We start from the raw sequence: 64,946 nt of genomic DNA, 5'->3' as shown, positions 1-64,946 counted from the left end.
TGTCCTCCTGGGCACAGCGGGCAGATGCTGCAGTGCTCTGTGCTGTGCAGGTGTTTGCCTTCTGCCTGCTTCACTGCTGGATGTGCCGCTGGCCTTCGCTGGGCACACGAGTGCTGTGTCCGTGGTGCTTCCTCCCCCGTGGGCTTTGGCGGTGCCCCGGCTGCTCCTGTACTCGTACTCTGAACAGCGGTGCTTTGCAGTGGCTTTAAAAACAGTCACAACATCACCACGAAGACTTCGGGACGTGCAGCAGCACCTCGGGGCTTCTCCGCGGGGAGCCGAGCCCCGTCGGCACCCCCTGGTGAGCAGGGCGGGGTGAGCAGCATCGGATGGAGCACTCAGCATCGCGTCCACCCCGGGAGCTCCGCTCTGAGTGCACAGCTCCTCTGTGCAGAGCAGTGCGTGTGTGCTCTGCTGCGGGCACTGAGCAGCCCCGCAGGGACCGGCCCCGTCCGTGCGCTCCCGGGCAGACAGCGCTGCACTCGGGCTCTGCGGGACAGCGGTGGAGGCTGACAAAACAAAGCCAAGTCTTTTCACCCCAGCGCCGTAAAACGGGGAGGAAGCAGCTTATTAAGAACACGTTTCAGCGTCCTCAGTGTCTGTGTTGGCTCTGTCCTCCTCACGGCCACAGCAGAGCAATGTGTGCTGGGCTGGGGGGCACGGTGCTGTGGGGCCCCGGGCCGTGAGCCCCACAGACGGACCAGCACTGAGCACTTCTACGTTTATAAAGTTCCCATGAAGTTAAATGAAGTCCACGCGTGTTTTGTTTTTTTTCCTTCCGCAGACGAAGCCTGAACGTTGTGCAAGCTGCCAGCACCGCTGTGCTGCGTGGACGGGGCACCGCGTGGGGAGGAGCCCCGCCCCGCCCCCGCGTGTCCGCGCGGGTCCCGCGGGCACCAGAAGCGTTTCCGTGCGGCGTTACCGCTCCGAAGGGCTCTGCAGCCGCTCCGTCTGAACGCTTTCTTCCCTCGAGCCCCACGCCACGGACCGTGAGCGCTTTCCGTGCAGGACGGCCACGGGCTCGGCAGCTCACGGCTCCTCTCCTCCCGGGACCCCCGGGCCCACCCGCAGCCGCTGCCGTTAATTGGCCGTTAATTGGCAGTTGGCCGCAGATTTCCTAACGCGCTTGAGCTGAGGGCTGAGCGGCACCGGGAGCTCCGGGTGCGGGCAGAGCGGGGTCGGGGGGTCCGGGGGCTCCAGCGGAGCAATCGCGGCCGTTTTGTGCAGCGGAGCCGTTCCGGTGCCGCGCGGGTCCGGCTGAGCTCGGGGCCGCCCCACACCTCCTCCCCACGGCCCCGGAGCGGCTCACAGTGTCCGAACTGTGACCTCGTGCAGCGCTCACATCCACGCAGAGCTGAGGAGGGACCCACGCGCGGCTGCTGCTCCATCACCTGCGCAGCGCGGTCCGTTTTATCACAAGGTTACGGAGGAGGGGTTTGCAATTGCTCATAAAGACACCGAAAGCGACAGCGGAGGAGGAGGACACTGGCCTTTATTAGCGCCTTGCTTCCAGAAATACATTAATCAAACGAAATTTCTTTTTAAAAGAGCCGAAGAGACGTACATGAGATCAGTCAGCTGATGGGTAAAGGGAATAACAGCTCAGACGTGTAATTAATAGCAAAGATCTGGCTGTGCCAAACAGCCCCCGTGAATTACCCAGCACACAGCCTCATCCCTTTAGAAATGACCCGACTATTCTTGGCATCTTCAACGCCTATTATTTGTCACACCGAACAGCATTTCTCATGCACGTAACTGAAGTGAAAGCTGAATGCAGCGTACAGCAGCGCTCCCACAAACAAGATCCTGCCTTTATTGTACTTTGAACAACTACAGGTAGGTCCGAAGTCACAAAGGAGAGGAGCAGGCAGCTCTGCCCAGGGCACAGCACGGGGCCAAGGGCTCGCAGGGGTCCGGGCGTGGGCTGCGGTGTTCATTGCCCCCAGCTGCCCGGCCCCACTGCAGTGTGCCATAGGTCTCTGTGCTGTGTGCAGTGTATTTGCGGCAGATCGCCGCTCCAATCGAGAAAAACAACGGAGAAAGTGAGAACGGTGGCAATGGTCCGACGGATGTCTCTTTCCAGAAGCAGAATTTGCCCTCAGGGAACCACGGATTTGGGCAAAGCGTCATTTGGCAGAAGTGATGGAGGAGGCTGCGGTGGGGCTGCACCCCTCACTGTGCTCCAGCAGAGCTGCAGGAACCGCTGCGGGCGGAGGTCGGCACAGAGCAGCGAGGTCCCGGCGGGGTGGGCCGGGGCGGGGGGAGGAGTGCCCTCAGTACCCATCACCGCCCTGAAACCTGGGGCCGCGGGTCCCCGCTCCTTTTCTTTTGGTAATCCCATGGAGTTTGCTCCAGGACTTAGCAGCAGTGATTGCAGAGACACGATGCTGAGTGCGTGCCGTGGGTACGGCTGTGGGCTGGGAGCCCTCCCCCGGTGAAGGCACCAGCAAAGGGCTTTTTGGCTTCTTGCAAAGGAAATAAAGCGTGTCAATATAAGGAACCCTCTTTATTACAGAGACAAGTTAACAAATAAACCAGCATTAAATTGCCACAGAACACAGAATACCCGGCACACAGAGCAGCTGATTATAAATGTACTGGGATTGGTGCAGATAGGTCCTTTCTGAATCAAAAATGCAGGTCTTCCTGCTGTTTTCAAGAGGAATGAACAAAAGTCCCTCCTTGATTCCTCAAAGCAGTGGCCAGAATGTGAGAACACAGCTGTGGGCAGACCACAGCCCGAGCCGTGGTTCTGGAGGCCCACACCTTCCCCAGCAATGGTGCTGGAGCAGCATCCCTGCAGCTCTGTGCTGGGGGGGGTGGCCCCACAGCACCGTTCCCAGCACCCGGGGACAGGAGGCATCGGCACCTCAGCTGTGGCCGCTGCCATCAGGAACCAGAGTGATTCCCGCAGTCATTATGCTGTAAGAACATATTTCTACCTCAGAATGGTGAGAAAGGAGGCACAGTCCCAGGAAACCGGGGCGTTCTGCGCAGCTGAAGAGAGCAGAGATGAAGGGCACTCCGCGGTCCCTCGGGTGCAACCCCTGTCCCTGTCGGCCAGAGGAAGCAGAGGGCTCACGCCGGGAGCAGTGTGCTGCATCCATGCAGGGATGGGCCCCGGAAACCTGCAGTGCAGAGCCCCAGAAAATAAACCAAACACTTCTGTTACTGCTGGCACGCACCGCCTCAGCACCGGGCGCGGACCTGAGAGCGCTCAGGAGTGCTCCTCAGCTGGACGTAGAGCGGGGACCTTCAGCACGATCAGAGGGCACTTCTGTATGTACACGAGTTTAACGCATAGTTTGTTATCAAAACATCTCGGGAGAGACCCCTGCGGCAGCGGTGGCTGCGGCCGTGTCCCCGGCAGAGGGTGCAGAGCCGATCCGCGCACCAGCGGAGCTGCGCTGCCCGCTGCCGTTCCGCCGTGCTCGGGAAAGTCCCAGAGCTCCGCGGGTCGCCCCTCGCAGCTGCGGTGTCACAGCGGGGTCACAGTGCCCATCCCTGGGAGTCGGGGTGGGAGCCGGCCCTGCCCCGGGCCGGGACCCCCAGCTCAACTGTGACAGCATTAGGACGGCGGTGAGATTCTCTTCGCTTTATTAAAGCAAAAATAGACGAGAAAACGCAGAAGAAAACACAGAGTACAAAGAGATGTGGCAGGACCTGGACTTTGGTATTTCTTAAGCTTTTTTTTTTTTTTTTTTTTTTTTCCAGCAGCAGCCAATGGAAGGAAACCAAGGAACGGTGTTCATCTCCCCCAGCAAACACAGCTCGGGTGCTGCTGCCCCCGGCTCCCCGTCCTCCAGAAACCCCTCCATCAGCATCACAAACAGGACGGGGGGAAAACGCTGCGGAAATCCACTTTGAGACAGAGGAGCTGCAGGGCACAGCCCAGAGCTGCACACAGCAGCAGAGCCCCCGCAGCGCAGGGCAGCACAGAGCAGCACACAGTGGGGGCACAGCACGTGGCACAGCCCTGCTCCCTTCGCAGAGCAAGGGGGTGCATGCCTGTCCCTATTAAATGTGGTTTCTTTCCCAACTCCCAGCAGAAGATACCCAGCAGGGTGCACTTACTCTCATTAACTAATGAAAACCTTACTGACACGAGCTTACGCAGAAGCAAAGCTCTGCAAAGAGCCTCCTCAGACTCATCATAAACATCCTCCTGCTGATGACAGGGATCAGGACATTCACAAACCCGTTATTCATCATTCTCTTCTGCTTACGGCCAGAGAACATTTGCGAACAGAGGAGCGGAGCAGCAGGGCCTTCCACGGGCGCCTCTGCACTATGAACAGATCATCCCGACACGCAGTACCAGCTGAGCACACCAGCACCCGCGGGCTGTGCCCACCAACGTGGGGGGACCTCAGGAGGAGGAGCACGAGCAGAGCCACACGTACCAGGAGAGGAGATCTCATTGCAAATGGCTGTACAGAAAAAGCATTGGTGCAACAGTTCTGCGGGGCTTTTCCCCAACTCCTCCCTCGACAAAACCCCTATAGCACAACTGAAGAGCATCTGTCACACTGAAAGTTTGCTCCTGCTGAGAGCCCGGAGGAGCCCGGCTGCGCCCGTGGGCTGTGCCTGCAGGTGATGCTCAGCTCCGGATGGGTCCCAGAAGCAGAAGAGCCCACGCAGCAGTTGGGAGCTGTGCACGTGGCAGCTGAGAGCTGAGCTCAGCTCCCTTCGCCTCTAAAGACATGACACGTGCTGCTCGGTGCTACGTGGGGGCACAGAGCGCAGCACATCTGTCCCTGCCCCACTCCGTGTCACACAGGGAGCTCTGCAGCAGTGGGAGCGAAGCAGTGGCCGTGCCACACGAGCACAGCGTGCTGGATGGGGCCGGCTGGGGGGGCTGTCCAACACCGCAGAGCACTGGGAGCCATCAGGATCAACCTCTGATGGGTCCCACTGGGAACGAGGCGCCCACGTTCCCTGCATCGCTCCATCCCCGGGCAGTGCGGTGCCACCACAGCCATGGGACGTCACCGCAGCCACCCGCTCGGGCAGCCATAATGACCACGGTCACATCGCACAGGGCCGCGCTGCTTCGCTCCTGGGGCGGCCGTGTGCTGCGTGGGGAGCAGCTCGGGCAGACAGCACGGAGGTGAAGGAGCTGAGAAACCGTCTGCGTGGGCACCTGGTGTGAGCAGAGCAGGGGAGGGGCACAGGGAGGGGATCGTCCGTGGGGTCTGAGGTCCGAGAGGCGTCAGGCACTTGAGGAGCGGCGCGGCCGTGTCCGAGCAGTTTGGGATGGGAGTGCCGAGCGCGCACTGCCGGGTGGGCTCACGTCAGGAAAGCAGCGGCCATCGCCTTCCAGAGCCCATCCCCCCCCCGTGCAGCCCTGCACGGTGACTGCCAGGTGCCTTCCAGCTCCCAGGGGTTCCCTTTCATTGAGGTGCAGTTCATCTCCACCCCTCAGCTGCACCACTGCAGTGTTCAACGCATCCACCTCGCAGCACCGTAACGCAAACGAGTCCAAAAGGAGTCCGGTAAAGGGACCCGCACTGTGGGGTCAGCCTGCGCCTCACCTTGTTTTGGTTTGCAGAAATACAACAACTGGTGGCACATCTCCCACCCTCCCGCAGCCCCGGGGCCACCAAGAGTCACTGCAGAGAACAAAGGAGTGACCGCCACCAGCGCTGCACACAGCACATCCCAGCACACCCAGCAGCCCCAGCCCGCAGTTCAGACAGAGCTACCACAGGAAAAAGAGAAATCCAAGGATCCCCAGCTGGGAGGAGCGGGCTGCTGCCCCCCCGGCGGCGGCGGCTCTTTGGAGGGGGTTCCCCAAGGCACTGCAGTGCAGTAGTGCAGAAACGATTGGCAGAGGCGGCTGGGACGGAGGCGATGCGCCCGGGGTCACTCCGCGTGGAAGTAGATGGGTTTCACTTTTCCAGACAGGATCTTGGGAACCTGCACAGAGATGATCTCGGCCATCATTTCCGGGTAGTCCACGCTCACCATGTGGGCCTTAATTAAAAGATCAAATGTAAACTGATGCAGATCCTTGGCAATCTAGGAAAGAAAGAAAGTTTGTTAGGGAGGAGTTCCCCACCTGGTGATTTCTGTGGGAAGGTGCTGAGCAGGGTCAGCAGAGCAGCACCGTGGGGCTACCGAGGGAAGCACCCCACGGGCAGCCTGACTTGGGCATGCTGCCCCACCATCCCTGCAAAGGTGTGGTTATAGGCAAAGCACAAAGCACATCACAACCCACGAGGGCATAATCTGCTCTACTTCATGAGCTCGCAAGGTGCACCTGTAATGAGCGTACCCAAATTAAGTCTATTGCACCGTGCTCTTTCCCCACAGAAGGAGCCCTGGCTCACACAGGCAGATGCTTCTGATTCCAGCTCAGCTGTTCTGGGACAGGGACAAGACAGCAGGCAATCCCCCACCTCTTGCACACCCATCTTTATTTTTAAGGACAGGAGCACCTGGATACAGCCAGGGCGGTGTGCAGGATGGCTCCTGGACGTGAGCAGCACACAGCTGCCAATAAAAGAAACGGAAGAAGCAGCTGCAGGAGCACGAACACAGAGTCCGTGTCTGCAAGGGTGGTAACGCCATTTCCCAATGCTCTTGCAGGGATGATACTTCCCTGCTACACTCCCAAATTCCTGTGCTCCAATTAAAGCTGCTGACTGTGAGCTGAGCCCAGGCAGACACCGTGCTGCTTTCTTACAGGATGCACGGAGTCCAGGACCTTGGTGAGCTGGTAGAACCGCCGAGAGCAGGAGGTGGGGTTCTTCCTCTTGCAGGCAATGATCCGGTCGAGTTCCTTAATGTAGTTCATGCGAAGTTCATCAAAGAGCTTCTGGTTCTTCAGGCCATCCACTGGAACTGGTGGAACAAGCAGAGGAAACAGTGAGAGTTGCCCCAAACATGCAAAGAAGAAGAGAGCCACGGGAAAACTGAAGCAGTCAGCACGGAGCGTGGGGAGCCCTGCCTGGTGCTCCCTGCAGCCCGGGTCGGCCCAGGGGAGGGTGTGAGCACTCACTAATACTGAAGAAGAGCAGAGCCTTCATGCAGAGAAACTCCTGGGGCGTGATCTGAAGCCACCCAAACTCCTGGGACAGCTGCCGCATCCTGATGCACTGGCTGTACATCCTGGACTTGTGCATCCGGTACCTGGGAGGAGAAGGGGCACAGTGGTGGGGGGTGCCCGGGGACAGCAGCACGTCCCTGGCACCCCAACCCAGCTCTGCCTTGAGGACGCTCACAGCAATAGGCCTGGCCAGGAGAGGAGGGAAAACACGCCTGTGTAGCCCTGCGTGTCTGGGGATGGATGGCTTCGTGGCTTTGCTGGGTTTGTGAGACCCTCCTGGAGGAGGCTGTGACAATTCATTGCGATCAGTCACGCAGAAGGGGCACAGAGCTGAGCTCAGCCCCCACGCAGAAGGTGAGTTCTCACTCACTGCTGCTCTTCGTTACTGTTTGTACACTTTTCTGCCTTAGTTTCAATAAAACGTGCTCATGGCCAGGAGCTGGAGGAGCTCACAGCATGCATCTGCCTCTGCTTCTGCCTTCTGTAACCGACAGAGCCCCCACCCCCAGGAGCCAAGCAGCACTGCAGCCCCTCGCACCCACACCATGGGCTGGCAGTCCTGACAGAGCAGTGAGGAAAGAAGGCACATGGAGACACTGCAGCTCTCCTCGTCACTCTGCGGCCCTCTTGGCTCGGGGCAGCTCTCAGAGCCTAACCTCCCAGCTGCACCTCCCAGAACGGGGCAGGACAGCAGTCCTCCTGCCTCGCTCTCATTTCTCACCCAGTCTGACCCAGGCAAGGCAAACTTTGACTGCTGATATTTCACACTTACTCATTGAAGACCAAATCTGGAGCAAAGTAAAGCATCCTGGAGTTGACGTTAGTGAAAGACCTCCAACCCATGGCAAAAATCATGAGGCCCATCCAAGAGTACTGGATTATTGACATCTGGTCATCCACATGCAAATTGCGAAATCCTGTTCAACAGAGAAGAAAACCCCAGCAGAGGGATGTTACACAGCAGCACTGGTCCAGCAGCTCCTGCTACTGCCCCCACGCAGCGGTGGTCAGGGGCAGCACAAAGCCCTCAGTGCTTCTTGGGTGAACTTCTGGCACACACAGAAGTCAACATTTTCTCATTTTGAGAAAATCACAGATTATTTCCATCAAACATTAAAACAATTCCAACGCCATCCGTGTGTAATTACAATCCACAGTGCATAATTACATTCCGCTGAAGTGAGCATCTCTTGCTCAGAAAGCGATCGACTGCAGATGAGCACGAGCAGAGCTCGCTGCTGCCCCTGCTCCCCTCGCAGCTTTACACCGCAGCCCCTCTGCCCCAGCACTGCTGTGTCCCGAGGGGTCCTGCAGGGAGGGCAGCCGCTCCCAGCAGCTGCGAGCAGTGCACTGCAGAGCACGGGCAGACATGAGCAGCCCAAGCAGCACAGACCGCTCACGTTCACCTCCAGGACATATCTACGTTGGAACTTGGTATTTAATTGTTACACGACCCAAAAATGCCTCTTGACTTATCCAGCGTATCTGCTCAGAGGGGAACTCACTGCCCACCGATGCGTTTCCATACACAGTGGCAGTTTGCTGGAACACTCTCCTGCTCCATCTGCACTTCTGTCCCCTCCACTGCCTGCCCCCCCCGGGGGGGCTGGAAAGAGCTGGAAGGAGCAGCGCTGCGGCCACGAGGAACGACATCTCATCCATCCTCTGTGCTCTCATCTTCTGCCAAAACCAACAAGCTTTGCTTTCCTCCCTTTCTGAATTGCTCTTTGAGGGAAAAACATCATCTTCTCTGAGGGAGTTAATAGAGCAGGGGGGAGCAGCCCGGGCATCGCACGGTGTGGGGCCAACACTGCTGCAAAAGGAGAACACAAACCCACCGCCACAACGCATGGCTGTGGCACAGCCGAGGACACGTTGGCACCTGCAGACAGCTGCATCACCTTCGTGGGTGACTTCAGAGAGGAAAGCGTAATCTCTTCTCTGGTGAATAACCATAAAGGGGCAAAGTTTGGAAATACATTCTTATCTACTTTTTTGATACACAGTCCTGTGTCAGAATCACATCTCCTGTAGAGATCAGCACTTGGGCCCCCCATGTGTGATCCTAAAGCAGCATTTCTATACAAATAAATGCTCATTCGTTACCCAGAGGGTGGAAAAGGACACACGGCCCATGGCATCCTCACAGGCACTGTGAGATACGGGGCGAGGAGCAGGTCTGAAACACAGAGGGAGGGCTGTGTCATAACGCCCAACTGGAGCGACAGGAACATGGAAATGTGCAGTGTCTGCAGCACGAAGGAGCAGCAGCAGCAGCTTGGTCCGGGCCAGGAGCACCTCCAGCTCCGCACAGAGCGGCTCCTCCTTCACAGAGTGCTCTCCCAGCGCCTTCAGCAACAAACAAAGGTTTTCATTTGCAGCAGCAAAAGTGATTTTTAAAGCAGTGCGACCGAGTGCAGATCCAAATTAACAGTAACATCTCAACAAACTCTGTATCCATACAGTGAAGGGAGAACGCGGATTTATAACCAGGGCTTTGAATTCTGTGCTCCCGTGGCTTTCATGGCGAGCTGTGGTTAGTTACTATTGATGGGGAAAGCAGTTTGGTTCCACCTGACATGGCAGCGTGGCTCAGAAGCACTCCTGCTCACAGCAACCTTGTCTCCAACACTCCAGGACATTACTAAAACTTCACTGAAAGCACTGCAGCGACACCTCGGACCTATTAACCACCCCAGGTATCCGGGTTCAGCGTGAGATGTGAGGTTAATCCTCACCCATTAACCTCCCAATGCTGTGACACCAGGCTGATGCTGCCCAGCAGGAGCACAGCTCTCACCGTGCTCACAGCTCTGCAGGGCACAGGGCTGCTCGGGGTGGGCAGCCAGAGCTGCTCATCAGCACCGTGCCTGGCGGGCAGCAGGGGCAGAGCCAGCGTGGTCCCCCAGCCCCTCTCTGCCAGCCATGCTCATTACAGGCTTGCAGCCTCCCAGCAGACCCAGTGCAGATCCTTCTGTTTCACTAAACACACCAGCATCCTGCTGGTTTAAATTGGCTGTGTTCTGTTTCCATTACTCCTCCATCTGCACTGCTTCCAGGCATCACCATCCCCTCAGCCCACCCGGGGTCAGGCTGCCCCAGCAGCCCGCACTGCCCGGGGCTGACAGCACTTCTGCTGCATCAGACAACCAACAGCTCCAGGATCTCCTGCAGCCACATCATCCCGGGCTACCCTGCTGGGGAGCTCTGCTGGCTGCCTGCACAGACACCCACGACCACCAGCTGCCACCAGAGCCACCACCACGGCCACCAACCAGCAGAGCCACGGGGTGCCCGCAGTGCCTGGATGAGCTCCCTGCAGAACAGCTGGAGCACAGCGGGAGTGAAGGAGCTGCACAGCCATAGCCTGCAGCACAGAACAGCAACAATGCCATAATTGTTTACTCCTTCCCTGGAAAATTTCAAGGGAGTGACCAAGTGGTAAATTTGTTATTCCTGCTGAGCTCTGGAGTTGGCATGTGTCACAGAACTGCCAGGAGAAAGCTGCAGACACCGGATCAGCAGTGCCCGTGCTCGGGGGCAGTGAGCTGCTGGGGATGCCATGGTCCTGCCTGCAGTGAGCTGCCGGGGCTCCGTGCACCGTGGCACCCAGGGGCAGCCCCACCGCTGGCAGCAGCTTCTGGAGGACAGCTGGGGTGGGCAGCGAGAGCGTCCCCACGCACAGCACGGCTGCTCTGATGGACCCACAGCACCTGCGCAGGGGACCACACGAGGACTTCCCAGCACCCACAGCACATCCCGTGCAGATGTTTATCTTCTGCTCAGAGAAGAATTCTGCAGGATTGGTTCAAAGAGCTCCAGAAATGGAGCAAAACCACTACAGTGAGAACAAACCCTGAGACTCCAATTAACAGCATCCCTTCACGTGCACTGGGAAGACGGTGTGTGCCCAGGTGATGCCACGTGCCAGGGCACTGCCAGCACAGACAGAGCCCAAGAGCCTTTGCTCTCTCACACCTTAGCCACCGTTCCCATGGATCAGCCACTGAAAGGAGACAAACCTGGCATTGCTGCTGCGTGGTTTATGGGGAAGTTATAGGGACAGATACCTCATGGAAACGCTCCCCAGGGAACGTGGCTGTGCAATACAGGTTGCAGACCACCCCCTCTGAGCCCCCCAGCAGTAACAGCATGCTTTTAGGATGGTGGCAGGGCTGGAATCTGATCCCTCCACCCTTACCTGGCAAGGCCTTTGCCCACTTGACGACATAGACCAGCTGCCTCTCCCCGAGCTCGTTGAGGCTGCTCAGCAGGTTGGAGAAGGAGTCTGGCTGGCTGTTGTCATGGCCAGCACACACCACTGCAGGCTCGATGGCTTCCAGCACGTTGAGGAAGATGGGCTGGCACTCAAAGCCATCGACATGTGTCATCACCATCTTAGGGGCCTGCTCCTCCGTGGGGCTGGACGAGCTGGCTGCCTCGGCTTCATCTTGTGTCTTCAGGCTGCCCAGCTTCTTCAGCTTGCGGGCTGCGGAAAGGACATATTTTAGCAGGACTTTGGGGCTTCTTGGCTTCCAGGTCCATTGGTTTTGTTGGTTTTGCAGACAACAAAAGTGAGAGCAATGAGCTGCAGCACTGCATATAGTGCGGGCAGCCTGGGGAGAGCAGAGCATCACAGGCACCATGGATGGACTAAGGGGAGTACACACTGCACAAAGAAAACCACCCATTCATTAATCTTACATGGAAAAACCAGGCACCACTTACATCCTCAGCCACGACTACTCTCACATTAACTCCTGGTTAGAAACAGAGAGGAAGAACTGGGAAAGGAGAAGGGTTAGGGCTTCTAGCTTCAAGTGGGGGCTCCATCACTCAGCACTGAAAGGGGTTACACGCAGTGAGGCCAGGGGGTCAGGACTGGGGGCAGCAGATGGATGTGCCCGTGACCACGAGCCCCGGCTGCAGTGCACCAGGCTCTGAACTGCGTGTGCTGGTCTGCGGCAGGATGTCCTGGGAGCTCCACACCTCAGTGTTCTTGGGGCAGCAGCAGTTCCCTAAGGTGGTGTCTGCAGGACAGCACTCAGCACAACTCGGGTTGGCAGGCGGCCGCAGAAACGAACCGCTTTCATACCTCACTGACTACAAAGAGCTCTAATTAATTAGAGGGAGAAAAAGCCGATCGCTTAATTCAAGCAGAGAATATAACATCAAACCGATTGTCCTCGGGGTTTTGGCTCCCACATTACATGATACTTATCTCAGTTTCCTTTCAGCTGTAATTAGAAAAATAAGCAGTGGAACATAAAAACGTCAAGTTAGGAGCAGCTCTGTAAATCAGCTCAGAGCGCCCATCTGTAAGGAACGTACCCTGGATGATCTGCTGTGATGAACACAGGCTGCTCTGCAGAAAAAGGAGAGGAAAACTAATAAAAATAAAAGGGAGCAATGGGAAAGCAAGGCCACAATGCGGCGTGACGCACTTCAGCGCTTGTTTGCACGGGTCACAGGCGAGGCAGAGCAGCAGCCTCTCCCCTCTCCCTTCCCATCTCTGCAGCCCCGTGCTCTGCGTGGAGCAGCCGTCCTGCAGAGGGGAGCACAGGAAAGCAGAGGCACAGTGCCCTCTGCTCCCAAACCACTGCTGGAGCCATCCGACTGCTGAAAACAGAGCCAACCAAGCCCTGCCTTCCACAGGTGAACACAAAGTGCCCATAAGGGCCTGGGAATCTATAAAGCCAAACCTGCGCTGTATAGAACACGCGTATCCGTGTCTAAATACTGCAACCTTCTCTCGTTTTTCCCTTAAATATTTTAAATAGAATTGCAGTGAGAAAAGAGCGCACAGAGAACCGTGCTGGCCCAGAACGGCAGTCACGCACCAGAAGAGTGGGGCAGACGGCGGTGGTCGGGTAATAACAGTTCTCAGGGGAGAAACCCTACTTTGCTTTGAGTGTGCTTCGTGGGAGCTCTCCTTCCATGGACGGCTGAAGTGCTGTGTCAGCAGATGGAGAGGGTTCGCCCACAGCCGCGGGCTCGGGCAGGACGCTCCGGGTTGGTGACAAAGCGCTGTCCTCAAATCCCAGCGGCCCTGCTGGAACCCTCACCTTATTTTACATCTAAAAATGTTGGGCAGGTTCCCAACCCCTCCGACACGCACAGCTCATACAGGGACTGCTGCCTCAGTGCCCCTGCCCCGGGCAGGCACCGCTCCTATGGCAGCTGCTGTGCAATAGCTGCTCCAAACAAGGATGGAAAGCAGAAGAAACGCAAGAACACTGAAAGCAGTTGCCACTATCAGTGTAATCTCTGAAATACTCCAAGAACATTACAAACATCTGAGGTGGGATTTATCTCTTCTAATTTAAGAAATCCCCACTGCTCATTAGCACTGTTACTCCCTTGGTAGCAGTGTGCAGCAAGAGATACCCAGATTAAATTTCCTCTTTAAGCACATCTGCTCTGTTACACTCCTGTCCCAGGACAAGCCAAGCCAGGCTCAGTGAGTCATCTGTGCAGCACATCTGAGGTTCTGCTTATTCTTTCATTTATAAAGTGTTTTATGAATTTGAGAAGGAAAAAAAACAACCCTCGTATGACTGTAATTATATATCATCATGATCAAGTACTCATCATTGCAAAAGTGATGAGGGAGCCCCTTCATAGCAATTGCAGAAGTTAGACGCCCTTAAATGAGCTGAACTTGGCCAGCTTTCAGCCACAGCTGCTGCAGAACTGAGCGAGGAGCTCTGCACCACCCAAGTGCTGGGCTGGGTACAGAACGGGATGGAGAGCACCTTTCCCCAAGCAGGACCTGCAGGTCCTGTCAGCTCCAGGCACTGCAGTCTGCTCTCAGCTTTGGGCAGAACGGCAGCAAGCAGCACAGATCTCGCCAGAACCCAATCCTGTCAAGCTACCAATATTCTTTCCGGCACACAGTTTAAAATTTGGATAATTATAGTTGATAATTACAACAGTATAGGCACAGTAGATCAGTTTAAGAGATCTAACCCAGCCCAGCCCACATTAATTAAAAAAAACCACCGACCAACTGTAATGATATAAAGCCAATATTATATTACTGAAACGGCTAAATCAGCCAGGTAATACATCTCAGAACTAATTACAAATGCCAGAACAGCACCAAACAGGTCTGTCCTTACAGGGGTTGCTCTTGGACCCCTGCAGCGCACATTTCCATTCATTCCAAAAAACAAATCAAACATTTCTGCTAATTAAGTCTACGGGGCAACGTAAAGATGGAAAAACAGTGATGAAGCTCAGGGGCTGATCACGGAGCAGCAGGCAGGCCTGCTGAGAAGCACCACCTGCTGCCCAGTGAGTGGGCACCCAAGTGCCAGAAAAGTGAGCTGCACTCTGAGCACGATGGGCTGCGTCCTGCCCCCCCAAAGGCCAATGGGGAAACACAAACATGAGCAGCAGAGCAGCTCAGTGGCTATGGGACTAACCAGGTCCCAGCCACATAAGGGGGAAAGCACCGACCTGGACAGCACCTTACCACTGCTGATAAGCACTGGTGCTGCTGATACTGGGAAAGTGCTGTTTGCAGTGCAACAAAGGTGATGGCAAACTCCAAAGGGCACATAAATAATACAAATTAGACAATACTCTCTGGCATAAGAACATAACAAATGTTATCTAGGGAGCTGTGAAGAAGTCTAAGTCTGAAGTTATTAAGTCACAGCCAACAAAACCCACTGCAGGGGGCAGAAAGTCAACAAAAGATGTTTTTTCAGTCAGATGAGCAAACGTGGAATAGAAGAATCTAGTTGCTGGAGACACAGGACAGGCAAGATGAGAAACCAGGGGCATCTGTCACAACTGTGAGTGTAAGAGACCACCACAACAGCCTGCAAAACGTGCCAGATCTCACTGCTGGTAACACCTGCAGCAAGACTGAATGTCTGTAAGGTAGAAGCTCCATTTGGCAGCGGTGACTCGAGCTGAGTTGGGACTAACTACAGCTCTGGCTCACCTCGGGCTCTCACAGGGCACGTCTCACAGCAGCCCCCAGCCCCCGGGATGGGAGCAGCAGCGGGGGGCTGGGATGTGCACGGCAGGAGGATCGTAGGGCTGCAGCCCTGCTGCCCCTCCACTACGCGGGCTGGATGTGCACAGCGCAGGGTGCGGGGGCACACACGTGTCTGTATGTGCAGCAGAGTGGTTCCCGTGTGCTCAGAGCAGAGCTGCAGAGCTGTGCAGGCACCTGAGAGCGCAGCACAGAGCGGTGCCCAGCAGGGCTGAGCTGATGACACCGGCACGGCGCTGCTCGTGGCGGCCTTCTGTGTTTTACCTTCTTCTCTCTCGTTGGCTTTGTGGTGTTGATCAGGGGAGAAGATTCTGTTTAATGGATTTCAGCTTTCAGGTCAGAGTGATCTCAATCAATAATGAAACGCTTCAAAATATTGCCATTCTGTGCCAAAGCAGACAGCCCTAAATAAGGCATCCAGCTCAACCTCCTCCCACGGAGCTGCGGCTCTGCTGGCCACGCTCAGCTCTATCATTCCCTACAAGTGCCTACTAATTAACAAGCGGTTAAACCCAACTGTTGGGAGCTTGGAAGCATTTCCAAACTCTGTGGCTCTCTCCTGCAGGAGAAATATCTGTGGGCAAACTCAGAGCAGGCATGTTCGCAACAATTGCCTTTAAACCGACATTCAAAGCAAATGTAAAACAGACCGAGCAGAACAGGTCAGGGTGACCCGAAAAGCTCAGGGAAAAAACTGGAAAAAAAATGAAGGGGGGGGGGAAGGGCTCAGTGCTCACACTGCTTTTGTCAGCGTGTCCCACAGACACTGCACCGCACTGATGGGCCCTTCCTTCAGCTCAGGACACCACTACAGGAAAGCACTGAGTGCCCCCCAATGCTCCTGGATCCTGGGGGGGGGGGGGAAGGGCACAGCCAGCAGCCCCTCCAGGTTGCAGCCCCCGGAGCCCAGCACGCACTGCGTGGGGGTGGGGGGAGCAGCAGGCCCTGCAGCACGGCGCTGGTGGTTGTGCAGCGCTGGGGGAAGCAGCATGCTGTGCCCTGCCCAGCCCTGCTCTGCCCTGCCCCCCAGGAGCTGCACTTCCATCGCTGCATCAGATTCATATCCCACTGCTGCCAGCACAGACGGAGCACGTGGGTTCCTGTCTGCTGCCTGCGAGCACGTGGAGCTGCAAGAACTGTCCCGGGAAAGAATAACACCAAGTCCAGTGCTCTTTCCTGAGCAGTAAACCTGAACCTTTCCAGTAACAAATTCTTCAAGATGACACCACATCCTCGCAGCTCTGTGTGGTTCTGCACAGCCCACAGTGCTGTCCCAACACTGACAACCATGGCAGGGCAGGAACGCCCTCTGAGCTGAGCCTTTCCTGTCTGCATCTCATGTGTAAGCTGTGCTTCCCCTGCACGCGGCTGCCAGGGGCTTCTCCATCACGGGTCAGTCCCCCCAGCACATTTCTTTTCCATCCTCATAGCAAATGAACTCAGGGCTGAGCCACGTAGCAGTGCTGGAAACTGCACACTGAAGTTCTGTATGTTTCTGAGGCAGAGAATGAAAGGTGTGCCCAGGACATGATGAAGGCTTTATCTGGAAAGGCTGACATTTCAGGCAATGAAGCAGGCTTGTTTGCAGGAACACGACTCACTGCACAACTCAGTTTGACATTCTAGGTTTTGGACAGAAAATGACAGATTTTGTGTTAGTTTTAGTACAGCTACATGTTTGGGAGCACAGACAGGCTACAGCAATGCCCATTCAAATGCTGGAGCTGTATTTTTGTAAAGAAAAATGCCCCTTTTCCCAGTTCTGCCTGTGGAAAATTGTATTAAAACAGGAGCGAGCTGTTTGAAGAGGCTCTGGTTAGGGTGAGAACCCAGCTGCCTGGCTGCTGGGTTTGGAATTAAGGAAGAGAATGCTTCCTGACACTGAAACACACATGCAATGAAGTTAACCATTTGAGTATTAGAAACGTGCAGCTGTTCCCAGAAGCTCCCAACACTCCGTCAGCCTCACTCACTCACTCACACATTCCCTGGCTGGTGCTGAAGGTGCTGAGCACACCGCTCTGGTTTCTCCTGGCAGCCCCACACCAGCAGGCAGTGCCCCTACGTACCTCCAAGGGTCATCCCTGCCTCGTAGCACTTGCGCAGGCGGCAGGACGGGCAGTTTTTCCTCCTGAATTTGTCGATGGTGCAGTCGTTCCGGCTGGCACACAGGTACTTCTGCTTACCTAGAAACATCAGAAGGAATGACATATGGGTGATGGGCACCACTCAGACCCGACTCAGGAAGAGAAATGCGCTCTTGCTGTCTCAGTATCACTCAGAATCCACCGGGCCCCCACTGCAGTCAACAGCACTGCTGCATTTCCACCCCAGGGTTGTGATGCTTTCCCAGAACAGCCCCTCCTTCCTCACAGCTCTGCAGCCCAGAGCCTGACAGCAGCACACAGTGCTCAGGGGTGCTCCCCCAGGCTGCAAGGACAGCTCCCAGGCAGCAAGCACACCCCGTGCCCGCAGGGCTGCCCACACACACAGCACTGCTTCCAGCAAGCTTCGAGCAGCTGGCACTGCATCCTGACCAGAGGAAGGCACAGAGAAAGGAAAGAAAGAGACCACGTCAGTGCCCTTCCCAGGTCACCCCCAGCAGAACACTTCTGATGGAAGAAGGAAAAACCCCACGTTTCTTCAGCTGCTGCTACACAAGGGGTTCACTGCCAGATACGTACACTTGGTATGAAAGATGCCACCACACCTCTTCACGTGCACTTTTCAGAGGTTGGCTTTTAGAGGAAGAAAATCACTCTTGCACTGTGCAGCACAGAATAAGAACAGAACACTATAATGTAATGGAAAGTACAGCAATAATAGCAGGGTGGCAAAGTCTTTGTCTGAAACAAGGAGGAGCCCTAATGCAGCAGCCCTGGATGCAGAAACAAAGGAAGAAAGCTTGCTTACCTTTGGAAGGCCACAGGTAGGAAGGGATCTCCAGTGAGATACCCTCACTGCCAACCCTTACACGAGGGCTGGGAAGGGGTGGTCCTGGTCCCACCCTTCCATCACTCAGGTGCACTGCATGCAGCTGAGCTGCCCTGGGCTGGCCCTGCCTTCCCACCAGGTGCTCCATCACTGCTTTAGGCCGTGACTTAGCATTTCTGCTACAAAGTAATTAATAAATAACAATTAAAGCCTAATGAAGCACAGCTAAGATAAGGATAGCTTGATTTGCATATCTTTCAAAAGTTGTTCATCTATTGCTTGGCTCTTGGCTTGAGTGACAACAGCTTTCCCTCCAACAACCCTTCAGAATGCTGCAGCTGACCTTGCTGCTGCTCGGGTGCTTCTGCTGCTGCTGCACACCTCTGCAGGCTGCAGAATCCACGTGGAGAGCAGCTGCCCCTCTCTGGTCACGATTCCCTCCACTGAACAAGGATGAGTTACTGCTGATGCTGCCCATTCGTACGAACTGGGCTCACTGCCTGCAGCTCACACACAGCGGTGCTGAGGCTGTCCCAAAGCTCTGCTGCTGTGGGTCTCACCGTGCTGGCTGCAGTAAGTGTATCCTATGGACTGCATCCACAGTCATCAGCAGAAAACTGGAGCTGTGTTTCTTGAGCTCCTGCACATCAGCGCCCTTTGGGGTGTTAAGAGAATTCAGAGGAAGCTACTTCATGCATGGCCAGCTGCTATCTCAGGTTCACCTTCCCACCTGCTTAGCCACCCCAGCAGCCACCACAAATACAGATCTCATCCCATTTTCTTCACTGCTCCATTTGCTACACATGCCAAGAAGGAACTTTCCTTCTTGACTCATGATTTGTTTTCTTATCAAGTCTGAACATGTTTACTGGCTCAAGATTCATCTGATATTCTTCATGCCATTCCAAACTCCGTTTGTCTCCATATATATAGAGCTGTACGCCTTACAGGTTCTGTAGCATTTGACTAACTGGGAAATCAGGCTACATTGAGTTTAAATATTATTTATTATCCTGCAATCGTTTTGCTTTATTTACTCTTGAAAGACTATTTCTTTTCATCAGAGATCCATTGAAAAGACGAGGCTGAATCTAGCGACTTAATGCAACCACTCTGACATTGCACTGATTCTGGTTCACTTATTTAATGACTCCACTCCTCCCACACACACCTCCACAACATCTTAACATATGAGAAACAGAAAAAGCAGCCAATTTCCAGCTACACAGTACTCGTAAATCTTATCGGCATCAATTGTTGCTTCACCATTGTTCTCCAGGTTCCAAGAAATCTTTTGGTTTCTGCAATCGTGGCGACGGTGGAGCCCACAGAAATTCCCACCCCTCCTACACTGCCCACGACTTCTGAAATTGCACATCCGTATCTTCTGGCTGGCACCATCCATCTCCACCTGCAAAACCGTACCTGGAACCAGTAATCACAGCATCACATGAAAGTAATTATAAGGCTCGGTGTCATAACAAACTCCTCTCACGCTGCATGCTCACGGGGCTGTGCCCAAGGGCTGAAACAATATCGTACGTTTGAACTTCTAAGAACTGTTCCCATTAAAATCTGATTATGCCATCCTCAGCGCCTTAGCTGTTAAGACTGCAGACATAATGGAGTGAGAGTGCATTACCTACAGCATGTGATACCTTACTAAACCCTCTCAATACTGTTCTCATCAGCTCCCCTCCTTATTCCCCCTCCCTTTTGCTCATTATCAGTGCTAATGGCACTCAGAAAAGCCTCGGAAGCAGCTTGCACTGCATCCCACAGAACACAAGCACCATCCTCCTTTCAGCAGTTCATCGAGGACAATGAGTAATAGACAACTTCAGCTGAAACTGGGTTACTCAGAGTTATTTTTACGCTATAGGAGCCAGGTGCCGAGGCCATCCTCTCTCCACTTGACCTCCTTACATGCTTGCATCAAACAAGAATGGATGCTCTACTTTTGCAGGCGCTGGCATGGAGAGCCTGAAGCTCATTTTGCTCTCCTTTCCCTCCAGTTTTACTCCAGGATTCCTCTCACAACACCATCCAACTCCGGGAGGCTCTGTTGGCCCCCAGAACTCCCACAGGTGCCCAAGAGCCGGGGCTGGACACCCCGGCAGAGCCAAGGGCACAGGGCAGTGCCAGGAGCAGTGCTCCGCCATCCCGCCCGGCTCCTGCCCCTGCCCTGTCTCGCCTCCCTAGTCTAAACTACAGCACTGCTGCCACGATAACAGCTCCAAATCTTCCAAAGGTCAAGCTCCCCGTGACGGGCTGCACTCGGGAAGTGCAGCAGCCGCCCGTGCCCCACAAGGACACCCCATGGCCATGCCCCCCTCCATCCCAGGCCCGTGCTCGGCTCCCAGGCCCCAGGCAGGGCAGCAGGATTTCCCAGACGAAGCAGCCGAGCACCCCTGGCAGTGTCAGCCCCGAGTGCCGGGGACACGTCGGGTGCCCAGAAGCAGCGAGCCCCAGCACCCAGAGCACAAAGCACAGCAGCGTGCACACTGCGAGACCTCTGCCTCAGTTCTGCTTCCCTGCCACTGGGCTCCAGGGCTGCCGTCCCCGTCAGCACTCTGCCCACGGCCGCAGCGCAGTGCGGCGCTCAAATGGTGAGGGCTGAATTTTCTGGAGCTCCTGGTTCACAAAATCGGCTCTTTGGCGCAGCACCCATTTTCTGTTATTTGTACACACGGAGTCTGGCACTGTTTATTTTAAGTTTTTAGCCATTAACAAAAGGGAAACAAATGGTAATGGAAAGATTGCTCATGCATCTGCTTCTGCTCTGCATGAGATTCAGCTGTTCGCTCACCTTGTTGTAGTGCCCCGGGACACAAAGGGGCAAAATCTGCGAGCTCTGATAACTCCTATCCCAACCATGGATACAGTGCACACAGTCTGTAACATGAACCCATGACCCGGCAGAGTCCACTCCGTGTCACTGTCCTCACTAAGGCCAATGTCCCGAGCCGACCCTGAGCTCGTGCCCCACTCCACAGCGTGGGCAGCCCAGGGCTCCTCCCACACACCCACGGCAGCTCCCCGGCCCCGCATCACTTCCCTCCTTTTCCAGTGTTCAACACAGATGTGAACTGCTGAGCGGTCCAAGCACAGCACAGACATGAATGAGAAGGTGCCATCAAACACAAAAGCCCACTGAATAACAGAGAGGCTTGAAGGCAGGTTGGTTTCAGCAACCCTAAGCTCCTTCTCATATACAAAGACCTTATTTTATAACTTCAGGATCTTATTTTGCCCTTGTAAGAACAAGCTGAAACATCTGCAGTCAACAATTCTTTGTTTAAGATAAATGTGCTATCATTTCATTTCACTGAGGTTAGTACTGGAATGAATTTTTCTCCTTCTCCTTCTGGCAAACAACAGAGATGCCCTCTTAAACCACTGTGAATCTGAGGCTCTCGCTTTGCAGATCTGGAAGTATAGCTCTAAAGTTCACACAAGCCCTCCTCCACAGCCAGTGGCCGTGCAAACCCGACCAGACACACTGCCTGTGCAATGAGGCTGCGGGCAGCTCCTCAGCCTCAGCTGTCCTTACTACCTGGTGCCACCTTGGACGTGTACGCCCAGAGAAGAGCCCTCCTCTTCCCTGCTGATCCACACATTTGCTCTGAGGGAGGTGAGAGATGAAGCTACAAACGTAACCAAGGGCAGTGGCCGCTGCTGCAATGCCCTGCTTTGCAGCACAGCACTGCAGCGCTTGCTGCTGACGCCCTTCCTCATGGCCCTGGCTCACTCCTTTTCCAGGTAAAAAGATGCATCTGCCACCACTGAGCTCTTCTGTGCCCATCCCTTGAGACTGCTGATAACTTATAAGTGGAGAGAGTGAAGAAGGGAGAGCAGTTCTGCAGTCTCAACTGAAAATCAAGATTTATAGAGAAAGATGTTCAGCTCAGAGTGGTGATTTAAGTAAAAGCCCATTGCCACATGAACTGCTGGACCTAGAGCTGCTTCCTCTTCCAGAAAGCAAAGTAACCCATGTAGACGTAAGATTTACGATTATGAATGTCAAAACCCAGCAAATACCTCTTGGATGGCAGAGATCCTCACATTTCAGGGCATAAACCAAGCTCTAATTGCTGGCAGTATGACCAGGCTTTCTGAGAACACAGATCTCAGAGCATCTCACGGAGCCAAGGGGTCTCACTCACAGTGCTTTCCAGTGAGAGCTCTGGCACCAGTCACTGTCACAAACTGGGACACAGCAGGAGCAGTGCTGGCAGCTTTGGTACCAGGACCACTCTGAAGTTCCTCGTTTATGATCCCATTGGAAATAACTAAATAGGACACAGCTATGATATCAGCTACGTAACTAATAATAAGCCACTATTAATAAGCTATCTTTGCAAAGTAGTTTTCTTAATATTCACACACATTTACCACAACAGTGAAGAGGACAGAAGTGTGTAGCTCCATCACAACACGGCACCGTCAGCACGGACCCTCCAGCTGCCCTGTGTGATCCCAGCAGCCTGAGGGAAGCCCTCCAGGGAGCCAAAACCAATGGTCCACAAGTGAGAACATTTGCCACTCAGACAGACAAGCACGGAAGCTGCAGGCGTTGGTAAACTATCAGCACACGCAGGTAACAGCCGAGCTTAGGAGGCAATCCAGTGAGACGAGGGCTGCAAGCTGAGGCTTAATGACAAACCTTAAAATCAAACAGCTCTAGGACTATGCACAGTTAAGAAGATATATTTGGAGATGCTTAAATCCAGCAAAAAACGTTGGATTGTTGCTAAATAACATGTAATGGTTTGACTCCCTGGCAACAAGACAAAACCGCGATGCTTTAACTCGGGCTGACCTGAAGTCAGCCCGCCTCGAGCTCCACTCAGTGCCGACTCTGAGCGCTCTAAATCCAGAGCAGAGCTGTCAGTTTGCTTGAGTGAAGTCTGCAGACTCGTGCAGAGCTGTCACCCCCAGGTCACCCAGTGGCACTGGTGCCGGACGCCGGGGGAAGCCCTGCACTGGGCTGCTGGGAGCTCAGTGGTGGACAGCGAGGGGAGAGGAGAGCAGCAGATGTGCCAGCAGTGCCTGCGATTCCACCTTCCACCTTCTTTTTCCACTGACTTTTAAGGGCAAGCATACCCAAAGGGTCACGAGAAACCAAAGACTGAGGCAGTAACACCACGGTGTTGTAGTCTATTGCAGACCCCAATCTTTCGCACAGTGTCAGATCAGCAAGGAGAAGAAATAATTAAAACACAGCAATGGTCCTTGAAAGCAGCTCAGTTCAGCTTGCAGCCACCTCAACATCTGGCAAGAAACTGTCATCAGCTCTGATACTCTCTGGTGAAAGGCCAGTCCTTGCCAGGTCACCACACACGGTGCACAAAAGGTGGTGATGGCTGCCTGCAGAGCAGCCTGGCTGGTAGTCCTCTGAGAAATTTGCCACATCTCTGTTGGGGTTGGTTTGTTTGTTAATTTAGCTCGCTGTCCTATCAAGAATGCAGCCTGTGGAGTCACAGTCCTGCAGTACTGCACAGAGGTAACTACAGCCTGGCCAAGATGGCCATAGCCCTCCTGCAGTCCTGGAGGGACGAGGAAGGACTGGCATTTCTCAGGGGTGAGATCAGGGTATGGAAAAGTAACTCCTTTCCTGGGTGGGATGGGGTGGGATGGTACAACAGCAACTCCCAGAGGGAAATTCCTGGAGGAAAATTCAGTTCTGTTCTCTCTAATGGTGACTGATTTTGAAGTGTGTTGTGTTTGGAGCACTTGTCTGTTTCAGGCACAAGTGTGGTACGAAAAGGACCACAGCTTAATACCTCTGACTCACAGAGTGCTCTGAATCATGCCAAGCAATGCCCTTCCTAGCTGTGTCAGAGAAATGAAACCTGCACAGGAGTGGATGCACCTCTTGTTCACCGAATCTTTAGTCTGGGAGGAGGAGGAGGAGGAGGAGCCACGCTCAGGCTGTGGACATGCTGGGCAGAAGAGGTGCAACAGAACTTTCTGGGGCAGTGAGCCCCAACCAAAGGGAGGTGACAGACAGGGAGAGGTGAAGGCCAATTCTGACTACAAAATATGAGGCTGCCAGGACTGCAAGTGGGGAAAGTCCACATCAGAGCTGGAGAATCTGCAGCAGCAGTTTTAGAGCTTGCCTATATTTAACCTGGATAGCTTGAGAGGGGCTGTGAATCAAAGCAGCAGACAGAAAGAGATCAGGACAATATTCTTCTCTTTTCTACTGACTCTAACAGAATCTTTCTCAAAGGAGGGGAGTCAGTGTTATAACTTCTTTTATTTTTTTTCCTTTTCTAAGCCCTAAGTCAAGGCATGTCCATAAAATCTTATTAAAAAATCCTTGAGCTATTGCAAAATAAGTCCAGTACCACACTAGGCACAGACTGTGATGGAACTAAAACCTCTCCAAAGCGAATGACACCAGAATCAGGAAGGAAACAAAAGCACTGGGAAAGCTTTCCAAATTGCTGTTGTAAAATATCTCCAAAGGTGCCCTAAGGTTTTCAGAGATACATTTTATGGGCCACAAAATATAGGAACACACTGAAGTATCTTTAACTAGGAAACGTTTATAAATATTGAATCTGGCTGGTCATTTTCCAGTCAGACATGTCTGATTTACTGACTATTCCCCAAAATAAAGGTGCTATCCATGTACCACAGAGCAAAATAAAATTCTTCTCTCCTCAGATCTAATTACTCAGTAAGCAAAATGCACTTTGCATGTTCAGACCACTGGGCAACAAATCATGGAATCATTCAGGCTGGAAAAGACAAATTATTTCTGAAGCTGGAAACAGCCACAGAAGCAGGGAGCAAAGCTGCAAGAAGCTGCATGGGAAGTTGCAGCCCCAGGACTGAGCCTGCCACCCAGAGGAGCTGGCAGCCACAGCCTCTGGCTGGTCAAGCCAGGGCTCCCTGCTCTTCCCCAGCTCCCTCATTTCTCTTGCCATTTACCCGGGCAGCCGCTGTGCTTCCCTCTGTTGCCTGAAGCCCACAAGCACGGTGCTGCCCCACAGCTGCCTCTGCTTGCCCAGTGCTGTGCCATGTTTGCAAATAGGGCACTTGGCACTTGCCATCCTTAAGAACAAAGTATCCCCAGAACAGGGGTTTCTTCCACGTGGAAATATAAAAACAACGCAAAATCCGTTCTGAAGGAACTGATGGAAGTTGCATTGAAAGCAGTGGACCTCCACTCCCCGATATGCAGTGGGACCACTGCCTGACAGAGGGACAGAGGGAAATGTTTTGGCACTGGGCCCCTGGGCCAGGGGAGCTGTCTGGTGGAAAGCCAGCTCGCAGCTCAGTGCATGTGCTACCTACCCATCAAACAAAAGGATTTCATGTCCACTCTTATGTCTGCGAAGAGCAGCCAGGTGCTGCTGCTGTGGGTGCTCCCGGCAGGAGCAGTCCCACCCCTCCCTGCAGCACAGGGTCTGCACGGGGTGGGCGGCAGGATGCAGAGGGCAGCACCCCGCCGGGCTAAAATTCAGTATCCAAGACAGCCAAGAAAGGGAACAACCACACGTTGTGTGGTTTAAGAGCAGTGCAAACAGGGCAGGCTGCAGCCTGCCTTCCCTCTGCATCCTCCTCCACACGGGGCTGTGCAGTGCAGGACAGAGCTCCGTGCAGGAGGAGCAGTGCTGCGGCACCAACCAGGGCTGTTCCATCAGCAGTGCATCTGACAGACAGCCAGGGCTCCACTTACTATAAATCAACAATTACTTGCTGACTTCAACAAGCATCTGTTATTTACTCTGGATACACAACTAATCCATTTGGCCTTACACAAAACTGATGTAGAGACACGTTTGTAAATGATTTACACAGGGAAAGATGCCAACCATCATCTATTAATGCTATGGGACGGCCGTACTTTGGCAATAGGATGCCAGTGTCCTCTGCAGCACAGCCCTGATTCTTCCCTCAGCTAGTGCTGGCAAGTCCCAAGGAGCCACTCCCAGCATGAGTGATGGAGAAAGGGAACAGAGCTCCGCAAACACTCGGGGTAAAGCTGCACGAGCCTGGATGCAGAGCTGCAACGGTGGCAGAGAGCACCTGAGACTACAGGAGAGCTGATGGGCCCTTGGAGCAACCTTCAGGGTCAAGAGGAGGAGCGGGAACTGACTCCCGTGGGCTCTAACTGTGGCACTGTGATGAACCAGAACTGAAGGGGATGGTGCTTTGGCAAAATGTTCGGTCACATTCTGAGGGCAATCTGTAAAACGGACTTACAACCATATAACAGTAAGGCCAATCTACACACCGAGGTTCTCCCTCACATTTAAGTTCCACCTAAGTTTAAGAGACCTCAGAAATGCACCGCATCTTGCCCCCACCACTCTTGCCTCCGTGCCCTCGGCCTGGAAGACGCACAAGTTAAGGAAGGCTGCTGATAATTTGCCACCGAATGAAAACCAAATGGTGCAGCAAACGCTCCAGCACACACCACTGCTGAGCTCCTGCGGGTCAGAGCTCGCGGCCTTTGAGGCGCTGCTGCCCCGTTACCTTCAGCCGCCCGCTTGAAGAACACTTTGCAGCTCCCGCAGGTCAGCGCTCCGTAGTGGCACCCGGACGCTTCGTCGCCGCAGATCAGGCAGGTCTTCTGCGGCGGAAAGTAGTAATCGATGGGCAGGATGTGCTCCCGGGCAGCGTCCAGCCTGCGGGGTGGAGAACAAGGACAAGGGAGGGTCAGCTGAGGAGGTCGGACGAGCTATTGGCGAGCACGGCGGACGGCCCTTGGAAGAACAATCCAAGGACTGACCAGGAAGAAGGCACGGGATTACAAAGCGCACGGGGCACACGGGGCTGCCCCTCCTGCCATCCCCGGGGATGTATGACAGCATACAGCAGAGTACTCATACTGTGACAGCACAGCCTGGGAAGGGAAGGCTGCTGCTGCTGCCTGCTGCCCCGCCGCTGTACTTTTGGCTTCTGTGAAAAGGCCTATGCATGCTCATTAAGCTACTTTGCATGCTCATTAAACGACTTGATCCAACACTGTGTCACCGCTACAGATGAATTTATCCTTTTGATTCCTAATTTAAACAGATTCATTTTTACAAAGCTATCAAACTCAAAACCTTTCCTTTTCCTCTTGCTTAGTTCCTACCCATCCCTGCTCTGAATCCCCTGCAATAGCTCATAAGTTCATAAGTTCATAAGGTTGGAAAGGACCTATAAGATCATCTAGTCCAACCATCCTCCTATCACCATCCCTACCCACTAAGCTACTCAATCAAATCCCTTAGCACCTCATCTAAACGCTTCTTGAACAGCGCTAGGGATGGTGCCTCAACCACCTCCCTAGGCAGGCCATCCCAGTGCCTGACCACTCTTTCAGAAAAGAAATGCTTCCTGAGGTCTAATCTAAATCTTCCCTGGCGCAACTTGTGGCCATTCCCTCTCGTCCTGTCATTACTTATCAGGGAGAAGAGGCCTACCCCCTCCTCACCACAACCCCCCTTCAGGAAGTGGTAGAGTGCAATAAGGTCTCCTCTGAGCCTCCTCTTCTCCAGACTAAACAATCCCAGCTCCCTCAGCCGCTCCTCATAAGACTTGTGCTCCAGACCCCTCACCAGTTTTGTTGCCCTTCTCTGAACACGCTCCAGGGCCTCAATGTCCTTCTTGTAGTGAGGGGCCCAAAACTGAACACAGTACTCGAGGTGCGGCCGTACCAGAGCTGAGTACAGGGGGATGATCACCTCCCTGCTCCTGCTGGCTACACTATTTCTAATACAGGCCAGGATGCTGTTGGCCTTCTTGGCCACCTGGGCACACTGCCGGCTCATGTTGAGCCGAGCATCAACCAACACCCCCAGGTCCTTTTCCTCTCCACATTCTTCAAGCCATTCTGCCCCAAGCCTATAGCATTGCATGGGGTTATTGTGGCCAAAGTGCAGGACCCGGCACTTGGTCTTATTGAACCTCATCCCATTTTGCTCAGCCCAGCTGTTCAGCCTATCCAAATCCCTCTGAAGGGCCTCCCTACCCTCAGGCAGTTTGACACATCCTCCCAGCTTTGTGTCATCTGCAAACTTACTGAGGGTACACTCAATTCCCTCGTCTAGGTCATCAATAAAGATATTAAACAAGATGGGCCCCAAAACTGACCCTTGGGGGACACCACTCGTTACAGGACGCCAGCTGGACTTAACTCCATTAACCACTACCCTCTGGGCACGGCCCTCCAGCCAGTTCTCCACCCAGAGAAGAGTGAACCTGTCCACACCACGGGCTGCCAGTTTCCTTAGGAGAATACTGTGGGAGACCGTGTCAAAGGCCTTGCTGAAGTCCAGGTAGACTACATCAACAGCCTTTCCCTCATCTACCTGTCTGGTCACCCAGTCATAGAAGGAGATGAGGTTGGACAAGCACGACCTGCCCCTGGTGAAAGGAGGATGGTTGGACTAGATGATCTTATAGGTCATCTGGTCATATAAGGCATTATATAGATGCCTTCCTCATCCATCTGACTACTACACAAGTCAGAAGGCTCTGCTGAAAATGTCAAGCGCTCGCTCTGAACGTGTCCCAGCAGACTCCCGTTCATACTCATCCCATGACTGAAGGCACTGTTCCTCTCCTCCCCCCTGCCACTACAATGAACTGGGAATATGGTCTGGTCCTTGTCCTGCAATGGCCCCACAGCCACAGCAGTGTCCAGCTGGTCAGCAGATGCTGGAAACAAACCTCAGATCCCAGAATAAAACACGCAGTGTTTACCATGTAATAGCTGTGATTGTATACTGGAAACGGGTGAGTGTGGATTACCAAGCTTCCTATCTTCTACTCATCTGCTCAATAGCCTGAACAGCCTCCTCAGGGTTGGTCTGGGTGGTTGGAGATGAGGCTGGGACAGAAAGCAGCCGTTAGCAGGTCCATGGCGCAGACCCCAGGGAAGCTCAGGGTCTTCAGTGCCTGCTACCACTTTCCCGAGCTCCCACATCCAACAAAACCTCTTCCAAGTTCTGGTGGGAAAGCACAAGGAGCCTCTGCAGCCCTTGCACAACCCAGGCAGATCCCAACAGAATTCCAGGCCTGCCACATCTCCCTGTTCACCTGCATGCCCAAAGCCTTTCCTGGAGGCTGCTGCCAGCATTCCCTCCCTTCTGGCACATGAGGTGCTCTGCTGCACTGCTGCCCCATCAGATATGAAGGGAAGCTGCTGTGCAGAAGGCACAAGGATGGGAGAGGTGATTTTCAGAGCTGCAAGCTGATGCATGTCTGGGCAGCATGACAAGCAGCAATATTTTAAGTTATTTACTAAAATTGACTTTCTGTAAAAACACTGGGCTAGGAAACTGACTTCTAACGATCAATAGGTCACTGCCATTTTCTGGCTGAAAATAAGTCTGCTCGTAGTTTCTGCAGTTTGAATGCTTGCAGACAGGAACGAATGTATGTTAAGAGTAAACATCCCAGCACCAGAGCTTTTTGTGCAAAGATCTTAGTATTGGAAGGGTCCTGTTTGGCCCCATCAGGCAAAGCATTGGCACAGATCCCAGGGCAAGGGCCCACGGTGCTGGCAAGCAGCCCCTGTCCCAGGCTAACCCATGTGCTGTGAAGAGATCCCACAGGCAGCTCTGCCCTTCTGCACATGACTCAGGCCAGAGGACATCTGACGTGCAGAAGTGGCTGGCCAGATGGAGGTTTAATTAAGGAAAGATATGTGTGTTATTTCTCTGTCTGATCATCAGTTTTCCACTTCAGTTTGCATTTCCTCAGGTGTTTCCAGCTGCCTGCACTGCTGCCTGCAGTCCTGAAGTGAAGAGCCCCACACATTCCCTGGGGTGACCTCAGAGGTCACAGCGATCCCCAAACCAGGACACTGTGCACCCTGTGCTCCTTACACTGCTAACACTGCTTACACCAGGAGAGCTCAAGGCCCAACAGCTCCGGAGAGAACGCAGCAAGGACAGGAGCACGCTCACCAAGAGCAGCTGCCTGGCCCGAAGCTTTTGTTCAGAGATTTTAAGAGATCCCATAGGAGCAGCTTTGGTTCAGAATTCCCACTCCCTTCTGTTCGACTTCCAAAGAGATACGGATTGGACTGAGAAGCTGCGAATGAGGAAAAGCACGTCCTCAGGAGCAGGTGGAGAGATCTGATTCTCTTAAACCATGCCACAAACTGGAAAATGTGGCTGTGCAGACAGGTCTCAAGGTGCTGCTGCTACTGGTCCATGGACAACTAATTGGGATGTTTAATTGCACCCAAATGGGCACAGTGTGCCCTGCTCATCCATGACGGCTGCATCTGCTGAAGCACATCTGTGTGTAACGAACTCCTTAGAAGTGAGTATGAAATGGCACAATTATTTGGTGAGATCAAAACCTGGGCTCTTCTCTGTGCTCTGATCTTGCTGCCATTTCTGCCCTTCAAATACGTTGCAATTTTATATTCCACATTAGAGAGCCATGCAGGTCCTGCCTAGATGGTAGGTTAATAACTGGAACAGCCGTTTTATCCCTCGCTCTTAAGGCATGAAATAAAAACTTTGAGTCATTAGTCGTCTTTTTAGCAGCAGTAATCAGTGACTCAAATTGAGATGCTGCTAAACTATATTTTCCTAACAAGCTCAATTTCCAGGGCCCTCTTTGAATTACCGATCAAATAGAGGAGATCAGAGGATATTGGAAAGGACCTACAGGGATCACCGAGTCCAACCCCAGCTCCACACAGCACCGCCCAAACCCTCTGTCAGAGCAGTGTCCCAGCTCTCCCTGAGCTCGGGGCCGTGCCCTGGGAGCAGTGCTGTGCCCACCACCCTCTGGGGCAGAGCCTTTCCTCACCGCCCCCCGACCCTCAGGGCTCCCCCAGCCCCCTCTCTCCTTACAGCTGGCTGCAGCACTCCTGCCCAGTTTGGGCAGGCAGACACAACAAACACCTCCTGCCTCGCCCCCACCCCCCGCCCTCCCCTGCCCCCCAGCGCTCTCCCAGCCCGGCACGGCCGCGCTGCATCACCACCGCTCCCTCCCAGAGCCCGGCGGCACTGCAGCCCGAGCAGCAGCTCCGCTTTGGCTGCCGCTGCTCAGAAATAAACAGCAGGATGGTACAAAAGCTTTGCTAAAAATGTCTTATTCATCCTGCATTTGCTCGGATCCCAGCAACGCTATACCTCTCCTTCAGTATCTGTTACCCTTTTTCTCCTCTACATGCAATTAGAAATCTGAAAGGGACTAATTTCTCTCCCTCTGTACGGCCTTTTCTGTTATTTGTGCTGTGTATCTCGGGCAGGAAATAAGCAAAAGGGGCTCTCACAGGAACAGCTGTTGTGATGACAGAAGGAGGGACCAAAAAGACCTTGGAATATTTTTGAGGCTTAACTACTTAAAGCTGCAAAGAAGGTTAGCAATCGGGGCTTGAACGGCACAAGACAACACAGTTTTAAACAGTCCCTCCTGGGAAAAGCCCCGCAGGCTCCAGCACCGCTCCGCGCACCTCCGAGACGGGGCCGGGAGGGGACGTTGACCCTGCCCCACAGGGCTGCCTCGGGGGCTGCTCTCGGGAAGGCTCCGACCTCCAGCGCCCATCGCGTCTGAAGATTGATGCTACAACGGCTGCTCCTCCGGGGGCACAGCAGAGCTGAGATGAGAGCCCGAGCACCACAGCCCCCTGTGCCTCGGATCCACTCACTGCCCACTGAGCTGAAAGCACCTGCAGGGAATGCCCGGGGTTATAAAAAGATGCCAATTTACCTTCTCTTCTCCATCTCTAGAGAGAAAAAAAATGTAAGAAAAATGTAACACAAAGGGTGGGTAATGGAGCAGGAACTGCGACGATGGTACTTTTAATGATCTATTTTCCAACTGGTTTCTAAGAGACCTTCTAAGAAGGCTCTCAGAACACGCCGGCGGTGGCACAGCGATGAGCCAGCACTGGAGGACTCGTGGGCAGAGCTCCCGCACGTGCCCCCAGCAGGAGACAGCCCTGCGTGGGGCAGAGGGCTGCAGGCAGCGTGGGGCCGCTGCCCACAGCGTGCAGTGCTGTACCCACAGACCCTGCTGCCCCTACACCACGGGGCTCCAGAAGTAGGGAGGTCTGATGAAAATGAGTACTGAGCGTTGCAGAGGGCTCAAAACGCACTAAGGCAGTCTGCACAATATATGGCAAGAGTCAGACTGCCTCAGAAACCCAAAGAAGGGAGATAGCAGCACACACAGACACAACTCGTGGAGCAGTGACGTCGGGATGAGATTCCAGCCCCGTCCACAGAGCGAAGGCCAAGGTCAGACTGCTCACACCGGAGCCCAGCCGCTTCCAGAGCGGAATCCAAACAGCCCCACTATCTCCCTTACTGCCACGGGGAGGGCTTCGCTGCCGCTTCAGAAAAGCTCTTGGAAGGGAAATGAACAGAGCCTATTGAGCTCGCAGCACACACAGAGTTCTGTAGAGTAGGAACTGTAACTCTGCAAAGTAATCACTCGCTTGCCAACAGCTGCTTTCACCAGACACAAGGGCAGGGCTGGGTAGGAGGGAAGCCAGCCACCCCTCACAACCACCACAGTCCCCAGCTCAGCCATAAAGGTGCGTCCGACGCAGCAGGAGTGGGGCACAGCTGCACATCCCTCCCTGCACCCAGGGCTGCTGGCTGTCAGTACCAAGGAGCACACCTGCTCTGGCATCAGCACTGCTGCTGCAGTCCATTCCCCCTGCTGTAATTAGATAATTAGTTAAGCAATCCGCCGTGCTAGCAGAACACCACTCACGCTGGTTGTATTCCCTCTGTTTTTCTTCAGTTCAACACAGCCAAACAAACACAGTTTCCACCCACTTCGGTCTCACATTGGGCTGCATTTCTCACGCTAAAATTACTCTTGCAGCTGCAGCAGGAATACCCACCAGACCGAGAGGAGCCGTTACAGCACTGCTCTGTGCACGGCGGTGCTTTAGCAGCTGCCAGACCCTCCGTGCTGCACCAGCGCGCTCCTGGAGCAGCGCAGCGCTTCTGTCTGCACCGGCTGTGGACTGAGCTGCACCGCGCTGAGCCCTCGCTCCTCGGGATGCTGCTGGCAGCTCTGCATCTGCAGTGCTACACTGAAAGATGCATCAGGAAAAACTGCTCCTGGGACGGTGAGCCACAGACTGAGGACACACTTGCACAGAGACGTGGACGACGCAGGACCTTCCCCTGCCATTTCAGCTAGTGCCATACCCGAGATGTGGCGATGCTTCCAGCAGTAAGTGCTGCCCTTACCATGGTATCTTCTGTATGTGACACTTTCAACAAAGACATTAAAAATAGCTGCCTTCCTGCCCGTGGAACAGCACAGCCCTGCCTGGACAAGGGCCTGTGGCTCACATAGGAGCATCAGAACTGCGCCGGGCTAAGAGCACAGGGGTCCATTCCAGGCACAGCCTTACGATGCTCGCAGTGTGGGGCCCCGAGGCATCGCTGCCTCAGATAACAAAACCGCCTGGAAACCTTAAAGCATCCCATCTGCAAAACGGCTTTAAAAGCACGCAGCCTTGTAGGCTGAAATTATTTCCCTTTCTCTAAGTAGCCTTGAGTATGTTTCTAAACTGCCTGTGCTTTGTTTTCATGTATAATTGCCGGAGGCAGAGAGGGGAGATAGCATCTCCGAGAGAGCAGAGGATGGTACGCAGAGTGAACAACAGGGACACGTCCAGGTAAACACATGTGGGAACTTGATCTTCACTGCTGTTAAAAAAATGCTAGCGGGTGTTTGGTGCCCCTGGTGGGGGCAGTGGGACGAGCACAGCCCCAGGACAGCATCCCACGGGGCACTGCCGCTGCAGGTGGCAGCGTGCTGGGGACCAGGGGACAGCACAGGCACAAATGCTCCGGCACACCTCAGAAATTACTCTCTTTAAAATAATTACTCCATGGAGCGACCAAACTGTCGTGCCTGTTGATGGAGACGGGTGGGCAGAGTTCACTCCATCACACAGACAGCTGGGAAATCTGATCTTACCGTGACAATTAGCTCTGACCTTCCAGACATACCTCAAAATGAAGCAGAAAATGGAAAATGAGGTTCCTAAAGGCTCCATAAAGCCTGAGCAAAGCCCCTCTGCAGTCCCTGCGTTGCACGGGTGCCTCTGCAGGTTAGAGCTGGCTGTTTGGGCACAGCACTGTGATTGCTGCTGCTCCAAAGAGCCAGCTCCATCCAGCAAGCTCAAGGAGCAGCTTCAACAAATCAGCTCAGAGAAGGAGAAGGGGAAATGCCTGATTTCACCAAACAGAGGAAGCACCTGAGCACCTCCTGAAAGAGACAGGCACAAAGCCCCAGCCCTGAGCAGCCCGGAGGTTGGAGCCGTGCAGTGTCACCCTGGTGACTGCAGTCACCTGGAATCCACAAGGACAGGACCTTGGTGTCCTTGGTCACATAGAACCCTGCTTATTTCCCAAGGAAACAGCCCATCCTGTACAACGCTTTTGAGTTAGTTTAACACGCACCATAATCTTCAGTCCTCGATCCATGTTGTCTGCTGGCAAAACACAAGGACAGAGAAGAAGCACAAATAATGAGGTGCTCACCATCCATACATCTCATGCTCAGAGGCACCACCCTCTCTGGTCAGAGGGTCTGAGTCCCCCTAGGATCCACTGGGACTTGGCTTTGCTCTGGGGATGCTCAGCATTTCCCCCCCAGCACAGAGATGCTCGTGAAGCACTGCAGCAGCAGTGAGGGGACGGGGCAGCACCTGACAGACACAATGTGGGATGCAGCAAAGGCCAGAGGGCCCACACTGCCCTGGCACGCGCCCTTCTCATGCAGATTCTGATTTGTAGTACACGGATCTAATGCCAGCACTGCGTTTATGAACCAGACAAGGAATCTCTGCTCACAACACCCTACAGAGCAATACTTGGGAGCCACGTCTGCTCATACAGCCACAAATAACCCGGTGCCGATCTCCAGCGCTCACACAGAACACAAACAGCACTGTCAGCAGCAGGACCCTCACTCTGAGGGTGTGAGAGCACACCCGCTCCCACCATGCCCACTGCTCACAGCCAGACCCACCCGCCTGACTGCCAGGGAGGATCAGGGAGTCTGGCCCAACAGATTAATACGGGCACAGGAAAACCGCGGGCACACGGCTGCTGCGGGGGCAAAGCCGCACGCGTGCGATGTGCGGTCAGGACCACGAGCACATCCTCAGCGCGGTGATAAGGACAGGAGCACTCCCTGCAGCCGCGGGATGGGCAGAGCAGGGAGCAGTGCCTGCAGGATGGGATGGCACAGCACGGCGGTGCTGGGGTTGGAAGCTGCACCCCAGCCAGCAGCGTGGCCGGCCCTGGCAGCACTGCCCTCAGCTCACATCTTCCTTTTGCAACACTTTCAGTGTTTTCCTTTTCAATTGGGCCATACTGATGCTTCCCCAGAGGATGAGGCAGCTGTTTTCGTTAACAAGAGCTTTCTCCTGCTCAGCAAACACGTATCTGTTTTTGAGGCAGTGACATGACTTTAGATTTTCCATCCTGTAACACAGAAAATGGTGCGTGGCACATTTTTTATTTATTAGCTGCCAGACGAATGTTTAAATTGTGATTAAACAGGTCCATAAAATCAGAAGAAATGTGAACATTTTAAGTCGTTCCTCTAGTAAGTCAGGACTAAATTCACCAAAACAGACCGTTTCTCACATTAATTGTCAGCTGAAGCCAAGAAACATCATTTGCAAACTGTAAACTACACTGCCTCGTCTCTGCCTGAGGTTCCGTGCTGCTGCTTCCTATCTCATCCCTCACACAGGATGGAACAAATCCTCCTGCATTTGCTGTCTGCTCCCCCGAGCAGCTCTCTCTCTGGATGACCACCCTCTGAACTGCTTTGTCTCTGGCTACATGACCACTTCAGAGCTGGTTCAGCAACACAGCGAGCTCCTGGCGCTGACTTCTGGGAATCTGGCCTCCTGCAGACTTCAGCAGCAGCTGTGCACCACCTACCATTATATTTGAGTCAAACAGATCCTAGTAAACATAGGCTTCCCCATTCTTTTGCAATGAGGAAGTAGGAATCGGGCTCCACACCTTGTCCTGCTTGCAACACGGGCACAGCAGCGCTTCTCTCACTGCTCACTTAATGGAAGACAAACTGCCCTGTCAGCTCTGCAGCTGGAGACAACATCTGGCGGAGCTCTGTGGCTGGAATCCCAAGCCCTGGTTATCATCCTGCGGAAGGGTTAGTGTGCGCAGGGCTGAGCCCTCCACAACACGCCCGGACCCCAGATCCCAAATGCAGCTCCCTCAGCAGGAGGGGAGGGCTCTGTGCCTGGCTGCTGAGGATTTGCTTCCAGGCTTGGATATTTAAAACATGTAATATTTTTCCCACTTTATTTGACAGTGAAATTATTACTGCAGAAACCAGCGTCACTAATTCTGCATTTTTATGTCTCTATTGGATGAAGTTTGAGTTGAAAATGGGCAGAAAACAGAAATCTGGCATGCAAAATCCAGACGACAAACAGCAGTGAGAGCAGAGGCAGCCAGCCCAGGAGGCACGGTGCTGCCCAGCCCCACAGAGGGATGGGATGTGGGGAGGGGGTCCTGGGAACACCGCTTCCCCCCGGCACCGCAGTGTTGGGGCAGCCCCAGCCCCGGGACATCAGCACACAGTGCAGCCACGCTCGTTATTTTTAGGAGTGTTTACACCGAGGGCAAACCCCTGCACAGATTTAGTTGTTGGGGCAGAGAGTGGGTTTGGGATATTTTGTCTGGGGAGCGGTGTAAGCTGTATCTGCAAAATTTCTCTCTCACTCCACTGGCAAAGCACTTGTTTTCTACAGAAGACCTCCCAACTTACGCAACGGCACGATCTCCCCAGGTCCTCCAAGCAGATCATGCTCTGACTCATCTCAGAGAATAAGCGTGCATGTTCTGATGAAGGCTTCATGTTTCTGTGGCCTCCTTGGCACCCTCAGCCTCGCACTCAGCTGCGAGCACAGCACCCCGAGGCATCTCCCTCTGCACCCACAGCAGCACCTTGCTGCCAGCCACGCTCCACACCCCACACTGCACCGCTGTCCTGCACCTCAGAGCTCTCAGGTCCGGGGTGAACGTGTGCTGTACTGGGAAGGACCCTGCAGACATGCCCAGCGGCGACCCCTGGGCACAGCCACCCCAGAAGGATGAGGGAAGCTTGGGCTGCACCCAGGGATGCACACCACAGAGTGCATGCCACATCCCGGGGCTGCAGGCATCTCCTGGGTAACACAGCTCCCAGCACAGCCCCAGCAGAACACGGCTCCCATCTCAGCCTCTCCCAGCACCGTGGGAGCAGCAGCTGTGCACACCGCTGCTGTGCACACTGCTGCTGAGCACACCGCTGCTGAGCACACCGCTCAGTGTGAGGCCGTGCCTCTCCTGGCCCCGCAGCGCAGAGCAGTGCTGTGCTGCTTCGCCCGTGCCTCGCGCTCCCCTGGCACTGAAGCAGCCAGGAGTCGTTTTCTTCCAAGCCTGACTGCAAACCAAAACACAGATGTCAGATCTAATTTTAGGCACTCAGCCTTGAGAGCACTCGCTCAGCTCTCTCCTAGGCCAGCAGCAGGATCTCAGGACAAAGTGGGGAGCTGGAAAACAGGGCACAATATCCACCGGAAAGGGCTGAGCTCCCTTTGACTAAAGCCTCCCACTTCTGGAAGGGCAGGAGCACACAGACAGACAAGCCACACACCTGGGACATGCCTACACATCCACAGAAAATCCAGAAAGAAATACAGATCATCTGAAAAGCACTTGTATGTGGGATCACCCCAGTTAATGCACCTCGCTTCCGCCCAGTTTCAAGCAATTAACGGACTGGCAGACAAATTACTTTTCTGCTTTTCTATCCTTCTAAAAAGGGACAGGTGCTGCACAGAGTCCATCTGAGCCCTCCTGGCAGCGCCCACACCACGCGGCCCCGACACGAGGAGGAGGGGAGGAGGGAATGTCTGATACCAGGACTCGTTCCCGAGCTGTTCTCAGCACGTTAGCCAAGGTCAGAGTGCTTTTTCTGCCATTTCTAACGAGCAAAGAAGCTAATGCAGCTCAAATATGTAGCAGGAGTCAAAGTGCTAAGGAGTCAGGGTGAACACAGCAGAAAGCCAGCAAAGTACCACCTTGGAAAGGTGACAGTGGGAGAGCAAAGCACCATACATTTCTGCCCTATCCCGTGGGCTGAACGTGTCCCAGCGCACCCAGAAAGTGCTTTTGGGAAAGCGTCCATCTGCCCACCCACACCTCTGGGCACCGTGAGTGCTTCCTCCAGGAATGGGATGGCCGTGGGCAGGGGGCACAGTGGAGGTGCTGCTGAATCCCACGTGCTGCCGGCAGACCCCAGCCCCAAAGCATGCCCGAGCTGAGCGCAGCAGTGCCGGGAGGAGCCCGAGGGGACGGGCTGTGCACGCTGTGCTGCACTCTGCCTTAGCACAGAACATCAGTGGGCGCCGCACGGAGCCCTGCAGGGCCACCTGAGATGCATGGGGGAGCCTGGGGCCACCCCAGAGGGACAGTGCTGGCACAGAGGGGACACCCGCTGTACACACCCACCTGCGGAGCTGGGGCTGGGCTTCGGGATGATTTCCATTACTGCAAACCACATCGTGTTCTGTTTGTGTCCTAGCAGTTTTTACTACTTCTCAGGAGTGTCAGCCTCTGACCGCGTTCTCATTCTGCACACAGGCTCTCCCAGATGCAGAGCCAGGCATTTCCAAGCCCCAGCAGAGCACGGGTGACCTTGCTCCTCCTGGCTTCTGCTCGTATCATATTAAAAGTAAAAACGCAGACGGAGGAGTGCTCTCCTGCAGTGCTGTGCCCCACAGACGCTGTTCTGGAGCCTGGCTGCACAGGGCCACGCTCTGCTGGGGTGAATGGCACTACTGACAGTGGCTGCAGTGCAGCACTGCCCTGCCAGCCTGCAGAACTGCCCCAGCCCCGCAGCCCCAGGAATCCAGTGCCAGCAGAGCTGGGGCAGAGCTCATGCTCACACCCAGAGGGACTTCTGCCAAAGCACCCGCTCACCAAAACTCCGCTCTCCCTCCGTATGTATTGGGAAAGAATCCTCTCTCCTTTGCCTGGCTGCCTGGATGCTGAGCGAGCTGCTGCTCAGCAGCGCTTTTGCAAGTGCCGTAGAGCAATGTACTCCTTGTAGCATTTTTATCACTGTTAGAAGATATATTGAACTTCACTTTTTAATCACTCCTGAAGAGGAACCAGGGCTGTAATCGCTGTCATTAAAGCAGAGTGCAGCACATGTGGGCAGTGCAGTGCTGGTGCCCGGGGCTGCGGGTGAACGCGCGGCCGGTCCAGCACGGTGCTTGCCATGACAACCAGGCTGCTGTCTTTTACTTTAACAAGCTTTCTCATAGACCATTACTGTTACAAAATAAAAGCAGTTCTGGTACATGCAGCCTGCAGGGACTGTCGATCCCAGGGCCAACAGCCCTGAGTTAAAATCCCAACATGAGCAGACTGTTCTCTGCAGCCGTGTCGGTCCCGTGCTGTGGCTGCCTGTCCTGGCAGTGCGCTGGCAGCGCTGCTCACAGCCAGAAGAGGAAGAAGGAATAACACCACACTGTACCCTCAGTTATTTCCCCTGGATCCCCATGCAGCACAGTCCCCCGCAGACACAGGAGTGGGGCTCTCACCTCATGCTGTCACCATGCTGCCACAGCAAGTTTCTCACAGCGCTGCTGATAGAGCCAGCACCACAGGGTGCTGAAGGCTGCCTGAGTGATGGGCAATCGCAGAATCACTGAGTGTGGAAAAGCCCTCTGAGATCCCTACCCCCACCCCATCGCACCATGCTCAGCACCACGTCTCTCAGAGCCACGTCTCTGCCATTCTAGAGCACCTCCAGGAACGGTGACCCTATCGACTCCCTGGGCCACTGTGCTGGTGCATCACCACTCTTTGGAGAAGAAATTGTTCCTAATATCCCACCTGATCCTCCCCTGGCACATGAGGCCATCACCTCTCATCCTATCACTGACACTCAGGAGCAGAGGCTGACCCCACCTCATACAACGTCCTTTCAGGGAGCTGGAGAGAGCGATGAGATCTCCCCTGAGCCTCCGCTGCTCCAAACCGAACCATCCAGCTCCCCCAGTTGCTGCTCATACAATGCAGACCAGCATGCAGCACCAAAATCCTCCCTCAAAGCATGTCATGTCTGGGGATGCTCAGGGGGAGCTGGCTGTGAGCTCACACTCCACACGTGAGACATGCGTCCTCCCACCACCCCGGCTGTCCCCGGCTGCGGGCTCAGGTGGAGCAGGAGCTGTGCTTCCCCTCCATACACGTCTGGCTCTCAGTCACAACCACTGCAAGATCTGCCCCAGCAGCATGCAGCAGCAAGGGATTCTTTCTAGAAAGTTTCCCACAGAACAACTGCCTTTCAGTAAATGCTCATCTGATAAACTTGAAATGTTATCAGTCCCGGGATGATAAAATACGAAGGTTTTTGCTTTCGTGTTTAGCCCTGCAGCGCTGGGCACAGTCACAGGAGGAAAGGATCCGTCTGCAGCTGAGCAGCAGCAGAGCACTCCGTGTGCAGGTCACAGCAGTACCCAGCACAGAAATCAGCACCCGTGCCTTAAAACCAACAGTTCATGCAATCAGAATTAACTGAAATGGCAAGACAACACGAACGGCGAAAACTCCAGCCCAGAGAGCTACTTCTGTCTATTGCAAATTATTTTTAACTCTGCAAAAGGAAACCGCGTCCATCATACCGGGACAAAGCGTTCCCATACAACCACAAAAATTTGCAATACGTTTCAGGAAATTTCTGGATTCCTTGCTGCAAGAAGTGGCACCGCGTCCCACTCTCCTGCTTCGGGATGCACTGGGACTCGCCCTCCTCCAGCACTGACGATGAGCTCCCAGCATTCCCCGTATCGCTGCGGGTTTGTCCTGACCTGGAGGCACTGCCCCGCAGCCCCGTGGTGCGGTCCTGGCTCGGGCACAGAGCCCGGAGCAGGCACGGCCAGCGGGGCCATCGGCAGCGGGGAAACGCGGTGCTTCCCGGGAGGGGGGATCTGCGGCACCGATGGCATTCAGCGCTGCGATACAGTGTTGTGTTTTAACTGCTGCACGGACCATCCCACGGCCCTCGGCCCCAAGCCAGGCCCGGGGGCAGAGACTTCCAGGAACCACCAGCGCTGCGCGGCGTCCCCGGACGGCGATGCCCGAGGACGGTGCGTGGGAATGGGCTCACGCCGCTCCGCTGGGCCGCACTGCCCTGCTCTGCACCCTGCCCACGCTGCTCGTGGTGCCCGTCCGCGGTCGCTGAAATACACACGGCCCTTTCAGCCCCGGCAGGAAGCACCGAAGCACCGCCGACATTTCACTCACTCTCTTTGGACGGAATGGACTTCACCCGCAGCAGCACAGCTGCGCACTGCGGACTGCAGAGCGAAGGAAGAGCAGCGGCATCTGCGTAACAGAGCGATGCTGTAACCAGAAGGAGGGCTGCAGGAGCGGCCTCGGGATGGGGGGAGGGGGAAGAGCTGTCCCAGACAGAGCCCCGCTTTCCCGGAGCTGCTGCAGTGGTTTGCCATGCGGGACAGAGAACGCAAACAGCCCCATAACAATGCCCCACCAATGCTCTCACACCTTTTGAAGTATTATTCCCTTGGTGAATTTTTACATGCCCTCAGACAAGTGGCTCTGGCTGTGCATGGAAGTGGAGAGCTGCCAGAAGCAAGCAACAGGGGCTACAAGACTTTAAAAAGACACTTTCCAGGTGCGTCCTGGGGATGATATCTCCTGCTGCAAGTTTGCTGTGATCTCTGCTGCAGCCTGACACAATTCACAGCCCACTGAGTGAGATGGGGTACATGGCAGACACTGCCATGCACAGAGCTGTGCCTCATGCAGCAGGGTCTCAGCACAATGCCCAGACTCTCCTGGAAAGGAGCAAATACTTTTCTGTGCAGTGGAGGAAGAATCAAACCCAGCTGAGAGAACCGACAACAGCAGTGCCCAATGTCTGTGCTTACAGAATTAAAAAAAAGAACTGAACGGTGATGAGGAAGGATTTTTCTTACGCTCTTTGCTCTCTGTTTATCAGGAGCCATCAGAGAGCCGTAGCACATCAGTGACTTTCCCAGCTGCCTTCAGGGCACTGCCCGTGGGATCTGTACCCGCAGCCGTGCACTATTTGTACACGTTACAGAGCTGGCCCCAGGGATGGGTTCAGAAACAGCATTCCTCCACGCACCGCTCCTCTTCAAAAGAAGCATTTGCATAATATTGCAGTTCCCCATCAGAGAGGTCAGGTTGGCAATGGGGGTAGGGTGCATCCCACTTCTGCAAAAGCTTTTGAGTTCTTCCAGCACAAAGCTGGGGATCTGCAGTGCAAAGCCCAGCACAGGCAAGCACTGTGTGGGCTCCTGGCACACAGCCCAGAGCACGGCACAGCCGGGGAGGGGGGGGACATGGCACAGTGCAGGGCCAAAGCTGAGAAGCATGGCATGGCTGGGGAGCCTAGCACTGCAGGAGCACGGCCTTCCACTTGGCTTCATCTTCTAGGGCAACAAGCTGTCCTTGACCTCGTTGCCAGAACCTTATCTCCTCCTCCAACAGGTAGAAATTGTTACAGGTGTTATCTGTAAGTGGTATCATGATGGCAGGGCTGGCCACAAAGAAGAACGTGTGGTCGTTGTGCTGAGTGACGCGTAACCCCACGGCACACACCCACACAGACCACAACTGATGGCAGAATGGCATCTGCAGGGAGGTGCAAGCAGCACCCGGGGGCACAAAGCAGACAGCAGCAATAGGAAATGCCCTGTAGGCATCATAGAGTGAGCAAGGTTTTTCTGAGCCACGTATCCCCTGTGTTCATTTATCACCTTCGTGCTGGTTATGACAACAATAGTTCCCTCTTTGCATTTATTTTAGTTGAAAACACACAGCCTAAACCACTTGCTGCTGCCGGTGCTTAGAGTCACCTTGACCCTGTGAGCTTGAATTTATTCTATCAAGTCAGTGTCCTGCTCCCGAGCGAGGTTACGTGGTCACGTTACAGACTGCAGGCAGCAGCACGGCCCCACGCCCGCAGCAACAGGAGCTTGGATTCATTTGTTAATCGCACATCAGCGTTACTGCCACATTCACATACACTGTGTTAAAAGCTTCACGTTCACTCGAGTTGTGTTAGTGCCCGCTTTGTCTCCTGTGTGACGTATCAGCGTCTCTACACCCAGACAAAGCCCTGCACGAGCGCAGGGACGGGCAGCAGTGCCGCATCCATCGCGGCCCCGACACCGCCGCCGCTCACAGCGTGCACGGACCGCTGCCTGCAGCGGACAGCGGCAATGGGACCCCGGGGACAGCGTCACAGCGGGGTTAACGCCGGCTTAACAGCTCCCTACGAACGTGCTAAGAAGCAGAGGCTGTGTTCTGGCCTTGATGCTGCATACAGGGCAAGGCAACTATCTGCTAAAGTGCCTGTACCTAACCCAGACTTCGCAAGCACTCAGAAAGGCGTGCTGTGCTGCAGCTGCCAGCGTTTCAAAGGCATAGGATCCTGATCCTGTCCGGACACGGCCGGGACATCAGGCTTCCTGTGCCAGCTGGCACCCCATGCCAACTGGGACAGGATTGCCACCTTTGGAAACCAACGAACAGCGTGGTTACATGAGGGCCCAGCAGACCGCCTTCAACACGGGAACTGTGAGATGTTCCAGCTCCCTCATCCCTCCCTCCTTAGCACTGCTCTGCCCGAGCTGGGCACCACACTGCCCTCAGCTCCAGCCCAACCTGCTGCCACCGCAAAGCCAGGAGGAAACAGACCTCGGAGAGCAGCAGCCGAGGGGCTGCACAAGATCGTGGTAATCAAAAGACAGCAGGGTCCCCCCTGAGCTCCGCTGCAGCGGTGGCTGGGCGCAGGACAGCAGGGGACAGGGGCAGAGCACCACGTACACCCAACCCCGCCGAGCTTCACCCAACATTCCTTACTGATGAGCGGCTCCATCGCATGGGGCAGACAGCACAGCCCAGGGCTCAGCCCGCTGCAACCGGGTACCTCCATCTCCAGGGGTCAGTGATCGGAAAGCAGAACCTCCTCAGCTGTACCCACCCCCACCAACCTCACACTGCTCTCAGCAGTTCTCTCCCGGCCGGGAGCAGTGCACTGTGCACACAGCTCCTGCTGCCGGCACTCTGCTCACGGCCGCGCTCGGTGGTCCCTTCCTCACCTTTATCCCATTTTTTTTCCCCAAACTGCTTCTACACAGAGTACACCAATAAGTTATTGCATGGATGCCGATCGCTACACTTCCCAAATACAAACGCGAGCCCTTCAAAGCAGCAGAACGGGCGCTGTGTCTGCTCGGAGCTCGTTCCCAGGGAAAATCCCGCTGTGCGTTCCGACCCCGACGGCAGCGCAGTGACCCCACCCGCGGCTGCGTCCGCGCCCGCAGTGCCCACTGGCGCTCGGTTAATCCACCCAGAAAACTACTTCTGACCAAGCGCGCCTTCTCAAACACATCAGCGTTTCCTCCCGTCGCACAGCTCCGAACACCGCTTCGCCTCTCCCCAAAACGCGCCCGCTCGTACGGGAGGCGGAGCCGCACAGCCCGCACGCGGCACCGAGAGGAGCGGGACGGGCGGCACTCACCGGACGTCGCCGTAGGCTCCGGCGTAGCCCTCGGCCCAGGGCCCCAGCTCGCTCTTGATGCAGGCGCCGGGCGCGGCGTAGGGCGGCCGCACCGCGGGGTACCACGCGTCGGCGGCGAAGTCGGCGCTCTCCGCGCGGCCGCAGCCGAAGGCTCCGGGGGACGGCTCCGCGCACGGCCCGTACAGCTGCCCCTCGTCGGCGAAGAAAGAGGGCCACGGCGGCGGGGGGACGGGCGCGCCCCAGGCGCCGACGGCCGCGGGCTCGTGGGGGCTCTCCAGCTTGATGCGGGCGGGCGGCGGGAGGACGAAGCAGTCGCGGCCGGGCGGTTCCTCGGGCGGCGGGGAGACGCGGTACAGCGGCAGCCCCGGGGGCACCTCGACGGCCAGGGCGGCCTCGGCGCCGCTGCCCTTGAAGGCGGCCGGGGCGGGCGGCTCCGGCGGTTCGGCGGCGTCGGGGCGCGGGGCGCGGGGCGGCCCTCCGGGCAGCGCGAACATGCAGTCCTCGCGGGGCAGCGGCTCTCTGGGCGCCTCCAGCGCCTCCACCGCCAGCCCCATGGAGGCGGACACGGCTTTGCACAGCTCCTTGGCGCTGTCGCCCAGAAAGTCTTCCTTGGGCGCCGGCTCGGGGCGCCCGGCCCCCGGCTCGGCCTCGGGAGGCAGCAGCGGCAGCGCGCCCGGCTCGCCCAGCAGCTCCTTCAGGTCCCCGGCGCACGGGAAGGACGATCCCGCGGGCGGGCGGGCGGCGGAGCGGGGCTCGGGCAGCGGCAGGAAGGCGGGCGAGGCGGCGGGCGGCGGGCGGGGGCTCTGCGGGCACGGGGCGCCCGGTGCGGGCAGGCCGGGACCCGGCTCGTCCCGCGGCGCCTGGAACGCTTCGCACACGCTCTGGAAGAAGGTCTGGAAGGCGCCGCGGAAGGTCCGTCCCGGCGGCCGCGGGTACACGCGCCCGATCCCCATCTGCACCTCCATGTCCGCGGCGGCGGAGCGCGATCCGAGCGGCGGTCCCCGACCGCGGCTCCGTTAGCGGCGGTTCGGCCCCGCGGTTCCCATCCCGGGGCGGGGGCGGTGCGGGGGCTCCGCGCAACAGGCGGGGAAAGTTGGGCCGGGAGGTGCGCGGGGCTCCGCCGGCGTCTGCCGCTCGCGGCTCCTCGTAGCGCTTTTGATCGGCGGTCGGGAGAGCGGCGGGGGAGGCAGGATCGCGCCGAGAGGAGGTGCAGCGACGGAGACCGCCCCGCGCCGCAAATTCGGTGCTGGGTCTCCGCAATGATTAATCCGGTAACTCACGCCCGGCCCGGATCGCGGGCGGCGGCCGCGCTGGGGGCGGTCGGAGCGGCTCCGGGGGGCGGCCCCGCACAGCGCGGAACCGCAGCGCCGCTCCCGGGATCAGCGCACGCCGACCCCGCGGGCGGAGCGGGGCCGTCGCGGGGGCCGGGACCGCTCCGCTCTCGCCCTCCCGTGCCCGGGGCCGCTGAGCTCGGTTTCCCCCCCGTCCCCGCTCCCGCCCATCCCGGGCGCGCTGCACGGCCCCGCTTTGGCCATCGGTGGTGGACCTGACCGCCCCTGAGTGCCCCCCGACCCGCAGCGTTCCGCCCTTGGCCTGCTCCGATCTGTGCAGCGGGGCGGAATTCAGGGAAGAGCGTTCCCCTCGGTGGGCGCGGGCACGGCCATCGGGGCTTAGCTCGGCCGCGCTGCCCTAACGTCCCGCTTTGCACTTCAGTGTCTGCGCGCTTTTCTCTTTGCACCTACAGAAGCCCAGCGCCCGTTGTTGGCGAGCAGCGAGGCTGTGCCCTCCGTCCCCTGCTCCACATCTGCCGTGGGAGCAGCAGCGGGTGCCCGTGTGCGGCAGGCAGTGCAGCGCTGCCCCCACGCAGGGTCCTTCTGGCCGAGCAGCCGACAGACCCCATCGCTGCAGGACCTGTAAACAAGACTTGAGCTCCCCTTACTGGCCCCGTCAAAACAGTCCTAAGGCCGCTTTCTGCGGTAGGCGCCGTTCCCAGGTAACACGGGAACAGTTGTGCGCGTCTGACATACAGTGGAATAAGCCCATTAATTCCAACTCATTTGGAGACAAAGGGGAAAAGAAAAGCAATGATTTGTTGCAAATGGATGGGAAGCGGAGCCAGCTGGGAAAACGAAGGATCGTATTCCATCTTTTAAAAGCATTTTTACAAGCCAGAGAAGATGGAAAGAAATAGTGAAATGCAGCCCCGCGGGGTTTGGCCGCGTCCCCACTCCGAGGGCAGCGGAGCCCCACGGCCGCGTTGGGCTGCAGCCCTGGGGTGGGGGCTAACCCTAACCCTAACCCTAACCCGGGGTGGGGGCTGTGCGGGAGCCCTGCGCACACGGGGCTCACCCAATGGTTTAATGAGCCCTTCAGGGGGACAGCAGAGCCGAACCCTCGACGTGTAAAAATAGAAGGAGATACCGTGACAAACGTGCACAGCATCCGTCCCGATCCCCGCAGAGCTCCGCGGCCCCACGCGGCTCACACAGCCGGACCCCCCCCCCACTGTGTGCATCTCCGTCCGGGGCTCTGCGGGGCAGGAGCCGCGTGCAGGCACGCTCACGGGGAAAGGGTTTTCACGGAGGGATACACTGCCGTGCGTTCTCTCACAGAACAGGCACAAAGTTTCGCTCGGGCTCTGCGAAACGATAGCAGTAATATCTCAAAGGACTTTTGTCCCTATTTTTGCACAGGTGAGTGCATGAACTCGCTCTGTTACAGCTGCGTGGTGATCACGGCCTGGCCCTGCTGAGAGCTCCTCAGTGCTCCAGTAACGGTGGCACAAAGCCATGATCCACAACTGAACCTTGCAATGATACCCCGAGAAAGATGTAGAAAAGTGTCCAGAAAGATCCACCAAAGCTGAGCAGACACCGCCAGGTGTCCACACCTTTGCTCCTCCAGCAGTCAACGGCTGAAAAGCTCCAGAGCAAAATAAGTGGACTCTGGAAAACACCAAGGGGAGGATTCTCACAACCAGCACCAAGAAATGTATCAGGAAAAGCTGAGGGTCAGCTCTGTAGTGTAACTTCACCCAAAAACAGACGGCTCTGCCTTTCAGACAGCGGCTGTTCCCCCGCGTGAATCTGACAAACTGTGCAAGAACCACGTTGGACACTACCATGGCCACCACGAAAGTGACAGCCTGTGTGCACGGGAGCACCAGCATCCAAGGGCACCTGGGAGAAGTGAGGCTTCTGCTCGAGTCACCCATTCTGTTTGGGATTGGATATACCTGTGCCTTTGTACACGTGTTCCCAGCTCTCAGCTCTGCAGGCAGCATTGTGCTGCTGCTCTGGGGCAGCTCACCCCTTGGCAGTGCCTGCACTGTGCCATGGCTGCAGCTTGCCGCCTGTGCTCCTGGGGCCCTGAGCAGACGTGTGTGGAGGACTGAGAAGTGCTGCTTTCCTCTCTGCACACAGAGCCAACATTCCAGTTCTGCCATCCTGAGATTAATTGTCCGTAAGCAATTTTGTGAGTGGAACTTCACGTAAATGCAAAGAAGGTTCTTCGTTTCTTCTCTCTTTCTTTTCCTCCCTTCCCTCCTGAGCCGCAGGCCCTTCCCATCCTGCCCAACGAGGAGCGGTTCGGGTGCAAAATTAGCAGAAAGCGAACGTCCTTTTTTCACCAACGTTCACTCCAACGGAGGGATCTGTGCTGCTTATTACAAAACCAAACCTCGGATGCGATGTGCGGGACGCCGTCAGCTGCACCGCTCCGCTCAGCGACGGAGCAGTGCCGCCCTCTCCTCTGCACTCCGGGAGCATTTTCTCGACGTAAACAAAAGCGTATTGATTAAGAAGATTTTAAAACTGAAAATCCGGTTCCATTCTAAGAGTAATACGCAGCGCGCAAACCCGCGCCCCACAGCGCATCCCGGCTCATTTCCCGGCGACGGGCATCACTTCGGCGCCTGAAATTACTGCGAAGGACCGCGCGGAACGGCCGCGTTAAGCGGAGGGAGGGGGCTCCCGTCCCTGCAGGGCAACCCCAGCAGCCAAGGGGCGCGGGGCGGGGCCTCATTTACTCAGTGAAACTGTCGCAATGTCAGCGCTGCTGGTTTGTTTGATTGCTTTTTGTTTGGGTTTTTTTTTTTTTTACATATTCGGAATTTTAAAGAACTTTAATTATTAAAACGGTCTTAAAGTCCCCCAGGTGCACTTTAACTGATTTTAAACACAGTTTGATATGGCACACTTACAAAAGGAATATTTTCATTCATTGCACTCTCACATAACTAACATCAAAAAATCTGAAAAAAGAGCTGAAAGTGTACTTTGATGTCTGCAGTGCTCTCCCCTTTACTAAGTAGAGAGGCTGAGCCCCCGGCAGCGATTCACCTCCCAGCAGCACAGCAGACTGCAGCTGTGCCCATGAGCTGTGTGAGCTGAGCACACACTGCAGAACCAGACCTGAGACTGCATACGTTGAGGTGGGTGGGAGGAACCTCACAGTGGTGTGATCTGCAGCACAGGCCTCTTCGTACAGAGATCTGAGTTTAAATACTAAAGATTCATTTACTTTTAACATCTTGCATGCAAATCATATTTCTACATTTCATTGTCCCAGGTACATATCTTAGAAACAGTCTCCCCATTAAAAAAACCACACTCTTCTTGCCTTGAATCTAGATGTGTCTTAAGCACATCCCAGAAATGGAAGGAAATTTCTTCTTTACTCCACATTAGGAGCACTGAAAGTCACCGTGCCTCTTCCTCAATGGCTCCACCACTGAAGACCTGTCCCCTCACAGCTCCCTTACACCTCCCACAGCTCTTCTCCCAGTTGGTACCCCCAGCTCTGTTCTCAGTAGGAACACCACCAGCCCCAGAGTGACACCTTGGGCTTCCAGCCCTCAACAGCTCAGACCATTTGCAATCTTCACAAGAAGGCCAGCTCCTGAAGTCCTGACCTTTGTGGCACTGCTTACAATGCTGTGGCACTTCTCAGCTCCCCAATAAGATGCTCTGTAGGGCCCTATGCTCACAGCTGAGGGGGGCAAAGAGCAGTGGCCAGCCCCAAACCTCCCACTGCTGCTCACTGTTCCAGTGGCTGTGCAGACACCTAACTGCACTCATCTGGAGCAGACGCTTCCTCCCTGCAGTCAGAGTAGCTTCATCGTTAAGAGGTTTCCTTGGTGAGCAGCTGAGTTAGAGCAGGAGCTCTGTAACAGGTAAACATGCTCTCTGGAGACATTATACAGCTGTTCATCCCTAAAAGGATCAAGGAGGCACTGACTCCTCCGAATGGAAGGAAGTGGGCAGCGCTCTCACATCAGCCTGATGCACACTTCCCAGGAGCTGCATTGTATGCGCATCAGTAAGTGCAGTTTGCAACTGACACATGAACCTGAAACAGATTCCCATCCTTCTGTAGGGTTTTACCCCACCTTGAAGTTAAAATCAAATGGCGTGGCAAAGAAATGCCAGTAACCCCCACCCGTATAAGGCAGAATGTACCGGAGAGCCAGGATTGGCCACCACTGCTGGAAGGGGCTCCTGGTGCCTCTGTCAGTAGTGATGTACTGGGCTAACTGGGCACTGCAACAGCTTCACTGGTGCACACACTGGGAGGCCTGATCTGATGACCTCAACAAGAAATGCTCACCTCACCAATCCTTCCTTTCTGCACAACTCCACCCCTCTGAGCAACTCAGCAGCAGAGCCCTGGCACCAAGGGGTGGGGGCTCAGCTCTGCATTGCTGCAGGGCCCCCTGTGTCAGGGGGATGGGCAGCAGTGCTGGAGACACCGGGGACGTCCAGAGCTCAGAGCTGTTTGGGAGAGGAGAACTGCTGGGTATAGATTCACGGTTGCAACTATCTCAAAAAAAAAAATACTTCCACATTTCTATAGTGGAAAAACAGTTTAGGAGGGCTGAAGAAGTGCTGGCAAATAGCACATCCTCCCCTGCACCCTCCTCTCTCTGCCTCATCCCAACAGTTGAACAAACTAGAGCCACCTTCACAGCTTCTGCCTTGTGCTGTTGGCACCCTTGTGCTGAGAAACAAGATAAAAAAAAATCCACTTACCCTTAGAACAGTCACAGAAGACTTCAGATAGGCAGAGACCTCCTGTGAGACACCCTCACCTCCACTGCCAGCCCTTAAATGAGGGCTGGGAAGGGGTGGTCCTGGTCCCACCCTTCCATCACTCAGGTGCACTGCATGCAGCTGAGCTGCCCTGGGCTGGCCCTGCCTTCCCTCCAGGTGCTCCATCACTGCTCCAGGCTGTGACTGAGTGTTTCTGCTACAGTGTCGGTGTCAATGCAGTGCAGAACAGCTTCCTTGCTGCAGGAGTTCCCAGAGGCCCTCTGACACCCTGCCCGGGGACCACCCCTCCAACAAGGAGCACACTCCTTCCTGAGCTGCATCCAGAGCTTTGCCTCTCACTGGTGCTGTCAGCTGCAGCTGGGAAAGCATTCTGTAAAAAAAAAATACAATTCCAACAACCATGAGAGTTTCTCTCAACACTTACACCTTCACAATGCCCTAAAGCACTGAGGTGCCTGGAAGCATTTCAAGGTGAAGCAGCACACCGTGGCTCTCCCAGCCCAGGCAGGGGAGGGAGCGGTGCTGACCTGCTCAGGACGGTGCTGCTGCAGTTTGCTCCTCCACTGAGCGCTCAGTTCACTCAACAGCGTGCAGAGGGTCTTCAGGTTTCAGGCAACCTCTGACTGCCCGCAGCTCAAAGCAAAGCATTTTGAGTCCCGTCCTGAGATTTGGAGAAGTCAGTGGGGACACAGAGGGATTAATCCCTATCCCTGAGGTCTGCCATCTGCAGCCTTTGGGAATGTCACCGCTTTGATCAAAGGGGCAGACCGTGCTCAGACATCGCTGCTTTTCCCTTCCTGCAGTTTCACCACTTGCGAGCAGCAGAACACTTTACAACCTTTCTGAGTTCAAACCTCGCTGCAGATCTGGGCAGAGGGAAGCAGTGCTACTGCGATTCATTTCGGTTTTCTGCTGGCAGTCAGCAGCAGTGCTGGGAGCAGCACCCCCTCCTCCCTGTCTCACACTCCGACTCCGAGCTGCTTCCATGCATTTCTTACTGCAAATCAGCCCTGGTAAGAAAAGTTATCAATTTGGACATTTCAGATTTCTCCCTCGGCCGGTCCCAGAGGCAGCTCGTTCAATAACCACACAGGATCCTTCCGACCGACAGCACCGCCGGCTCAGGTGTGCATGACCCCAGCTCTGCCCCCATCCCCCCTGCCCTCCCCCGCGGTGGGGGCACGCAGAGCCCAGCACTGTGCCTGCCCCACTGACCTCACTGAGGGCAGAGGACACGGCCGTGGCAAACCGAGTGCTCTGAGCACCGCAGCACTGAGGGCCGCTCCCTGGTGCTCCGCTTCGCACAGCTCTCCGTGCTCCAGAGATGCTCTATGCTCAGCTCCAATTTGACACACTTCAAATTCTGTTTAAATTCCGTATTGGGGGCATTTATATCTGTGAATCTTTTTTAAAGGGTGAAGTTTAAGGCGTTTCCAAAGGACGATCACCACAGGGATAGCTTTGGTCTGTGGGTGATGCTGAGGGTTCTGCCTTCAGCTTCAGAGGACGTCAAAGTAAATGCATGAGGACAAGGCAGATAAATGATGATGGATGTGATCCTGCATTATGGAAACCAACAGGCTCTTGGTGTGACCACAGTGAGGGTGCATCTGCTGACTGGGGGGGGCGGGTGGGGGGTGGTACTGGAGGACCTGACCCTGCAAAACACTTCAGCATGTTCTCATTTTTAAATACATGAATAATCCCAGTGAAGTGTAGGAAATACGCACGTACTTCTCGTTTTCACTTGAGTGCTTTACTGGACCAGCATCACAGTGATTATTTACGAAGTGCTGTGAGATATATCATGTCCCAGTAAAATACTTCTTTCTGATAGCATCCCTTGGCTCATAAGATCCTTTGCAACTGCTCAGAAAAGCAACAAACAACATTCCTCAGAAAGACAGGGGACACTCCATGAAGCATCATCTCTCTAGAGACAAGATGTGCAGCCATTCCTGTGCTTTGTTTCATGAAGCAGCAGGAGCACAAACCCACTGCTGCTGAGAGCTCAAATGATATCACAGTGCAGAGGAGATGCCAGGAGCAGAATCAATCGCTTCTTTTACCATTACTCTCTAGTGAAGCCAGGCTGACAGTACACAGTTCAGCAGTTCTCCTCCAATTCCTCCCTCTTACCTGAGGCAAGCCGTAGGTGCAGCCCAGCATCCAGCTCCATCCAGCTCATACAGCACTGCCTGCACTGCAGCACCGCCGTGCCTGGCTGCCGGTGACTGCCCTGAGAGCTCATTAAGGGCCTTAGAGTTGTTGCTGCAGGTGGGTGCAGGAAGTGCTCTCATCTACTTCCATTTTAATTCTGAAAGGTAATGGCTATTTTTTGCTCAATATGTTCCATCCTTCCAATTCAGGGCCATAGGCTGCTAAACTGTCCTCTCACCCCTCCTTGCTGTCCCACCCTTGCACTATTGCATCCAGGAAATCCCAGCCCTCTCCTGCTCCCAGCACTTTGAGCAGCAGTTGCTTTGCTCCTCGCTGCTGTCTCAGTGAGTTTTGACCACGCACACGGCACAGAGCAGCGATAGCATCCTGCTGGGTGCCCTGCCAGCACTGCCCAGGGCAGGGAGCCGGGGCAGCTCTGCGGGGAGGGGCACTGGGGAGGATGGGCACCCACCCTGGGCCGGGCAGGAGCAGCAGGAGGCAGAGCAGCACCTGCTCACACCTCTGGAAGAAGCTCTTCTCTGAAGTGAAGAGCTGAGCAGGCAGCAAGGAGAGTTTTTTGAATAGTTGCAGCCATCTGAAGTGTTATTCTTCTCTTTGCCCATATTCACCCCCACCACCTCCAAAGAACTGACAGAATATTTTCCTTCTCCTACAGGTTGGAGACAGATTTTCAGAAGAGCCTGTGCGTGCACCACAATAAAAAGGCTGAAGTGCTTGGTCCATTTGAACTAAGGTGATCCCCATGGCACTGAGAACTTTGAGAAACTTCATCCCCAGTGAAACACACATTTGTACCTTCCACTGTGCTTTACACAATTGTGTTCTTAGCAGTTCCAATTTTCTCAGGAGCTGGGGAGGTAATATATGGGGTTGTGACCTCTAAGGTACCATATGAAATGTGGTCCACGTCAGCAATGCTGACAGATCAGTTTTCTCAGCACACAGACAGGATTGGCTGGGGTAAGGCTGCTTCCATTGCTGGGTAGGAATGGAAATCCATGCTGAGATAGCAAGGCTGGTGGAGATACACTGGCTCCACTGCAGACCATAGGGGCAGACCAGCAGACTACATTTGTTTCATCCAGGCTTCAATACATGGTGGATATTTGGTTGTTGCTGATCATGTGAATACCCTGAGAATCCCAAGGAAGCATCAGACCATCACCCTTTATCCAGAGTTTCAGAGGATACCAGCCCTTGCTCCATCTCAGCAGGCACAATCCTTCCTCAGCACATCTCAGAGGCTGTTTGATGCTCTTATGCCCAACACTGCTATTTAAGGACCCTGTTGCATACCTAAGTATTAGAGAGAAAAGATGTGTCGTGCTTCAGCTGAGAGTGTGGCTGGGGAACTTAGACTGTGATGATTACAGTCTGAGCTGTTGTGGGAAGGAAACTGCCCATTGGAACCTGCAATAAAACCACACATCCATACTGTGTTCTGACAGCACAAGTCAGAAAAACTCTGACGACGTCTTAAAGGGCTGTGACTTCACGCTTTAATTTCTAAGCACATTTTCACTATTAATTGGGCACTGCAGAGTCTGTCCTTTATCAATGAAATGTTTTGGATATAGTATAACAAGTTTTGATGACGCCGGTAAGGGCCGGAAGCCTCAGCACGAGGACACAGCAACCACTCCTGTCCACTTCCTGAGCTGTACAGGAACAGAGCTCCCAAGGGGACAGATGCTGTGCATGTTTCCAAGGGTTTGTCACTGCTGCTCCTGTTCCAGCCGTAGCAGCTCACATGTGTGCACGTGGCTGCTCATGCACACACACACACTCTGTGGTTCCTTCGGCCTCCGAGGAGGACGAGCACCTGGAGGATGCATGAGGTGCCTGCATGCGTGCACAGTGCTGGACAAACCTTAGGACATGCTGTAACAGTCACAAGCAGCCTTCTCAGATTCAAGTCTGCAATGCAAGCTTTGTGTCCGACCAGCCACAGCCCTGTCCCATCCTGATCAGTGAGATAAGGAGAGCTGTTAACACATAGGGGCAACCTTCCATCCTGGGGTGCACTGAGCAGAGAGCAGAAATGCCACAGGACTGAGTGCTGTTCTGTGTCCTGCTCAACCCTTAACTGATGCTTATGGACTCCAAAATATTACACAATTGTGCTGAAACTATGTTGTCAAAGCCACCTGTTTTGGAACTGATTATTGTTCATCATATGATGTTCTGGTTACTTTCATAAACTGTTATTGCAAGTTCATTCGAAGAGATTTTTGGTGCTTGTAAATCATTGGCAGATGTCCCATCGTTCTGAAACATCAAGAAACTGGCAGATCTGCTAATAAAAAGAAGAAGGAACATTGTTGTTGTTGTTACTGTAGCTCCTATTAAAGAAGAGCCCTCAGTGCTAACACGGATTTGTTTTGCAGTCCTTGCCACTCCCCGCCCCCCCCTCTGCCCGAGGAATTTGGCTTTGTTGCCATCCAATGCCTGCTTTGAGAGCAGAGCATCAGAACGCTACCTCCATCCACTTGGGTTTTCAAGCCCTGCCCTATTCCCACCGTGGGGAGAGCTTTCCTCCCGCAGCCTTTGCTGGACTGGTGTCCACCCCCACCCTGAAGCTTTGCTCCCCGTCAGCCTTACCCTACAGTCGCCTTATTTCTGGCCCCAGCCTCTGGTGGGCAGTTGCATCCCCTGTAGTGTACACACTGCTGCTGTTTACTTGCTGCAGGGAGACCTGAAGGCATTTTTCGTGCTTCTTTGCACCTGAAAGCTGAGCACCGGGTGCCCCTCTGCTGTCTGCTGTTCTCCCCCCCCAGCCCAGAGCCCTGGGCTGCCCTGGCCGTGGTGGGCTGAAGGGAGGGGGAAGGTGAGCCCGGCTCGGTCAGCTCCTGCAGGGCTTTGCTTTGTTTATGTGGAATAATTCTCTGCTTCTTGTTTTCCTTCTGTCTGGATACGGTTGTAACCTTTCAGCAATAAGTTGATGCAGCCTCGTGTTCCAACCTGCAGAGAGTCAGCCTGAAACCCTCACTCTCTGCTCTTGTTAGTGCCAAACAGGCAACTGTCACTGAGCTCAGAGACCATAAAGCGGCTGCTGGATGCTTTCCTTGCTGCAGGTCAGCCCAGGCACACAGCAGTGTCAGCACACACTCGACATTTCTTTCAAGCTGGTACATTCTGTGATCCCCCGAAGCACTCACTCCACAGTGCCCGCCAGCTTTGCTGCAGAGGCCGCTGGATGTGCTACGGATGCGACTCAGAAGAGGATGAATACTGTTTGTAAATTTGCTGCAGAAGCAAAGCCAAACGACCGTGTGGAGCAAAACAAAGATGAAAAGGAAAATGGATTTCCCCCATGTCGGGATCTCTGTCAGCGCCTGACAAGCTTGTTCGTACCGTTCTCTGGGAAGTCAAGAGATTCAGCCGAGGACTTTGTGCTTTCCTCCTCTTTACTGCTGGTGATCACAGCAGCTCATCGGGGGCATTTGTTTTCCTGCTCCATTAGACAAGTTCCAAATGGCGTTAGCAAATAAAAACAAGGGAGGAACAAACAAATGGAGCAGCCCATTTCAGATCGATCACCACTGTTCAGGCTCTGCTTTGCAATGGATCTCTGAGGACCTTCAGTCTGCACTGCGTGCTGAACGTGAGCGGAGCTGAATTGCACTTCACCTGGGAGTCAAAAATAAATAAATAAAGTTTGGAGCATTTTCAGCCAAGGAGGAGCAGGTTTAGAAGAAATGCAGTGAGCGTATGCCCAAGGACCACAGTAAAGCAATGCAGCCAATTTTTCCCTCTGATTTCCATGGCTACCACAGGAAACGGGGAAGGCGATTGGCTCTGCAGTTTTGGGCAGCTGAAAAACAGAGATAAACGAGCAGGCTGCTCCTCCTTCCTTTCTTCCCTTCTTTTCATGGTTACTCCTTCCTTTGCATTTTGATCTCCCCACAGCACTGCAGTTGGACCAGAACCCAGTGCCCTCGGTGCTCTGTGTTTCCGTTCAGACTGACGGCCCCACGAGGCTGCCCGACCCTGCTCGGTTTGTCAGATGCTTTTGTCTCATGGACACAGACACGTGGCCATCCCGACGGGCACCCACTGCACCTCCTAACATTCCCTGGCCCAGAAGCTTTGCTGCCGTGGAACTGGACTCCACATATATCTCAATGAAGGAACGGATCTGAACAAGGAAGGACGAGGCTGATTTATGTATAAGCAACCCTGTCAGGCCTGGAAGCACTAACACATCTAGTAGACAATGAGACACAAGGCAAAAAAGAATGAAGTCTGAATTGGCTGCTTCCAGCCTGTGGTGTGATATGCAAAGAAAGGGCAAAGGACGGGAAGGGAACTCTGGGCATGGGACTGCTGTGTCCGTCAGCTCTGAGTTCTGAGATCAGTGTCAAGCCCCAAACATCTGAACTTTCTGACACCATTCATGCAGTCCTGAAGAATCAGAGACGTGATTCAAAGACGCGGGAGTCAGTTTGTAGCTGCCCAGGTTAGAGAGTTCCCAAAGCAAACCAAAACGGCCTCTGCTTCTCCCCCATGACTTTGAGTTACTTGCAGCATTCTGACATCATTGCAGACTGTCTGCAAGAAACCTGGGGCCCAGCGGACGCTCCTCTCAGCAGCACTGCATGACCCGATCCAGCAGTGTTCTGCAGCTGCGCAGCGCGTCAGCACCGACCCCAGGAGTGCTGGGCTGTGTGTGTGCTCAGACCTGGGCTCTGTGAGCAGCACAAGCAGCTGCACTGCTGAGGAAATGGATCCTGAGGTGGGTAGGAAAGGGAAAAGAATAGAACTCATTTCCTCTGCCATCCGATCTCAGTAGAGATTAAACCACACAGCTTAAGCTAAACAGGATCTGAGCGACTTCTTGTTCCGTACAAATTCCAGGAAGAGTTTGTATAAACTGCGGAGTTCCTCGTGCCGTGGGGCGCACCACTCCTGCACTGAGCCCAGGCAGCCCCCCAGGGCTGGCAGCTTCTGGGGGTAATTAGAAGAAACCATCTCATATAATGCAACAAGACCAACTGTCTCATGTCTTTAAAATCAGCAATGGTCATAACTGATATATTTTACCATTAGATTTAACTATTTATATATATATTTTTACTCATCTATTGCAAAAAGTCATCCCTCATCACAACCACAGGTTCGCTCCATGACAGCTCCTCCCTGTTCCACGCACCAGAGCGTGTAACTTAACAAAGCCCACGGGGCACAGAGAGCTCTTCCTGTGCATTTCAAACCCTCTGTGCACTGAGAAGTTCTGCAGCCTCCCCTGGGGCCTTATATCACTGATTTCTAACCTGAAATGCTTTGCTCTGGGAAGCTGAGAATCACCTGCCCTGCAACACCTACTCCATTTCCTGGGCACAGACAGGTGGCACAATGTGACGAAGGGAATCTCAGCACTAAACAGAGAAGGCAGATGAGGGAGGCAGCACAGTGCCCTGCACCAGTGCTGCTTTGTAGCTTCCATCCCGTGGGCAGTGAGCACTGGCCTGGGAGTCCACGCATTGCACTGTGTGAAGAAAGGAGCTCTGAGTGCAGCCAGGCAGCGAGCACTGCCCACGCAGCGCCCCGCAGTGCTACGTCTGACTCCATGATCCCAGTGTGTTTTGCATTTCTGGCACTTGGAACACTTCTACAGGAAAAAAGGAAGGCTGAATAGGTAGCTCATTTCTCTTGTCACGTTGTTTTAGCCTCCCATTTATTTTTGCACTATGTGCTGTCGAATGCAAATGACAGCTTGGTGGCCATCCTCCCAGCCGAAGGAAACAGCCTGCAAACATCTTTTGATGCTTCTTTCTAAATAAACTATTTTCATTTATTTGTACATTTATCTTGAATATTCCTGTGGATGCCTGCTGGCCCTTGGGAGGGCAGGTTTCCAGCTCTTCTGCAAACTTTCTCTCCTTATTGATTGTAAAGGTGCTGGGCTTGGCTGCTGGAGAGCACGAAGCAAAGCCTTCCCAGTGAGCAACAGTCCCTCTGGGTTGCACAGTGCATTGCTTCATAGATTTAGTTCTGAACTGTGCTGACTTCCAACTCATGAGAAACATTCCCCTTGCTTTCCTTAAAGCTAGAGCACTCTAGAGCACTCATTTTCTTTTTACGAGGCAAGGGAACCATACAGCTCATCAACACGAAGCGGCCTCTGGACACAGGGGCTGTGTTACAGCCTACAGGTTGAATTCAGCCCTGTGAACAGCTCCTTTGAGCATTTAGACACAAAAATTGACTGATACCAAATGTTCTGATGATTCTCAGCTAACATCTGGGTCTGCAAAGCTGCAGCAGCTTCAACAGTTGCCAAAATGGAAAGAAATCCTGCGTCATTCCCATTCCTTCCTTGTATCTCAACCATTCCTATTTCTTGCATTTAATCTGCAGCATATATCTTGTATCTTACCAGCCCTATCTCCTAGCACCTTTCACAAGCAGAGAGCTCTGAAAACACAGCCCAGTCAGCCTGAAGAGGCTCCGTGTGAGGCCATCGGGTGTTACAGTCCTTCGTCTGTCCATGGTGAAATTCCCACTTTGTGCTCACGTAAATGTCAGTGTCAGAGCCAAGGTTGAGGCTCAGAAACCCTCAGCTCCTGCTCCTGGGATCTGACCTTGCTCCTCTCGCAGAAATCTCCCCTTGCATTTCGGGACAGAAAGACTGCACATCTCCTGCACGCATCAGAAACAGCCAGGGGACTTTAACCCCTTCCTGTTTGCACTGCTTCAAGGAAAAGGCTGCAGGTGAGCCCTGCCTCGGAGGTGGGGAGTTTCCCTTCCGTGTCAGAGGTAGCTTTTCAGCTTAGCATGAAATATTCTTGTTTGATCTTAAATGTTCTGGAGTGGGCATCCTTATTTGCACTGGAGGAGTGTATAATTATCCTCCCTATAAACAAAGAATTTAATACAGCAGGGGGAATTTACTTAACTTGGGCCATGGCAGATTTATAGTTTTTAAATGGAATGCTAGAAGGCTGTTGGCACTTTGGGAATCCTGGTTTGTTATTTCATAATCACATATTTATTGTTCCCACAGCACATTGTTTTTGTCTCTCAGTTCGTTTATTGCAGGTCTATTAAGCTGTCAGTGCTCAGCTCCGAGGCACTGTAATGTGATTCTATCCATTTTGTGATTGTACTCTCGTTCTTCTGGGACTGTTTTGATGGAGATCAATATCAGTGCCTTGGGGAATATAAAGGAGCATGTTCTGCCCTACGAAGCAGGGACAGGAAAAGCAAAGGCTGTGAATGAGCCATTGCCCGAGGTACACACTCCTCAGCAGAGGGCTCAGGTGCTGCCTCTTGGAGTGCACTTGCTGATGAACAGGATCCCATCTGTCAGGAACACCTGAGCAGTCACTTACTATTCTTGTTGGCAGCCAAGAGTAAAGAAGGTGATTGATATTTACCTCCCTCGGATGAAAGAGGGAAAAAAAAAAAGGAAACTTTTGTGTACCTCTTTTCTAGGCCAGGATTTTGCTGTTTGTTCTTGTCCAGAACTTCTTCTCTTCCTAATGGATGATCATATTCTTCACTCCATTTCATAAAAGGATCTGCCTGGTCGTTCCTGAGAAGATGAAAGTTACCCAGAGCCCCACACAAGTCTGCTTGCTGCTTGCGAAAGCACCTGAGAGTGAAGTGGGATGCTTTGCTTCACAGAGGATTGTGCATGTGTAATGATGAAACAGAAAAACTGGATTGTGGGAGTGCTTCCAGCAGCAGCTCTCCTCGTGGGCAGCGAGGGTGCCTTGTGATGGCCCCAACTCCTGACAAGGAGCAGATGGGGACACGGCGATGGCTGGAGCGACCACGTGGCTCCGAGTGCTCGCGGGGCTCCCTTCACTTCCAGCAGAGCTGCTGGTGAGAAGAGGCTGACTGCCTCTTGGCCTCTGGATCTGGACCTGAGCCCTCAGTTTACAAACTGAACCTTGGATGTATTGCAAAGCCTTGTGAGATCTGAGCAGGCCCTCTCACCTGCTGACAGCTGCCCTGGTGCTCAAGCACTGCGGGCTCCTACCCAGCACTGCCAGCACGTGTACAGACCCACACCTTTACCTCTTCCCTCCAACTTTTTTAGCTCTTTCCATCCAATCTTACATGTTTTTTTCTGCTGCTGATTTACCCCTCCCTGCCTTGCAGTTCTGTTCTCTCTCTCCATTTCAATCATGGTTTTGGGTGTCTGTGAAGCTCTGCCAGGACATCAGCCCCAGAACACAGTACTTTCACGCCATGCCACCAGCCCATGTTCTGGGAAACATTTTCTTGTCCTTTCTTTCCCTCCACACTCTGCCATTCCCAAACACTACAGCAAGCCCAGTCCAAGGGCTGAGCACCAGCAGGTCTCTGGCAGCTCCCAACGTAATTCTCTCCTCGTGAGCTCATCGCTCATCAGATCCTGCATATCTATCTGCCATATGGACGAGAGCTCCCCATCCTCCCCTGCTGCTGCCTTCCAATTCCCTCTGCAAAGGCTCCATCTCCTCCTTCTCACCCTCCAAGCTCTGTCTGACTCTGCTGCAGTCCAAATCTCGTTGCTATTTCTCCTTTCTCACAACAGACATGCCCTCAGCTTTTTGCACTTTGCCTACGAGTCCACCTCCCCCCACCCTTTTTCTCCTACTCATTCATAACCTAAACCCCTTCTCCACTCTACTGTGCCAGCCTCCCTCTTTCCCATTCTTCCTCAGCACAGATGTATCTGCGCATGCACACCAGAGGTACGTACATTTGCAAATAATGGTGAAATCCATTTGGATTTTCTTTAGAACCCCATTGACACAGACTTAAAACGTCCATTTGGAAAGTGGGAGAGCCTGACCTGTGTGTACCCTGTGAGTTAGATGCTCTCTAATCATACTGACGGACAGATTATGTCATTTAAAAAGCAAATAGGAATTCTGAGCAGCTCCCTTCTTCCCCACCTCTTAATAATGTCTGTAATACACATTCAGGGCAGCTGCCCTCTTCACACAGCAACATTTCTTGCTGAAGACAGGAGGAAGTTCAGACTTCAAATTCTTTGACCAGTATGAATACATTTCATTATTTGATTTGTGCCTTCTCCAAAATCAACACAATCCATTGTTGTTCCACGTTCAAACAATCTATCATACTCAATTCAGCCTTAGCATTTAGATAATTTAATGATGGCATTGACAGACATTTGCCCAGAGGAATGCTATGGGTTGCAGACTGCCACCAAACTAGGAAGACCAACCAGCCACATCCTGGAAGGCAATTTCCTCCTGTAGCAGCTGTGCTGTAGCTCATAATTGTGCTGAAATAATCAGCTTGGAGGGCAAGAGAAGAATGTGGACAAAGAAGTCTGAAAGAAGAGCAACAAGGAACTGCTGGTGGCTGGAGGAGCCCAGCTGAACGCTCAGAGGCCGGAGCAGCACCTCTCCAAACTACATGGGCTGACAGCAGCATGATGAGGGGAAAAGATTTCAGCTGAAAGAGCAGAGTTTTAGGCCAGATGTTAGGAAGAAAGTCTTTACTCAGAGGACAGAGGGCCCCAGCACAGCTGCCCAGAGCAGTGGGTGCCCCATCCCTGGAGGGCCCTGGGAGCCGGAGCTGGGAGAGCCCTTCCAACAAACAGTGCTGTGATTCCATGATTCTCTGATGAGAAGTCTGGCCATGCTGTAGTCAGACTGTGTATCTGAAGAGTGTCCTGGGCAGAGGAAACATTATCGTTCTAAAAGCATGACAGAAATTAGCAGGTTTTTAGCTCATTTTCTCCTGGCAGAGCAGTTCTCTCTATCCTGGGCAGCAGCACCAAGCCCACACCAAAGCACGCGTGGAGCGGAGAGGTCACTGTACTGACTGCAGGACCCTGCCAAGACCCAGCAAACCAACTCCAAGTCATGCATGCAGCAGAGTGTTTTCATTTACTTCCCTGTTCATCATTCTTGCTGTTGCTCTCATCTGTCACGGATGAACATGAGTTTACTTGGCTTCTCCTTCGCAAGTCTCAGAGGATACTGCGCTCAGACAAATTAAAACAAGCACAAGTTTCTGAAGCCATTATTTGTCATAATAAAACCCTAAGGCAGCTTTATTGCATAAGACTTTGCATAAGCTCTCATCATCTTACCCAAATGCTAATCACCTCAGTTCAGCGTGTCCTGTGCTGAATTACATATCCCAAACAGCTCTGCACTTGTAACACATACACACATGTACACTTTCAGCCAAAAAAGCATTTTGCCTGAGAACAACAGTCTTGGTCCCTATTTTATGAGTACACTTGAAAGCTTTTTTTTTCCTTTTTTCATTTGAGCAGAGATTATTTGAGGAGCAGCTGCTCAGTGCCAGGTATTTCTTCCTTATTCTTCCTGATCTAACACTGTGTATTAAAAGTTCTGCTCCTGCTAAAGTGGATGTTTCGTGCAAGTAGCTGCTGCTTTCACTATAATACTTCAGGATATCAAGGAAAAAAATAAATCCGATTAATCTGACCTGCCCCTGGAAGAAGCAGCCACAGCTGCCCACCGCACTGCTGCACAGACAAGGCACCGAACCCACTAGAATCCATTAGAAACTTATCCTGAACCAGTCACACACCACCTGGAAAATATCATCAGGACAGTGTGAATCTAAGAAAGTCTGTCCCTCTAAGAGAGCTGCCCAGAGCTGGAGACACGCAGAGTAAGCCCCCAAGGTTCGTTAATTAAATGTTAGAGCACAGCAGTGGTTCGGTTAGGCACTTTTGCACTGTACAGCACATTTCCTCAAAGTGATGATGAGTAAAAGAGAAAGATTTGCAATGACAAAGGCCTACCCCATGCTGTGCAGTTGTGCTGATCTAAGGGGTACGTGTTTCTGATATCTGTTTGGCTGTGTGACACACAGAATTTCTCACCACAGGCTAACACCAGTCCTGGGCTGTTGTCCTTTGTGGGTCAATATCTCCACCAGGTTAAAGACATTTGGCTTTCAGCTGAAGGAACTCTTTCATTTTGCAGATAACAGAGCCCACTGAAAGCTGCATCTTTCGTAAGGAGTGTTTGTATCGCAGCGAATAGAGTGAGCTGCAACTCTCAGCATATTGCAGCAAACATTCGTGAGCACTCACTTGCTCTAAGGTTCAGATCCAGATAGATGTTATCAGGTTTCTACCCATGGAAGTTTCCTAGCACATGATTTTTTCCCAGATGACCTCAAGTTGGCATGCTGATGAGTGGCCCTTGAAAGAATCACTAATTCCCTGCATCCATGCCTCCTTCCTTCCCTCCTGTCCTCAGCAAAGGAATCACTTGGAACTACACGTCCTGTCACCAGCCTGTGTGGCACGAGCTGGTGTGATGCACATCCAGCACTGTCTGACCAAACTGACACTAATTTGCTCCTCACCTGCTCTGCTGGTCACGTTGCAGACATGCCTCACTCTTTGCAACTTTTTCTCCGTGGTTTACCGTTCTCATTAGTGACACTCTGGTATTTAACTCCTGTTAATTTCCAGGCCTGCTTCTGAACTAGAATCGCTGTCAGTGTGGGCTTGAAATCCCCTGATGAAACACGCAGAGAAACAGTGCTGATCTTTGTCCCCAGCCTCTTTGTCACCAGGAGACCATGAGCAGCACATGAGCAGCACACCAGGCAGCTCTGTCTGTTCCCAAAGGTGGGATCCTGGATCAGCAGCTGACAGTGCTGCTCAGCTCTGGTGGCAGCAGGGACAGTGTGGTGATGAGTTCCATGCTGGCGTGGTTGGCCAGTGCCCCACAGACCCATCCGATGCTCACAGTGAGCGCTCCCTGCAGGGGCTGTGTGAAGTGTGGGCTGAGGGCAGTCTGGAGTGGTTAAGAGTGTTTTTTTGGAAGATTAGGTACAAAGTTTGATCCCAGAGATGCATGGTCTGGAAAGGAGGTTACCTCTCTAAGGAGGTTGAATTGCGCAGTAAATGACCCCACATCTGTCATTATCTTACATCACACCCCAAAGAGGCACAGGAAATTCAAGGCAGCCCAAGTCAGCACAAGATTTTAGAGCACCTACAGCAGCTGACCTTTAAGCAGAGAGTGATAATCAGTGGTCACAATGCTGCAATAAAACCCCTCTGCCACAGGAAGAGCACAGTGCCCTGCAGTCCAGCTCCAGCTCCTGCCAGCAGCAGTAGCTGTGGTCACCGTGTGCTCAGCATCTCTGCCTTGTGTGATCACTGCTTCTGTGCAAGGAACAGACTGCACAC

General features: G+C 54.1%; 1 protein-coding gene across 1 annotated transcript; it reads right to left on the bottom strand.

The window, feature by feature from the left end:
* Nucleotides 1-5,867: 5,867 nt before the first annotated feature.
* AR (androgen receptor) lies at nt 5,868-45,527 on the bottom strand. The gene is made up of 8 exons (XM_065729193.1): nt 44,559-45,527; nt 26,490-26,641; nt 17,132-17,248; nt 11,256-11,543; nt 7,827-7,971; nt 7,007-7,137; nt 6,692-6,849; nt 5,868-6,024 (listed from the first exon to the last, which is right to left on the bottom strand). The coding sequence occupies exons 1-8, from the start codon at nt 45,521-45,523 to the stop codon at nt 5,869-5,871; spliced, it is 2,112 nt and encodes a 703-aa protein (XP_065585265.1). The 5' UTR covers nt 45,524-45,527; the 3' UTR covers nt 5,868.
* Between the last annotated feature and the right edge of the window lie 19,419 nt (nt 45,528-64,946).

Source organism: Cyrtonyx montezumae, unplaced genomic scaffold (assembly GCF_038088225.1).
Source record: "Cyrtonyx montezumae isolate F1298 unplaced genomic scaffold, pur_monq_1.0 scaffold_11, whole genome shotgun sequence".
Taxonomy (NCBI): Eukaryota; Metazoa; Chordata; class Aves; order Galliformes; family Odontophoridae; genus Cyrtonyx; species Cyrtonyx montezumae.
This window is presented reverse-complemented; position numbering and strand designations above follow the sequence as displayed.

Bases quoted from the DNA above. Each gene is read 5' to 3' on its own strand.
- AR (XM_065729193.1), bottom strand. From the start codon at position 45,523: ATGGAGGTGCAGATGGGGATCGGGCGCGTGTACCCGCGGCCGCCGGGA. The intron at 26,642-44,558 runs GTGAGTGCCGCC...TCCACCCCGCAG, and splicing joins GGAGCCTACGGCGACGTCCG to GCTGGACGCTGCCCGGGAGC. The intron at 6,025-6,691 runs GTAAGAAAGCAG...TTTCTTTCCTAG, and splicing joins TCCTGGACTCCGTGCATCCT to ATTGCCAAGGATCTGCATCA.